Below are 72,089 nucleotides of genomic sequence, written 5' to 3'. Positions count from 1 at the left end.
ATCCCTTGGAGGAGGAAATGAGAACCCTCTCCAGTATTCTTGCCTGGAAAATCCCATGGACAGAGGAGCCTGGTGGGTCCATGGCGTTGCAAAGAGTTGGACATGATTGAGTGACTGAGCACAAGCATGAGACTCTCTGTGTCTTTTTATTGGAGCATTTAGTTCATTTACATTTAAATTTATGTTTAGTTCATTTACATAACTGATAGGTTGTACTTATTACCACTTTGTTAATTGCTTTCTGGTTATTTTTATAGTTCTTTTTAAGTCTTTTTCTTCTTTTGCTCTCTTATCTTGTGATTTGATTAATATCTTTAGTGTTATGTTGTAATTCCTTTCTCTTTTGTGTGTGCATATCTATTATAGACTTTGGTTTGTGGTTGCCTTAAGGTTTATATATAGAAAACTATATATCTAAATCTATGATTATTTAATTTGTTGATCTTTTAATTTCCTTTTCTTTAATTTCTTTAAAAATATTTATTTACTTTTATTGGAGCATAACACTGACAATGTTATGTTAGTTTTAGGTGTACAGCAAAGTAAGTCAGTTATATATATATGTCCATTCTTTTTCAATGATCTCTTAGTCATTGATCTTTTACAACCATGCATTTTCACTCTCCTCTATGATTACAGTTTTTGAGATCATATTTTACATTCTTTTGTGTATTGAGGATATAGATGATATTGCTACTTTTGTTTGTTAACCCTCCTAATGTGTTCATCAGATCATCTCTGGAATTAACTGTGCATCTTTATAATCATTACCTTGAACTCTTTATTGGTATATTCTTATCCTCACTTTACTTAGTTCTTCTTCTGAGGCTTTATCCTGTTCCTTCATTTGGAACATATTCCTTTGCTGCCTGATTTTGTCTAGTTCTCTGTGTTTATTTGTACATATTAGGTAGTTTGTTGCATTTCTTGATCTTGGAGAAGTGGCCTTGTTTAGGAGATGCCTTATGGGACCCAGCAGCGTGCTACCCAACTGTTGCCAGAGCTATATTCTCTGGCCGCTATGTAGACAACGTGTGTCCTTCTCTTGTGGTGGGCCTAACTACTGTGGGTGTGCGGGTAGTCTGGGCTGGTCCCCAGCCTAGCTGGCTGGCAGGCCCTGTTTAGTATGGAGGCTGCCAGCTGCTGGTGGTTGAGGGCTGGGTTCCCAAATGATTGTCTGTATACCTAAGTCTAGTGCTGGCCCCTAGTGAGTGGGATCAGTTTCTGGGGCAGCTTGTTGCAGGTCCCAGGTGTCCCGGCACTGTTGCTGGCCCACTGGTGTATGGGGCTGGGTCCCAGCTCATCTGGTTGTGGGACTTCAGGGATCCTGTAGGCTGAGACCATCCCACTGATAGGCTGGGCTGGGTCTTAGAGCATCTCACTTAATTGCTAAAAAAAAAAAAAATTCCAACAATTAAAATCTTGGCCCAGACAGCTTCACAAGGTGAGTTCTACCAAATATTTAAAGAAGAATTGACACTTATCCTTCTCAAACTATTCCAAAAATTGAAGAAAAATGAGCTCTTCCAAACTAACTCTACCAGGCTAGGATCTTCCTGATATCAAAACCAGACAAGGACAATACAAAAAAGGAAAATTACAGACCAATACCACTGATGACCATATATGAAAAAGCCCTCAATCAACTGTTAGAAAACCAAACTGAATAATACATTAAAAGAATGTTATACCATGATCAGATGAAAATTATACTTGGGATATGAAGATGGATCTGTATCTGAATCTGTCAAATTATACATCACATAACACATTGAAAAATAAAAACCATCACAACAAATACAGAAAAGGATTTGAAAAAATTCAACATATATTTAGGTAAAAACTCATCAAGTGAGTATAGAGGGAAAATAGTTGAATACAGTAAAAGCCATATATGACTAGTCCAAAGTTAACATTATATTCAAAGTTGAAAACTGAAAGTATTTTGTCTAAGATCAGAAACAAAACAAGGATGTCCACTCTTGCCATTTTATTCAATATAGTATTAGAAGTTCTAGCCACAGCAGTCAGACAAGAAAATGTAAGAAAAATGAACCTAAATTGGAAAGGAAGACATAAAATTGTCACTGTTTGTAGACGGCATGATAGTATATACAGAAAATCTTGAAGAAGATACTAAAAAAAACTATTAGAGCTAGTAAATGAATTCAGGAAAATTTCAGGACACAAAATTAATACAAAGAAATCTGCTGCATTTATATACACTAACAACAAACTATTAAAATGAGAAATTCTGAAAACAATCCCATTTAAAGTTTCATCAAAAAGAATAAATTGCCTAGGAGTAACTATAAAGAAGTAAAAGTCTTGTACTTAGAAAACTAAGGACCCTTATGAAGGGAGTTGAAGATGACATGAATAATGGAAAGATATATTATGTTCATAAGTTAGAATAAATAATATTGTTAAAATGACCATACTACCTAAGACAATCTGCATATTGAATTCAATCGCTATAAAAATTCTAATAGTATTCTCACTGAACTAGGACAATTACTCTTTAAATTTGTGTAGAACCACAAAAGATCCAAATAGACAAGGCAATCTTGAGAAAGAAGAACAGAGATAAAGGTTCCACACTTTCTGTTTTTAAACTGTACATAAAGCTACATTAATCAAAACAGTATGTAACTAGCACAAAAATGGGCATGTCAATTGATGAAACACAATAGATAGTTCAGAAATGAACCCATACTCATGTGGTCAATTAATTTACAATGGAGGCAAGAATATACAATTGGAAAAAGACAAGCCTCTCCAGTAAATGGTTTTGGGAAAACTAAACAGCTTATATACAAAAAAATCAAACTGGACTTTGTCACATCATATACAAAAATAAATTCAAAATTGAATTAGAGACTTAAATGTAGGATCGGAAACCATAAAACTCGTAAAAGAAAACACAGTCAATATATTCTTTGAAACCAATCTTAGCAATAAGTTTTTGGATATGTATCCTCAGGCAAAGGAATCAAAAGCAAAAATAAACAAATGGCACTACATCACAATAAAAAGCTTTCACATAGTAAAGAAAATTATCAACAAGATGAAAAAGACAGCCTACCAAATAGGAGAAGGTATTGCAAATGACAAATTTGATAAGGGATTCATATGCAAAATACATGAGAACTCATATGACTCAACATCCAAAGACAAACAATCTGATTAAAAAATGGACAGAGGCCCTGAATAGACATTTTTTTGAAGAAGACATACAGATGGCCAGGAGCACATGAAAACAGGCTCAGTATCTCTAAACATCAGAGGAATGCAAATTGAAACCACAATGTGGTGTCATTTCACACATATCATAATGGCTATGATCAAAAAGATAACAAATAACAAATGTTGGTGAGGATGTGGAAAAAAGGGAACTCTCTTGCATTTTGATGGGAATATAAACTGGTGCAGTTATGATGGAAAACAGTTTGGAAGTTTTTAAAAAAATTTAATTAAGAGTAGAACTATCACGTGATCCAGCAATTCCTTTCCTGTGTATTTTTCCAAAGAAACCCAGAAGAATAATTCCAAAAGATATATGCATCCTTAGGCTCATTGCAGCATTATTTAGAATAGCCAAGATATAAAAGCAACATAAGTGTCTATAAACTGATGAATACAACATGGACGGACTTCGACAGCATTATGCTAAGTGAAATGAGCCAGAGGAAAACAAATACTGTATAATATCACTTCTATGTGGGATCTTAAAAAAAAAACAAATAAACAGATGCAACAATATAGAAACAGAAACTTAGATGTAAAGAACAAACAGGTGGGTGCCAGAAGGGAGGCTGAAATGTACAGTGTATGGAATATGATTAATAATAATGTAATGTCTGTGTAATGACAGATGATAACTATATTTACCATACTAATCATTTTTTAGTGAACAGAAATATCTAATCATTATGTTGCACACATAGAACACAGGAACTAACATAGCATTGTGGGTCAATTATAATTCAAACAAACAAGAAATATACTCACAGAAAAAGAGTTTGCATCAATATTTGTGGTTGCCAGCGGTGGAATGTTTGGGAAGATGGAATTTGATGAAGGTGGTGAAAATGTACAAACTTACAGTTGTAAGACATATAAGTTCTAAGGATGTAATATATGACCAATATGATAAATACTGCTATATGTTATATATGAAAGTTGTTAATAGAGTAAATCTTGAGTTTTCATGACAAGGAAAATACATTTTTTTTCTTATTTTATGTCTATATGAGAGGATAGTTGCTAAACTTATTGTGGTAAATATTTCAGTGATGTATCAAAGTCAGATTATTATGCTGCTGCTGCTACTGCTGCTAAGTCGCTTCAGTCATGTCCAACTCTGTGCGACCCCATAGATGGCAGCCCACCAGGCCCCGGCATCCCTGGGATTCTCCAGGTAAGAACACTGGAGTGGGTTGCCATTTCCTCCTCCAATGCATGAAAGTGAAAAGCGAAAGTGAAGTCGCTCAGTCGTGTTTGACTCTTAGCGACCCCATGGACTGCAGCCTACCAGGCTCCTCCATCCATGGCAGGAGGAGCATTTTCATTTCCTCTGTCCATTTTCTAGGCAAGAGTACTGGAGTGGGTTGCCATTGCCTTCTCCGATTATTATGCTAATACACCTTAAACTTATACAGTGTTTATATCTCATTCGTGTCTGACTCTTTGCCACCCCATGAACTGTAGCTTGTCAGGCACCTCTGTCCTTGATTTTCCAGGCAAGAGTACTTGAGTGGGTTGCCATTCCTTTCTCCAGGGAATCTTCCCATCCCGGAGATTGTACCCAGATCTCCTGCAATGCAAGTAGTTTCTTTACTGTCTGAGCCATCAGGAAAGCCCAAACTTATACAATACTGTATGTCAATTATATCTCAGTAAAACTGGACTAAAAGATGACACTTTTGCTTAGTGTGGGCATAAATGAGTACTGTTATGTATTGTTAGTATAAATTGGTATAATTTTCTAGGATAATAACCAAATATGCTTCTAAGCATGAATCTAAGCATTTAATAATAAAGATACTCATAAAAAGGTTTTAACTACAACAAAATATGCAATTGGAAACAATTAAAATTATGTGATTTATTGGGTAAATTACGGTACATAGAAGGTGATTATACAGTGGAAGTGAGAAATAGATTTAAGGGACTAGATCTGATAGAGTGCCTGATGAACTATGGAATGAGGTTTGTGACATTGTACAGGAGACAGGGATCAAGACCATCCCCATGGAAAAGAAATGCAAAAAAGCAAAATGGCTTTCTGAGGAGGCCTTACAAATAGCTGTGAAAAGAAGAGAAGTGAAAAGCAAAGGAGAGAAGGAAAGATATAAGCATCTGAATGCAGAGTTCCAAAGAATAGCAAGAAGAGATAAGAAAGCCTTCCTCAGCAATCAATGCAAAGAAATAGAGGAAAACAACAGAATGGGAAAGACTAGAGATCTCTTCAAGAAAATTAGAGATACCAAGGGAACATTTCGTGCAAAGATGGGCTCGATAAAGGACAGAAATTGTATGGACCTAACAGAAGCAGAAGATATTAAGAAGAGGTGGCAAGAATACACAGAAGAACTGTACAAAAAAGATCTTCACAACCCAGATAATCACGATGGTATGATCACTCACCTACAGCCAGACATGCTGGAATGTGAAGTCAAGTGGGTCTTAGAAAGCATCACTACGAACAAAGCTACTGGAGGTGATGGAATTCCAGTGGAGCTATTCCAAATCCTGAAAGGTGATGCTGTGAAAGTGCTGCACTCAATATGCCAGCAAACTTGGAAAACTCAGCAGGGCCACAGGACTGGAAAAGTTCAGTTTTCATTTCAATCCCAAAGAAAGGCAATGCCAAAGAAAGCTCAAACTACTGCACAATTGCACTCATCTCATATGTTAGTAAAGTAATGCTCAAAATTCTCCAAGCCAGGCTTCAGCAATACGTGAACCGTGAACTTCCTGATGTTCAAGCTGGTTTTAGAAAAGGCAGAGGAACCAGAGATCAAATTGTCAAAATCTGATGGATCATCGAAAAAGCAAGAGAGTTCCAGAAAAACATCTATTTCTGCTTTATTGACTATGCCAAAGCCTTTGACTGTGTGGATCACAATAAACTGTGGAAAATTCTGAAAGAGATGGGAATACAGACCACCTGATCTGCCTCTTGAGAAACCTATATGCAGGTCAGGAAGCAACAGTTAGAACTGGACATGGAACAACAGATTGGTTCCAAATAGGAAAAGGAGTATGTCAAGGCTGTACCCTGCTTATTTAACTTATATGCAGAGTACATCATGAGAAACGCTGGGCTGGAAGAAGCACAAGCTGGAATCAAGATTGCCAGGAGAAATATCAATAACCTCAGATATGCAGATGACACCACCTTTATGGCAGAAAGTGAAGAGGAAATAAAAAGCTTCTTGATGAAAGTGAAAGAGGAGAGTGAGAGAGTTGGCTTAAAGCTCAACATTCAGAAAATGAAGATCATGCCATCTTGTCCCATCACTTCATGGGAAATAGATGGGAAAAAAGTGGGAACAGTGTCAGACTTTCTTTTTTTGGGCTCCAAAATCACTGAAGTTGGTGATTGCATCCATGAAATTAAAAGACGCTTACTCCTTGGAAGAAAAGTTATGACCAACCTAGATAGCATATTCAAAAGCAGAGACATTACTTTGCCAACAAAGGTCTGTCTAATCAAGGCTATTGTTTTTCCAGTGGTCATGTATGGATGTGAGAGTTGGACTGTGAAGAAAGCTGAGCACTGAAGAATTGATGCTTTTGAACTGTGGTGTTGGAGAAGACTCTTGAGAGTCCTTTGGACTGCAAGGAGATCTAACCAGTCCATTCTGAAGGAGATCAGCCCTGGGATTTCTTTGGAAGGAATGATGCTAAAGCTGAAACTCCAGTACTTTGGCCACCTCATGTGAAGATTGACTCATTGGAAAAGACTCTGATGTTGGGAGGTATTGGAGGCAGGAGGAAAAGGGGATGGCAGAGGATGAGATGGCTGGATGGCATCACTGACTCGATGGATGTGAGTTTGAGTTAACTCTGGGGGATGGTGATGAAAAGGGAGGCCTGATGTCCTGTGATTCATGGGGTTGCAAAGAGTCGGACACGACTGAGCGACTGAACTGAACTGAACTGAGAAGTTGTATATATGCTTATAATATATATCATAGAAATTTTATTTTTGTGGAAAAGTTGGTAGCTGAAAAAAGCTGGTTATAAGCAAGGTATAATTTATCCATTGTATATATATCCATTATAAATTATTCAAGACAATTTGAAATATATATTCTCCAAAATATTTACAGTAGTTTCCTTTGTAATGACATTACAGGCAATTTGAGTTTTCTTCTCCAGGTTTATTGATTCCAAATGTTTAAAAACAGCAGATCCTTTATTTAAGAATAAAACAAATACTATGATATGTTTTAGACTGATAATTTGTTTTGTGACTAAAACTTCTGATATCGTACTGTCTGATTTCCCATCCTATCTCTGTTTCCTAACTGTATGAACTGTATGCCATATCAAACTGTTTATTGTCTCATTTTAAGTTTTTTGTTATAAAATGAAGAAAGTACATTTACCTATCTCCTAAAGCTAGTTTGTTTGAAAATTGAGACCAGGCATAGCTGTAGTAGCCATTTATTGATTTTGCTTTAAATATGAGCTATTGTTATATAAGTTAAGGGCTTCCCTGGTAGCTCAGAAGGTAAAGTGTCTGCCTGCAGTGCGGGAGACCCAGGTTCGATCCCTGGGAAGATTCCCTGGAGAAGGAAATGGCAACCCACTCCAGTACTCTTGCCTGGAAAATTCCATGGACTGAGGAGCCTGGTGGGCTACAGTCCATGGGGTCTCAAAGAGTTGGACACGACTGAGTGACTTCACTTTATGTAAGTTAAAGGTTGTATCATAGTTAGAAACTTCAAAATTATCCAGAATAGATGATTAAACTGATTCTATTCTGCTTATGTATTCATATCCACTGTAAAAGCATTTATCACGTGGTCAGATACTATTGTGCTCTGTTGCAAATACAAAGGCATCAGAGATAGGGGTGAATAGTGGCTAAAACAAACCTTCATTGTATTTTACCAGCCATGTGCTATCCCGGTGAAAGGGCTGCCAATAGCTAGCAGAAGCACCATAGGATTCATTCGCAAGTAAAATTCAGTGTCTTCCTACATGTATAACAACTAATAGTCTTCATATATTAAGCTTTACAGTTTATGAGATTAATTCTGTCATCCTTCCCACAAAGAAAAAGGATTGCTTTCTATTTTCTGTCTGTAAGCATATCAGAACTCTTGAAATTCCACCCATTAGTGACATTCAATCAGGTCACCTACTTTCATAACGTTACTTCAAACTTAAAAAGTTTTAACTTTGCCATTATTTTCAATGGCCTAAATTGTCTTCAAAATGTTTCAGAGAAAATGCTGAATTTTACACAGTACCCATTTCAAATAACAGAATAATATATCAAGCTATACTCTGTTCTCTCTCATATTCTGTGCTATTGAAATCTACCTGCTGTTTAAATTCCATAGCCTGGCACTCTGATATTAACCTTGAGCCCTAAACTCCACAGGATTTACCAAACATACAGACAACGTCCTATTAACTTACTCTTTGCCTTCCTTTCTCCGTATCTCTCAGATATGAGCTTGTAATTTTCTGTGTTGGGGCACTTGTGTGTAATAGCTTGTGCCATCTAATTGAATGAGGGGTTTAAAGAACATTAAGCACTTAGAGGGAAATTGTGCCAGAATATAATGCCCTTTCCTTGCTGTCAGCTAGCCTCTGGCTCCTAATCAATAGGCTGATCAACAGCTGTAGAAGGGACAAGTGTGACTGAAAAACTATGTACTCTAATGAGTAGGGAAACAGACAGAAAACGGATCCTTTTCAAACGGAGATGGAAATAAAAATTACAGAACTGAGATAAAAATAATTGATTCAATGTTCTACAAACATTTTTAAAATGCCCACTGTATGCATAGTTCTCGGTTATGTGTCAAGGAAAGTGCAAATATAAATAATATTCTTTTAATATGAGCTAATCCTGGGAACAGACTGCTTTGGAATAGGGCTATCTATACCCACAGAGTCTGATGTTATTGTTTATATCACCATCACAGTACAAAAATCATATGTCCTTTTTAATGCCACTAAATGTGCTTTTCTTTTGACGAGAGTGACATTAAGTGTGAATGTTTATGAATTAAAAATACAAGAGAAAGCTGCTATGTAGGACAGGCAATGGAGGAGGGTAGCTAATAGTTGGTGCAAAAGTAATTGCGGTTTTGCATTGTTGAATTTTGCAGTTTGATATTGGAATATATTCTTAAATATGTTAAGAATATATATTTAATATAAAATATTAAATATTTTGTATTTATTTAACAGTATATTCCAATATCAAACTTCATTCAGATTCGCAATAATGATTTAAAATTCAGTCCAGAACCACAATTACATTTGTACCAATCTAATACAAGGAAAGAGTTGTTTTTCTCCAAAGCCCATGTTGTCTCCTAAAATAATCTATACCAATCACTAGGGTGCCAGATAATTAACAATTTTGCCACCAGTTTATTTATAATCTCACAATACATGAAATCTTTAACTCTAAACCCTGGCTAGTGACCAAAGCCAGGAGCCAAAGGGTGATTGTTCTGCTAATAATGAAAGGAATAAAGGGAAAAAAATGATGAAAAATATAAAACACCAGCAGAAGAGAGGCCATTTTAGTTCTTTTCACAAATAGGAAAATAAAAACTCTTTTCATCTCCTTATATATATATATATTTATAACTGCCAAGCCTACAGCATTTGTCAGTGGCGGATCAAATAGTAAAAGCAAATTTTAATAAGTGAGACTCAAAAAGGGATTTATAAAGCTCAAGGGATTTGGAGAGGAGTGTTCTATTCAGGGAATTCCATAGCTTGGGGGCATAACAGGTGAATGCTCTGTTGCCCAAGGATGAGAGACCTGACAAGGGGTTGATGAATTTGAGATTTATTATTAGAAAGTAAGGACTGAAGATATGTATAAATGGAGGCCAGTTCTGATAGGAGTGAAAGGGAAGTTCCACAGAGGTAATGAAAAACTCTGAGCCAAATTTTAAAGTCAATGTACTGACTGATAGCAAGTGAGTATAAATCTGCCATAACTGAAGTAATGTGATTGAATTTACTGCCATGAGTAAATGCATGGGTTGCTGCAGGTGGAACAATGGTGAGCTTTGTGAGTGTTCAGTTTTGGAGAGTTTCCCTATTAACATAATCTGGAAGTCATAACAGTACCCATTACGGCAGTGAAAGCAGCACAAGCGCTTTAAAATGTTAGTGGAATAACTGCTTTAAACTTCCGGAAGAGCTCAATGAGAGAGTTTTCCTTTGATTAAAACCTGAGAGAGTTAACTGTAAATGATTGAGGAAACAAAGAGTTATGCAGAAAGTTTTGTAAAGTAATAGCAAGATCTTCATAAGTGCTATTTAAAGTGAAAACGGAGAAGGAGGCATGCAACTGGAGACACACGTTAACTGGTGACTGGAGAAGGTAAAGGTGAATATAAGATATCAGCATTCCATTATACAAGATAAATAATTGCTTTTTATAGTAAAGGGATTTCTAAGTTCTGAACAAGGGCTATTCTTACAATAAAACACTGTGAAACATTTCCCTGAGATATTAGGGCTAATAAAATTTCTTCCATATAACGTGCTCTTCTGCCCCCATACTTATTGGAAATGAAAATGTTTACTGCCAATGGAGTTTAAAAGAGGCCCACTCTACAGCATCAACATTCTATTCAGGATCTAAAGGCTTGATGGGATCAATTTCAATCTTTTCTTAATTTTTATTTGTTTCTTCATGTCCTCTTTAATATTTTTTGACTTACCTGTTTGATCAAAACGTTTAGAATCTTTGAGGACAGGAACAGGTCTTTCTTTTGTCGTCTTCAGTGTCTAACACAAGTATTGCACAAAGACATTTTGTGTTTTTAAAATACTTTTATTGAATAAGTTGATTCTAACATGTATGTTGATGATTTAGGGATGCTTTTAAAAAAATTGAAATTACCACCTGTCTTAGTTCATTTGCACTGCCTTAACAGAATGCCATAAACCAGACAGCTTATAAACAAAACACATATATTTCTCACAGTTCGGGGCACTGGAAAGTTTAAGATCAAGGTGTTGGCAGATTTGGTGTCTGGTAAGAATTTATGTCCTGCTTCCTAAAGTGAAAAGTGAAAGTGTTAGTCACTCAGTCATCTCTGATTCTTTGTAATCATATGGACTTGAGACTTCCAGGCTCCTCTGTCCATGGGATTCTCCAGGCAAGAATGTTGGAATGTTTAGCCATTTCCTTCTCCAGAGGATGTTCCCAAGCCAGGGATCAAACCCGGGTCTCCTGCATTGAGGCAGAGCCATTACTGTCTGAGCCACCAGGGAAGATCTGTTTTCTAGACAGCTATTTCCTGTGTTCTCACATGGTGGAAGGGATGAGAGATCTTCCTGGGGTCCCTTTATATCAGAACACTGATCCACTGTCATGACCTAGTTACTTCCCAAAAGCCTATCTCTTAATACCATCACATTGACAGTTAGGATTTCAATATATGAATTGGATAGAAACAACCATTCAGTTCACAACACCTCCTGTGTACATTTTTTTCCCTTGCTATCATCTATAGCTGTATTAAATTGGACACAGTTAAATAGTTTATTTGGGACATAGTAAAAGTAGATGAGGATGATTTATCAATTCTATAATTTATTTTGCTTTTTCAATTTATTCAACAAATATTGTTGACCATCTATCTTTTGCTAGGCACTCTTCAAGTGTTTGAGATACATTAGTGAACTAAATTGACAAAAATCCCTTTCCTTTGTATAGCTTATATTTTAGTGGAATGTAGCAGACAATAAGCAACCTCAAAAAAAGTATACTGTAAAATACTTTATATCATGATGAGTGCTATGGAGAAACAGTCTAAAGAAGGGTAAGGAGAACTGGGAATTTGGTAGGGGTGCAGAGGAAGTTAAAATTTAAAGTAAGTTGTTAGGAATTAGGTGAAGATTAAATAAAGCTTTAAAGGAAATGAAGAGATTAGCCATGTGTATTTCTAGGGGAGCAGCCAATGCTGGGGACTCAAAACAACAATGTTCAAGGAGAGCCAATGAGGGGGAAAATAGTACCAGCTGGTGGCCTAGTTTCTACGGCCTGGTAGATCCTGTTCTAGTCATATAATAAACGCATTAGCTTTTATTGTGGGTGAAATGGGATATCTGTGAAGAGATTTAAATACAGGAATGACATGTTCTAACTTTAAACATATACATTTTAAAGGGCTTCCCTGATAGCTCAGTTGGTAAAGAATCTGCCTGGAATGCAGGAGACCCCGGTTCGATTCCTGGGTCAGGAAGTTCCCCTGGAGAAGGGAAAGGCTACCCACTCCAGTATTCTGGCCTAGAGGATTCCATGGACAGTCCATGGGGTCACAAAGAGTCAGACATGATTGAGCTGCTTTCACTGGTTTAAAGGGTGCTGGCCATGCAATTTAGACCGCAAGGTTGGAAAAAATATACATTGAGATCTTGTGATACTCCACTCACTGTTGATTGGTGTAGATGGGAAAAGATGATGGCATGAGAATGAAACAAACTTGGTGGGAAGAACAGGAATACTAGGTCTTATGTTTTTAAAAATTGACCTGTTGGGTATGTTTTCTTATAAGAAACTGTAAAATAATTAAAACAGTGAAATACAACAGAGATATGATATTAAATGATTATATAATATGTGGCTTTTACACACTGGCCTTTGCTCGGTAATTCTATGTCACGGAGATTTTAAAAATGGAAGTGAACTTATAGATCACCTAGTAATTTTTTAAAAATTTATTTTTAATTGAAAGACAATTGCTTTACAGTATTGTATTGGTTTCAACCAAATATCAACATGAATCATTCACAGTGAATCAGACATCAGTGATCTGAAGCTCAGATTGGGGTTAATTGAAGAATTTCACTGAGAATTATCTATTACAAAAGTAAACAAATATTTAGCTAATCTTTTCCTTTCTTTCCCTAATTTTAGTCTAAAATGTTGATAAATACTGTTATCATATAAGAATCATGAATAGAGGCAGAAAAATATGGCATGAAAACTAGGTTACAGAAACAGTTAAGAAGAAAAGAGATGGAACAATTTACCATTCTATTGTATGTCTTTGTCTCTTCTCTTTCTCTGTCAATCTCTGTTGTGTTTAATACCAAAATATGGATATCTTTTAGTATTTGAAAGACGATAATGGAGGAGAAATGCCAGAACAAAAATAAGAAGTGAAACTCTTTTTTTTTTTTTTTTTTTACGTTGACTTCTTTTCAGATATCAGTTTTTGAGAAAATTAACGAAGAGATAGTTTGGTAAATCCAAATTCATCCCCTCTCTTTCTTTCTTTCTCTGTCATTGATAATTATTTTTAAAAAGGTAAAATCTCTTTTCACACAGTTAAAAAATAAACATAGGCTAGGCATTTTGTTGAACTAATTATTAACGAGTGAATCAAGCAGATGTAACAGTTGATTCAAGGCAAACTCCAGAGAACAGACATATTTATAAATCAGGAATATTGAAATGAATGAGCAAATGACAGAGAACTGACTTTTTCCACTATGAGGGAGGAAAATCAATTGAACCTTTGCCTAACAGAATTTATTTGCCTGTCTGTAGACCGGAATTATTTTGCATTGCTATCAGTTATTTACAACTTACAGAGTTGTAAAATAGCTGAAAGGCAATGGAAGGCATAGAGCTCCTGTATAATCAGACTTAGCAACCCAGAAGAGTGTTCTCTAAACAATATACTTTTTAAAAAATTGAAGTACATTATCTTTCTCTCTATCTATCTATCATATACCTATGCCCATTGACTTAGCATTAGTTTTTAGGAAATTCCCTTAACAAACAGAAAAATTTGGTCTCTGTTACTCTCCTATCTCCAATCTGTATTGAAAGCAACTAATCAAAATATGTGGCTGATATGATCTTTCTCATTTCTCACTCAAAAATCATGTAATATCTGAAGAGTAAAACTATAGGTCAGTAGTATACAAATATTGATTAAAAGGTGAAAAAAATCCTAGATAACATAGTATTTCTGTCCTTGTAATAAAATCTAAATCTTTCTTATACCTGCATTTGGTTATTGCTTAGTATTTCCTTAGTCTCTTCTGTTAGTCAAGTTAAAAAGTTCTTTATATTCCTATTGATACTTAAGCAATAAGCTGAATCTTTTTTGCATTAGTTATTTTAAAAGTACTTTATCACAAGCACACTATTTCTTAAGCAGAAGTGCAAATTAAAATTAGTCTTGCCACTAGTTTTTTTAAAAAATAAATATAAACTTCTGCCAACATAAAGACTCCCTGATAATTATTGAAAATGCATCTCTTCATATTTTCTTTCTTTGTGATTCAGTTTTGAGGGTTTATACACTACTAGGAATTTGTCCATTTCATTTAGCTTTTCCATTTTGTTGTCATATAATTGTCATCAGTAAACTCTTAAGGTCCTTTGTATTTCTATGCTGTTGATTTTTAACTTCTTTTTCATTTCTGAAAAATGAAATTTTATTGATTTGGGTTCTCTCTTTTTTTCTCTTGATCAGTTTGGCTAAACATTTATCAATTTTCAGTGAACCAGTTTCATTAATATTTTCTATTGTTTTTTAAGTTTCAATTTCAGTTATTTCTTCTCTAATCTTTATGATTTCTTTTCTTCTACTAATGTTGTGTTTGTACTTTTTTTCTACTTCCTTTAAATGGCACTTTAGGTTGTTTATTTATTAGTTTTGGCTGATTGTTCTTGTTCCTAAGTTAGGCTTCTATTGCTATAAACTTTGCTCTTAGACATTGCTTTTGTTTCATCTCATGGATTTTGGATCATTGTCTTTTCATTTTCATTTGCCTTCTGATATTTTTTTGTTTCCTCTTTGACTTCTTTAGTTAACCATTGGGTTTTTAGTCGCATACTGTTTAGCCTCCATATACTTGTATTTTGGTAGTATTTCTTTTTCAATAGTTGATTTCTAGTCTCTTAAAGTTGTGCCAATTTCCATTTCAATTCGTTCTTCTGGGGTTTTACCTTGTTCCTTCATTTGATATTTATTTCTCTGTTGCATCATTTTGCCTGATTTGCTGTTTTTATTTCTCTGTATTTGGTGGGTTGGTCATGTTTCTGAATATTGGAGAAATGTCTTTTTGTAGGAGACATGCTATGTTCTCAGCCATACGTTCCTTTCAGGTTACCAGAGGTATTTGCTCTAGGGTTGCTCCTTATTTGGGCTGTGCACATCCTTTTGTTTTGGTGCCTGACTACTGTGGATGGTCTGATATGGTGGGCTGGCTTCCGGTCTAGCTGGTTGCCATATCCTGTGTTGTACAGAGGCTGTCAGCCACTGGTGGGTAAGGCTGGGGCATGAGACTATTGTCTTTAGGGATCCAAGTGACTGCAGTTGGGGTCTGGGTAGGTCTCAGGCTGTTGTTTGGGTGCTGGTAGGTGGCTGTGATCCACTGTGTTCTGTGACTAATACTGGCTTACAAGTGGAAGACACCAGCTCTTGACATAGTTGGCTGTGAGGTCTGGCATGTTCTCATTCTGGTGTTGGCCTGCTGTGGACAGACTCAGGCCCCCGGGTCTCTGGCTGCAGGGCCTTGGGGGTCCTGGGGCCAAGACTGGTGCACTGATATGTGGGGATGTACCCTAGGCCCTCTGTAGGCAGTGTGCTTAGTCACTCAGTTGTGTCCGACTCTGTGACCCCATGGACTGTAGGCCAGATTGCAGCCCACCAGACTCCTCTGTCCATGGAGATTCTCCAGGCAAGAATACTGGAATGGGTTGCCATGCCCTCCTCCAGGATCTTCCCAACCCAGGGATCAAACCCAGGTCTCCCACATTTCAGGTAGATTCTTTACCATCCGAGCCACCAGGAAAGCCCTTTGGGCAGGGTGGAGTCTCATTCTGAGCTGTGGTCTGAGTGTCTTATATCAGCAAATCTGCTGGTCAGTGGGGTTGTATTTCTACCTGACTTATTGTTTGGCCTGAGATGTTTCAGTATGGGTGCTAACAGGCTGGTATATGGGCTTGGGTCCTGCTACAAATAAACTAGAGAGAGAGTTCCAAAATAGTGCTTCCAACCAACAGTGTCCATGTAGTAAAACAAGCTTCAAACAAAAAGTCTCCATTTCCCAAAGGTGAGGCCCAGATGCTTTCTACCTCTCTGGGAGGATCTACAAGATCATCATGTGGGTCTGATCCAAACTCCTTTCAAATTATTACTTCTGCCCTGAGTCTTGGAATGGCTGAGATTTTGTGTACACCCATTAACAATGGAATCTCTGTCTCTTACAGCCTTCCAGCTCGGCTGTAAATAAGCTCAACTGATGTTCAAAGCCAAATATTAAGTGGGCTCATTTTCCCAGTGTAGGAATCCTTGGTGGGGAGCCTGATGTGGGGCTTGAACATGGGGTTCTCCCCTTGCTACATGGGGAGAACTTCTGCAGTTATAATTATCCTCCCGTTTGGTGATCACCCACCCAGGAGTATCGGAGAAGGCAATGGCACCCCACTCCAGTACTTTTGCCTGGAAAATCCCATGGACGGAGGAGCTTGGTAGGCTGCAGTTCATGGGGTCACTAAGAGTCGGACACGACTGAGTGACTTCACTTTCACTTTTCACTTTCATGCATTGGAGAAGGAAATGGCAACCCACTCCAGTGTTCTTGCCTGGAGAATCCCAGGGAGGGGAAGCCTGGTTGGCTGCCGTCTATGGGGTCGCACAGAGTCGGACACGACTGAAGCGACGCAGCAGCAGCAGCAGCACCCAGGAGTATGAGTCTTGACTATACTGTGCTTCTGCCTCTCATCTTTGCCTCATTGTTGTTTTCTCTTTATATCTTTAATTGTAGAAGATCTTTGCTACTTTTCTACTTTTTCTCATCAATAGTTTCTTAGTTACTCATTTGCTAAGTTGTATCCAACTCTTTGTGACCCCATGAACTGCAGTATGCCAGGTTTCCTTGTCATTCACCATCTCCTGAAGTTTGCTCAAACTTGTCCATTGAGTAAGTGATGCCATCCAACCATCTCATCCTCTGTCATCCCCTTCTCTTCTTGATCTCAATTTTTCCCAGAATCAGGGACTTTCCCAATGAGTCAGTTCTTTGCATCAGGTGGCCAAATTATTGGAGCTTCAGCATCAGTCTTTCCAATGAATATTCAGGACTGATTTCCTTTAGGATTGGCTGGTTTGATCTCCTTGTAGTCCAAGGGACTCTCAAGTGTCTTCTCTGACACCACAGTTCAAAAGCATTAATTCTTTGGTGCTCAGCCTTCTTTGTGGTCCAAATTTCACAATTGTACATGACTACTGGAAAAATCATAGCTTTGAATATATGGACCTTTGTCAGCAAAGTGATGTCTCTGCTTTTTCATACAATATCTAGATTTGTCATAGCTTTTCTCACAAGGAGCAAACATATTTATGAAAGGAGATGAATTTATATTTTTCTCACTGTGCCATCCTGGCCACAAAGCTGTTGGTACTTTTTGGATGTTTACAATTTGACAGTGGTTTTCTTTGAAATAAAATTTAAAAGTTTCCTTTTTCCATGAAATTAGTATTCCTACTAGACTTTCTATCTGAAGTATATCAAAATATGATGTGGTAGTGAGTTTTTAACTATGGCAATGAACAATAAAGTTAAATAAACAGAAGATGCTATGTTGGGTGAACTTGATCCCTGAGATATTTCAATTTAAATGATTGTTCCAAGAGATTGCTTGGGAATTTGTCATTTATAGTAAAGTAATTTATAGATGGGATCCAATAAAATGTCAATTAGATTTTCAACTTGTGCTATTGAAATGTGACCTGTAATGATCTCTGTCCTGTTTCCATCAATATGAAATGATATTCTTGATGCAATGGAAAGGAGAAAGTCCAATGTGGCATGAAATCACAAAGATTCTATCATGATCAAATCACATCTATCATTCACAAATTTTCTTAAGTGACTAAATAATGTAATTGCTTCTTCTAATGATAGGACTGAACAAAATTCTCTTTCAAAATGCGTGTTGTTGAACAAATGTTTCCTAAATACCTTGGTAATATAATATCTTAGTAATTCTGATAATAAAACCTTTTATTATTCTGGTCTTAATTAGAGAATGGCTAAGTTCTAATTATTATGATCTTGCCCTCTTCTGGCAAATTAGTGAAGCCTTTTTTCACTTACCCAAAGTTAGAGGAATTGAGTTTCATTCACAAAACTCCAAGAAGAATTAATTTAAGAGACTTCAAAATTATAAATATGTTGTAATTTATTTCTCACATTTATTAAAAATGAATCTCCAATCATTTCAACAAATCATTTATTTCCACCATAGTAAAAACAATGTAATTTGTGAATTTGAAGTGAAAAACTCCATGCTAAATGTACCTTTGGTAATTTTACAGTCAAATACAATGTCTCCATGAAGAAAAGAGTCTCACTGTTTTCTAATTGGTTTAAAATAAGATTATTTTCTGCAAATGGGGCAAAGCAACAAGAGTAGACTAAAAAATTGCTATTATTTTAATACCATGTTGGTGGCTCAGACAGTAAAGAATCCACCTGCAAGGTGGGAGACCTGGGTTCAATCCCTGGATTGGGAAGATCCCCCGGAGAAGGGAACTGACTACCCACTCCAGTATCCTGGTCTGGAGAAACCATGAAAGACAAGCATGGCAGGCTACAGTCCATGGATTGCAAAGAGTTGAGCATGACTGAGTGACTTTCACTTTCACTTCATTTAGCACATGGTTAGTATTTTCTGGTAGAAGTAAAAGATTCTTTAAAACACCATTTAAATCTCTATATCAACTTTTATCACTAAATTTAACAATTTTCTTCTTTCCTTGAAGTAAAATGGGCCTCAGGAAGCATTTACTATGAACAAAGCTAGGAGGTGATGGAATTCCAGGTGATGTATTTCAAATCCTAAAAGATGGTGCTGTTTAAAGTGCTGCACTCAATATGCCAGCAAATTTGAAAAACTCAGCATTGGCCACAGGCCTGGAAAAGGTCAGCTTTCATTACAATCCCAAAGAAGGGCAATGCCAAAGAATGTTTCAACTACCAAACAATTGTATTCATTTCACATGCTAGCAAGGTAATGCTCAAAATCCTTCAAGCTAGGCTTCAACAGTATGTGAATTGAGAACGTCCAGATGTAGGAGTGTACAAGCTGGATCAGAGATCAAACTGTCAACACCCACTGGATCATAGAAAAAGCAAGGGAATTCCAGAAAAGCATCTACTTCTGCTTTGTTGACCATGTTCCATAAATGCCAAAAGTTTGTAAATCACTGGTGTAAAATTAATATTTTTTTTGGATTTCTCCCTAATATGTCTTATTTTCCAAAGACTATTTAGTAATCAATCCATTCTCTCAGTGAGTTTGTGCATCGCCATTAGTTTTGTGTTCTTTTATATATTTCTATCTGTCTCATTCTTTTCTTACTATTTTCTACACTGTTCAGTCTGGAATTCGTGTGTGTGTGTGTGTGTTTGCGCGTGTGTGAGTGCTTATATGACATAATTTTATTTATTATGGTTGTATTATAAATTTTAGTATAGAAAAAGAGAAGTTAATTGTTCTTTGATGACTAATTTTAAAAACAATTCTCTTGGCTCTTTCAATCAATTTTCAGACATTGTCTCTTGGTCACCTGCATTTGTCCTTTAAGGAAAGTTCTGAGATGAAGTATATTTGATCATTAAAAGCTTTCTCATGGGACCTCATCTCACTTGACCTCAAAAATCTTCAAGGAAAATACAAACATTCTCAATATCATAGATAACTTTCTGTGTCCGCATTCCATGGAAACATTTTATAAAGTATCTTTAGCTAGTATGACATACTAAAATGGTATATTCACTTACATTCATTTGTTTCAGTTGATTTGAATTTTGTCCATTTATTTTTACTCACTTCTTCCATATTTCTTTTCATTCTTTCCTGTTTTACCTCTTTAAAATCTCTAAATTTTCTCTTTCTTCTCGTTGCAATCCAATTATTACACCTTCCAGGGTCCAGGTTCAGGCTAAGAGGAAGTGATCCCTTTTGTGGCCAATGACCCTCTCTGGGAGCATTTGCCCATCACCCAGTCTGGGTCTTCCTGCCAGTGCCCAGGCAGGCTGAAGAGGCAGATCTTAGCTGGTCACTCCCTCAGGTCCAGGTCCCCAGTCCCTGACCAGCTATTACTGCTGAGGGAGCCAGGGACCTAGGACGCAATGGAGTCCTTCAAGCCACCAGAATGGAGGGACAGGTTGCTGGGTCCTACAGAATGAACTCAGGCACACTGCCCCCAATACTAGGTTGTGAGGTGGGGGTAGCAGAGAGCTTCTCTGGAACCCTGCAGGACATAGCCCCCAGCCTGTTCCTTAGGCCCCCCAGATCACCTGCTGGCCCAAGGCTGGAAGGCCTAGAAAGCCCCAGGGAGAACACCATGACCCCTCCTCTCATTGCACTCTCCACTGCAAGGACCACTACCCACCTGACCTACATTTAACCAAGTAGAACCTCTAACTGCCTTGCTAGGAGCCTGCACTACTGGTCTCCCCACACTGGTCACTGGGCAATGGCCTCGTGCCCATGGCTATATGCCTACTCCACACCTATTACAGTATAAGACACATATTCAGATTTAGTAACGAAGATTCTTGAGTATGATAAAGATTGTGCTAAGTCCACCATGCTCTTCTGTAGTAAAAATATGGATATAGAAGGAATATCCAACAGATAAAATATTAACAAACTATTAAAATATTGAAATCCTTATATGATAGATACTTAGAGCATAATCATGGAAAAATAATACAACTTTTATAAATAGCATTTTAAATAATCATAAAACAAAAATACTACTTTACAGGATGACCAGATCTGATCAGTCACTCAGTTGTGTCTGATTCTTTGCAACCCCATGAATTGCAACACACCAGGCCTCCCTGTTCCTCACCACTCCTGGAGTTCACTCAGACTCACGTCCATTGAGTCAGTGATGCCATCCAGCCATCTCATCCTCTGTCGTCCCCTTCTTCTCCTGCCCCCAATCACTCCCAGCATCAGAGTCTTTTCCAATGAGTCAACTATTGAGATGGCCAAAGTACTGGAGTTTCAGCTTTAGCATCATTCCTTCCAAAGAACACCCAAGGCTGATCTCCTTCAGAATGGACTGGTTGGATCTCCTTGCAGTCCAAAGGACTCTCAAGAGTCTTCTCCAACACCACAGTTCAAAGGCATCAATTCTTCAACACTCAGCCTTCTTCATAGTCCAACTCTCACATCCATACATGACCACAGGAAAAACCATAGCCTTGACTTGAAGGACCTTTGTTGGCAAAGTAATGTCTCTGCTTTTGAATATGCTATCTAGGTTGATTATAACTTTCCTTCCAAGGAGTAAGAGTCTTTTAATTTCATGGCTGCAGTCACCATCTGTAGTGATTTTGGAGCCCAGAAAAATAAAGTCTGACACTGTTTCCACAGTTTCCCCATCTATTTCCCATGAAGTGGTGGGGCCGGATGCCATGATCTTCGTTTTCTGAATGTTGAGCTTTAAGCCAACTCTCTCACTCTCCTCTTTCACTTTCATGAAGAGGCTTTTGAGTTCCTCTTCACTTTCTGCCATAAGGGTGGTGTCATCTGCATATCTGAGGTTATTGATATTTCTCCCGGCAATCTTGATTCCAGCTTGTGCTTTTTCCAGCCCAGCGTTTCTCATGATGTACTCTGCATATAAGTTAAATAAATAGGGTGACAATATACAGCCTTGATGAACTCCTTTTCCTATTTGGAACCAGTCTGTTGTTCCATGTCCAGTTCTAACTGTTGCTTCCTGACCTGCATACAAATTTCTCAAGAGGCAGAACAGGTGGTCTGGTATTTCCATCTCTTTAAGGATTTTCCACAGTTTATTGTGATCCATACAGTCAAAGGCTTTGGCATAGTCAATAAAGCAGAAATAGATGTTTTTCTGTAACTCTCTTGCTTTTTCGATGATCCAGCGGATGTTGACAATTTGATCTCTGGTTCCTCTGCCTTTTCTAAAACCAGCTTGAACATCAGGAAGTTTACAGTTCACATATTGCTGAAGCCTGGCTTGGAGAATTTTGAGCATTACTTTACTAGTGTGTGAGATGAGTGCAATTGTGCGGTAGTTTGAGCATTCTTTGGCATTGCCTTTCTTAGGGATTGGAATGAAAACTGACCTTTTCCAGTCCTGTGGCCACTGCTGAGGTTTCCAAATTTGCTGGCATATTGAGTGCAGCACTTTCACAGCATCATCTTTTAGGATTTGGAATAGCTCAACTGGAATTCCATCACTTCCATTAGCTTTGTTTGTAGTGATGCTTTCTAAGGTCCACTTGACTTCACATTCCAGGATGTCTGGCTCTAGGTCAGTGATCACACCATCGTGATTATCTGGGTCCCGAATATCTTTTTTGTACAGTTCTTCTGTGTATTATTGCCATCTCTTCTTAACATCTTCTGCTTCTTTTAGGTCCACACCATTTCTGTCCTTTATCGAGCTCATCTTTGCATGAAGTGTTCCTTTGGTATCTCTGATTTTCTTGAAGAGATCCATAGTCTTTCCCATTCTGTTGTTTTCCTCTATTTCTTTGCATTGATCCCTGAAGAAGGCTTTCTTATCTCTTCTTGCTATTTTTTGGAACTCTGCATTCAGATGTTTATATCTTTCCTTTTCTCCTTTGCTTTTCGCTTCTCTTCTTTTCACAGCTATTTGTAAGGCTTCCCCAGACAGCCATTTTGCTTTTCTGCATTTCTTTTCTATGGGAATGGTCTTGATCCCTGTCTCCTGTACAATGTCACGAACCTCATTCCATAGTTCATCAGGCACTCTATCTATCAGATCTAGGCCCTTAAATCTATATCTCACTTCCACTGTATAATCATAAGGAATTTGATTTAGGTCATACCTGAATGGTCTAGTGGTTTTCCCTACTTTCTTCAATTTAAGTCTGAATTTGGCAATAAGGGGTTCATGGTCTGAGCCACAATCAGCTCCTGGTCTTGTTTTTGCTGACTGTATAGAGCTTCTCCATCTTTGGCTGCAAAGAATATAATCAATCTGATTTCGGTGTTGACCATCTGGTGGTGTCCATGTATAGAATCTTCTCTTGTGTTGTTGGAAGAGGGTATTTGTTATGACCAGTGCATTTTCTTGGCAAAACTCTTATTAGTATTCCAAGGCCAGATTTGCCTGTTACTCCAGGTGTTTCTTGACTTCCTACTTTTGCATTCCAGTCCCGTATAATGAAAAGGGCATCTTTTTTGGGTGTTAGTTCTAAAAGGTCTTGTAGGTCTTCATAGAACTGTTCAACTTCAGCTTCTTCAGTGTTACTGGTTGGGGCATAGACTTGGATTACTGTGATATTGAATCGTTTGCCTTGGAAATGAACAGAGATCATTCTGTTGTTTTTGAGATTGCATCCAAGTACTCCATTTCGGAGTCTTTTGTTGACCATGATGGCCACTCCATTTCTTCTGAGGGATTCCTGCCTGCAGTAGTAGATATAATGGTCATCTGAGTTAAATTCACCCATTCCAGTCCATTTCAGTTCACTGATTCCTAGAATGTTGACATTCACTCTTGCCATCTCCTGTTTGACCACTTCCAATTTGCCTTGATTCATGGACCTGACATTCCAGGTTCCTATGCAGTATTGCTCTTTACAGCATCGGACCTTGCTTCTATCACCAGTCACATCCACAGATGGGTATTGTTTTTGCTTTGGCTCCATCCCTTCATTCTTTCTGGAGTTATTTCTCCACTGATCTCCAGTAGCATATTGGGCACCTACTGACCTGGGGAGTTTCTCTTTCAGTATCCTATCATTTTTCCTTTTCATAGTGTTCATGGGGTTCTCAAGGCAAGAATACTGAAGTGGTTTGCCATTCCATTCTCCAGTGGACCACATTCTGTCAAATCTCTCCACCATGACCCGCCCGTCTTGGGTTGCCCCATGGGTATGGCTTAGTTTCATTGAGTTAGACAAGCCTTTGGTCCTAGTGATTAGATTGACTAGTTTTCTGTGAGTATGGTTTCAGTGTGTTTGCCCTCTGATGCCCTCTTGCAACACCTACCGTCTTACTTGAGTTTCTCTTACCTTGGTTGTGGGGTATCTCTTCATGGCAGCTCCAGCAAAGTGCAGCCACTGCTCCTTACCTTGGATGAGGGGTACCTCCTCACTGCTGCCCTTCCTGACCTTCAATGTGGGATAGCTCCTCTAGGCCCTCCCCGCGCAGCCACAGCTCTGGGATGATAGTGGAATTGAAATAAAACAATAAAATTTTAACAACTTTTATTGAGATATAATTGCCATACAATAAATTGTACATACTTAAAGTATACAGGTTGATAAGTTTGAATATAAGTATATAACTGTAAAATCATCACTATAATCATGAGAGTGAACATATACTATAGCCATCAAATTTATCCTATACTCTTCTGTAGATATTCCATTTTGTTCCACTTAGCTATACCCCAGCTGCAGCTGATCTGCTTTCTGTCATTATATTTTATTTTCTGTCACTAGGTTAGTTTGCATTTTCTTGTTTTCCAGAAAGAGTATCATACAGCACATACACATTTTTGTCTGACTTTTAAACTCAGGGTAACTATTTTGAGTTTCATTCACATTATATTGTTTATAGCAATTCATTTCATTTTATAGCTAAGTTGTATTCCACTGCATGGCTATGCCATAGTTTGTTTACTTATATACCTGATTATGGACATTTGGTTTATTCTCTCATTTTCAGTTATTACAAAAAGAACTGCTAAGGATATTCATATATAAATCTTGTATGGAAGTATGATTTCTTCTCAGTTAAAATAGAAGATATATATATATATATATAACTTCAAAAGCAGAAACATTACTTTGCCAACAAAGGTCCATCTAGTCAAGGCTATGGTTTTTCCAGTAGTCATATATGGATGTGAGAGTTGGACTGTGAAAAAGCTGAGCACCAAAGAATTGATGCTTTTGAACTGTGGTGTTGGAGAAGACTCTTGAAGGTCCCTTGGACTGCAAGGAGATCCAACCAGTCCATCCTAAAGGAGATCAGTCCTGGGTGTTCTTTGGAAGGAATGATGCTGAAGCTAAAACTCCAGTACTTTGGCCACCTCATGGGAAGAGTTGACTCATTGGAAAAGACTCTGATGCTGGGAGGGATTGGTGGCAGGAGAAAGGGACGACAGAGGATGAGATGGCTCAATGGCATCACCAACTCGATGGACATGAGTTTGAGTGAACTCTGGGAGTTGGTGATGGACAGGGAGGCCCTGGCATGCTGCAACTCATGGGGTCGCAAAGAGTCAGACACGACTGAGTGATTGAACTGAACTGAACTTTTTAAAAAATAAAATGATGTAAAAGTTTATTTTAAGACATTATAAAATGCAACTTAGATGTGTGCTATTTAGAAATGTAGTTATTTTGGTTGGTCAATGTGGTTTGGATAAAACAATCTATTCAAATTTAGTAAGAACTAAATTATTAAATAAAAGCAAGCATATTATAGTATGTGATTCACAAAATCCTTGAACAAGACCTGAAAGACAGATAAAAGTGAATCAATTGGATGTTTCATTAAGAAGAACATTTTTATATGGTAACTGTCAACAAATTGTGAGTAAGTATACAGGCATACATACAGTGTTTAAATTTACCTTCATGGTGTCATATATATGGAAGATTATTTTGTTTATCACAAAAAGACATAGACTTCATTAGCCTAAACTGTTACTCAGTCTCCCAAGGCAGTTTTATAAGACACTGTCCAAAGTGTATTAGCTAATCTGTGAAAAGTCAGTACTAGTCCATTTTCTCTTTAGCAGATAGAATTAAATTAATAGAAAAATATTGAACTTCTTAGAAAAAATCAATAGTAAATAAAAACAAACTAAAATGTAAACTTGAAATAAGGTGGAAAAGTTTTATAGAGTCATATTGAGAGTGGTCTTGAGTCTATGTATGTGGTTGTGTCTATGTATATGGTTAGTGTCTTGCTTAGTTACTTGTGTTCTCTTTAAGTTAGGTCCCAGTGGATGAGAGATTGGAAACATGATTATGTTATGACTGTCAAAAAGGAAATCACACAGTGAGAGATAGAGAGAAGGAGAAAGACTGTGGAGAACCATTAAGTCTGACCAGGATGGGCTAACTGAGACTAGGAGTATTAGACCCGGATTCCTAAGCTTTTGATTGCTTTAAAATGATTATTTGAAGTAAAGATATGACATCTTAAAAGTTTGTTTAAAATTATGTTAAAAGAGTAGAGTAATTTGATCTATGTATTTAATAATTTATGTTATAAAATTTCAAATATTTTGAATGAATAAAAAGTGTACACTATCTAAAATATTTGACATTTTGCTGCTTATTTTTCAGTGATTTTAGGTAAGAGAGATGTTACTCTAACATCTTAGAGCATGTAACGTGGTAGAGCAATCTAAACGAGTTGAGTAAGAAGAAATAGAAAGAATAGCAATAATAAATAAATAGCAAAAATTATCAAGCCCAGCTTTGCATTTCAGAAATAAATTGAAGCCTGAAGTGTTGGGGTGTTGGGTTGACTTTCTTAAGGCCATTCAGTGTGTTAATAGCAAAAGTTTGGTATATCGACAAAAACATTTGTTCTGCCTTTGTTTATTTTTTATACTTTTGTACCATCACTTCCTTAACATCATCTGACTAGTTAGCAGATATTCAGTCCTATCCAAAATATTCATAAGACACATAGACCTGTCCAAAACCATTTATCATGTAGCAAATATCACAGATGTTTGCCCTTACAAAAGAACCCAAGTGAGTTCCTTTGCCTCTTTGGCCAAGTGAGGACAAAATGAGCATCATTAAAATTCCATAATATTTGATTGTGAAGAGTTTCCCCTTGATATATTTTGCCAATGGAAAAAATATTTGAGCTCATAAACATCAACATATAAATAAGAAATTGATGAAGTTTAGGCTTCTCTCTTGTCATTTAACTATACTAAGACAAAATATGCACCTTTTTTTTTTTTTTTTTACAAACTATTGAAACAACTTATTAAAGTTCAGGTTTTTAAAACCCAAAGGATATAACTTCTTCAAGCATTTTAGCTGATTCATTTACAATGAAAAAGTATTGCAACTCTAGCCTCATCTGTTTACTATACGTATAGTGCAGTAGCAATTTACTTTGCTAATAAACTTGAACCAAGATTAATGTTCCAAATATATGATTTGAAATGAAAAATTCTAAAAGATTCTGAAGAACTCTCTAATCTTGAGCAAACAATGCACCCTTTCTCTGGTGTCTTCAATTTTGATCCTCATAATTAGCCATTTATGTAGTTACTATTACTGTGTTCAGTTACCAACGGTTAGGTACTCAGTCATGTCTGACTATTTGCGACCCCATGGACTGTAGCCCTCCAGTCTTGTCTGTCCATGGAATTTTCCAAGCAAGAATACTGGAATGGGTAAGTCATTCCCTTCTCCAGGGGATCTTCCCAACCCAGGGATTGAACCATTGTTTCTTGCATTGTAGTCAGATTCTTTATTGTCTGAGTAACCAAATGAACATAACACATATGAAGTGCAACAAAGAAAGAGAGATAAACAATTGACTCAGGATTGTGGAGGCTTGGAAAGTCCAAACCGTAGAATCAGCTAGTAGGCTAGAGACCCAAGGAGGAATTGATGCTGCAGCTTGAGTCTGAAGACAGTCTGGAGGCAGAATTCTCTTTTATCAAGGACCTCATGCTGTTTTCTGTTAAGTCCTCTGATTAATCTGATGAGACTCAACTGTTTTATGGAGGATAATCTGCTTTTCTCAAAATCTACTGATTTAAGTGTTGCTGCTGCTTCTGCTAAGTCGCTTCAGTCGTGTCCGACTCTGTGAGACCCCATAGACTGCCCACCAGGCTCCCCCGTCCCTGGGATTCTCCAGGCCAGAACACTGGAGTGGGTGCCATTTCCTTCTCCAATGCATGAAAGTGAAAAGTGAAAGTGAAGTCGCTCAGTCGTGTCCGACTCTTCGAGATCCCATGGACAGCAGCCTACCAGGCTCCTCGGTCCATAGGATTTTCCAGGCAAGAGTACTGGAGTGGGGTGCCATCACCTTCTCCAGATTTAAGTGTTAATCTCATCTTAAAAATACCTTCATAGCAATATCCAACAACAGCATGACAATATATCTGGGTACTGTTCCCTACTGAAGTTGATACATACAATTAACCATCATAGAGGTGGATTTGGCTCAGTCCCACTAGATAGTCTTAAATACAGCCTAGGACATATTTTAAGAGTCACCCCAATCAGGGAACCCAATCCAGTATCCTTGCCTGGAAAATTCCATGGACAGAGGAGCTTAGCAGGCTACAATCCATGGGGTTGCAAAGAGTCCGCCTTGTGTGAGTGACTAAATTCCCTCTATTCCCCAACCAGTGAACAAGAGTTGGTGTGTGAAAGTGTGTGTGTGTGTGTGTGTGTATCCTCTTCCTCCTTCAATTATTACCCAAGGGCTGCTCCAGAGGGGACCAAAGTCTCTACTACTTGTGTGAGCATGCAAAGCAGTCCCAGTAGCCTGAGGGTATGCTCTGACAAAGAGTTCCAGGCATTGGCTCTTGGAATGACAGAGCATCTGGAGGCAGTATGCTCCCTAAAGGTAAAGAGATCCAGTGGATCATCAATAACATTTGTATATACATAAGGGGTTGAGGAAAACACATGAAGTTTAAGATACAATCTGGGTCTAATTCATGAAGGTTTAGGGGGATATATCAAAGACTATGGATTTAATATAAAGGTAGAAGAAGGCAATGGCACCCCACTCCAGTACTCTTGCCTGGAAAATACCATGGACAGAGGAGCCTGGAAGGCTGCAGTCCATGGGGTCGCTGACAGTCAGACACGACTGAGCAACTTCACTTTCACTTTTCACTTTCATGCATTGGAGAAGGAAATGGCAACCCATTCCAGTGTTCTTGCCTGGAGAATCCCAGGGATGGGGGAGCCTGGTGGGCTGCCGTCTATGGGGTCGCACAGAGTCGGACACGACTGAAGTGACTTAGCAGCAGGATAGTGCCAGAGTTACCAATGTCAGTCTTTCTGAGGAATTATCATTTGAAATAATTATTTATTACTCTTGGAACCTCTAATTATTGAGGTCTGAGATTAGGCTTGTAATCCAGTTTAAGATTGATGTTTCAGGTTTGAGGAACCGTGATAGATTTGCACAGAGGGAAAACATGTTATAGCTTAGGAGGAGTACACCTGTAGCAGCTTGAAAGAAGGCAAAGCTGAAAGGAAAGATACTACTTTAGGACATTAAAGCAGTGATGGGCTTATGTGGGTGGGAGGTTTAGGATATATTTAGATAGCAAATTTGACAAAAGTGTCTAAAGGAGGGTGAGAAAGAAGATTAGTTGATGAGAATTTTCAAGTCACCAGCATGGTGATGGAAGTGATAGTGATGTCAGACCTTGAAATATAAAACCTGGAAGCAGAATTTAGTGGGGAAAATAGTGAAAGAGGTTTGATACATCAGTGAGATATCAAGGAAAAATGACTATTAATGAGTGTTTAAGTCTGGACCCCTGTAGCAAAATACCATAGATGAAGCAGTTTTTATACAGCATAAATTTATTTCTCATGGTTCTGGAAATGGTCAGGTTACAAACTCCTTGTTTTATCCTCACTTGATATCCTCTTCTCCAGGTTGCAGGCTTATCATTTTGTCTGCACTTGGCTAAAGAGGCAAAGGAGCTCACTTGGAGCTCATTTATGGAAGCGTTGATTTCATTCATGAGGGTTCTGCTCTCATGACCTAATCACCTTCCAAAGGTGATATGATCATATTAAGCATCGTAGTGTCAACAGGAATTTGGAAGGACACAAACGTTCAGATCATAGCAGTTAGAAAGAAAGTAAATGAATGGAAGTTTCTAAACTGAGAAAAAGTTTTTTGAGTTATTTGTAGAGATCAGGAATCAATAAACTAGCCCACAGACCAAATCCATTCTATCAAGTGTTTTTGTAAATAAAATTTATTGGAACACACTCACAGTTATTTATTTACATGTTGTCTTTGGCATCTTTCCTTCTGTGTTGTAGCACTGAGTACAGATATCTCTATGTGACAGAATCTGTGTGGCCCCCACAGTCAATATTTCCTGTCGCCTTTCCTAAAAAATTTTGCAGACTCTTGGTGTAAATGGATAGTGGTTGAATCTTTGAATGTGAATAAATTGCCTAGGGAATGTATGTGATGAGAATAGAAATGGCTGAGCACAAACATTTAAAGGCAAGGAAAAAAGGAGCAGAAGTCTTCAACTAAGTACCAAAGGTTTAGTGTAAGGATAGTTCAAAATCTGTGTTTCTGTATTAGGCCATCTGTGCTTTACTTAGTTACCAATAAGCCAAAACAAGAAAAGAGAAACAGGCAGAATGCTTTTTCCCATTTTCTTTCTTTGGTTTCTCCTTTCTCTCTTCTACACGCTTTCAAGACAGAAGGTACTTGGTGGAAGTGAAAACAAAGATCATTCTGGAATAGTTCTCACCCTCTCAGAAGTATATGGAAATAAAAAGCTCTTCTGAGACCTGGAGCCCATGCAGAGTCACAGCAAGCTGCGATCCGGCATGCAGGTGTCAATCACATGTTCTGTTTTGCTTCTACATTTCTTTTAACCTCCACAATTTCCCTTTTGTTTACTTCATGTGGTCTTTTCCTCAGAATAAAAACAAAGAGCACAGAATTTTGCCTAGGAAATAATTTCCTGCTTCCTTTTCTGTGAGCTGTACACTTGCAACAGTGATATAAATGTGCTGCCTAGACTAGACTTGTCACTTGTTTGAGAGGAAGCCCTTTATTTGACTAGAAGAGACAGGGGCCAAATGAACCTGCTTCTTTCCTATGCCAGCCAGCAGTGCAATTACAGTACTGGGGGCTAAGAGGAACAAAGCACTCCCTCTCCCCTGCACACAGGTGCTGTGTCCTTGAAATAGTTGATTGTACTTAGGGTCATGCATTGGCCTGTTAACCAGACAGGACAACATGGGATTTCATAAATGACTGTAATTCATTGGTGATTTGTTGAGGCTTCTGAACACAATTTTTGAAAGAGATGGTTCATTTTTTCTTTGTATCTCCTGATAAAGTCTCATGGTTTCCATAATCTTTGGAATTCATAATCTTTAGGTAATGCACTTTGTAGAAACAGCAGGAAAGTGACGATTTGCAAACCTCTTTTTCTCCACTGATGAGTTTAAAAATGCTGTCGTTTACTTCAACTGTTGAAAATGGAACTTTCCCCATATTTAAGCAGTGGTATTCTCTTTTCATGCTGAAAAGCAATGAATTGTCACAATTGGACATCTTGCTATGAATAAAGATGACAAATGAGTAAGTGACTTAGAAATATGCTTGACAAGTGGGAAACGGTTTGAAAATAGACCTTATATACTCTTCTATCATCAGTTTGGGAGACTAAAGAAGTCTGGTTGCAATGGTAGCCAATAGGTACATGGACAGGAGCTCCCAGCACATTCTCATGCTTCTTGAATTGCCAACAGAACCTTTTCACTCTGCTCCTGTTTGGGAGATTATGATTCATTTGTCTGTTGGTTGGGCACGATTTGATCATGCTCCAAGTTGGCATAGTCTCAGTAACCCTCTGCCATCATAATCTTGGTTGTAGGAAATAGTTGGAGACCATTGATCAAATGTTTTCTTAGACCGAAGTTAAGTATCCTATGTGGGTCTTACCAATATGTTATTCAAGAAACACTCACTGGTACCTGAACACTGATTCTGAGATCTGGGAAATGAAACAGAAGTTAGAGAGGGAGCTTCCAAGGCCCCTCTGTGCTTCTAAAGACTCCATGTCCTCTCAGAGAAGCCGTGGCAGTAAAATTCCTAGTTCTCATTTTCTTTATCTTTAAAAGTTGCTTAATGAATTAATTAACATGGTGTTCAATTCCTGACACAATATAAAGCTCAGAAATGCCTGTTATTACCATAAAGCAGATGCTCATTACAGCACATGCCCATACGAAGTACTTATTTTCCTACACGGTTCATGTGGATGTTTCTTGTTGTCCTATATTTGATCTGTCCTTTGATTTCATCATCTGCATTCTTATTAGATCAATATTCAGAAAATGGTTTCTCATGTTATTCTCACTCATGTGCAATACAGATGTATTATACTGTTCATTTTTCTCCATCTATCCTTGCATCTTTCCATATTAAAATTTTACTGTTGAGTAAATTTAAAGAGGAAATAAAAGTCACTAACACATTCATCAGCCGAAGCATAGAAATCATTTGTAATTGCCCTACCAGTTAAATGCACATCAGGATGGCAAAAACCATCACTCATGAAGGGCTTTCATTTCAGACATCATGGGTTCTGAGTTTTCTCCATGTGTTCCCATAAATCTTTTTTTTTTTTTTTTTTGATTAAGAAAATACTTTGAAATGCAAGAGTATAAAAGTGATGTTATGAAAGCCTATTTTAGAGGGAAAAGCAATTATTTGTGGATTCCTGCCACATTTCACAGCTGGTGGTGGCACATGAGGGCATGACTGCCGAGATACAAACTACCTGATAAGGCCAATGAAAGAGGAGAGGGCTTGGCACTGTGATGGCAGAAGGGTATGCCAATTTGGGTAACAGTTTTCTGTGTGTACTCTTTGTTTTTCCTCTGTCTGGGAACTAGTGCAGGAAGTCTAAAAGAGGAAAACAAACCCAGATCTTCTCCACTTATTTTTAGTTCACTGATGCTTGCGCCAGTGTTACTTCTCCACTGTAACAGAGGTGCTTTGTTTGTGGCTTTTGCGGTCATTTTTCATTCATTCATTTATAGATCAAAATTTTTCTAATTTCCAATTGTGAGAAAAGCTACAAAATTAACTGCTTCATAAAATCTTAGGACAGAACTTGTTCCCCAGGAGTTTACAATTTTGACGTTTTACAAGAACTTGTCCACTCACTTTATTCTAAACAAATGATTCTCAATGGCTGTGGTGGGGGCAGAGCTGGCCTCTAGGAGGCATTTGGCAATGTCTGGAGATATTTATATTGACTGTGGGATTGGGTGCTCCGAGTGTGCACTGGGTAGATGGCAGAAATGCTTCTAAATATTTTATAATGTGCAAGAAAGCCCAACAAAGTATATGTCCTCAAATGAGAAAGTCTATACCAAACTCTTGCTTTGAACAGAATTTATCCTTTTCTTAGCACAATTCTTTATATATAATAGCGGTATCTGCTATTTTTTTTCAACAACTCAAAGAAGTCAACACATTGTATAGTATTTAATGAATATTTATCAAAAGGATTAATATATATTAAACTGGATTACATTTAATGATGTAGAATGAAGAACAGTGGCTTTGGGAGTAGAACTGGGTTTGAATCTTAGCTCCAAAATTAAATGTTTGTGTAGTCTTAATCAAATTACTTAACATTTAAGAATCTTAACTTTATACTAATATACGACACTAGTGCTCACTACTTAGAATAAAATGAAATATCATGTCTGTAAATCCTTTGGCAGCTAGTAGTTCTTTATAAGATGTCCTTTGTCTTCTGTGTCTGAACAAATTTCCCAACAGTGAATGGATAGCTTTTTGAATTGATAATCCTACATTAGTTATTCTATAAACTATTAGTTATTGGGTATGTGTTTACTTTTCTTTGGAATTTCATCTTTTGTGAAATGAAGATGATGCTGGCTATTGTTTTCTTATTATTACTGTTACAGACTTACAGTAAAAGGATTGAGAATGTTCTTAGGTCTGTAGAAGCTGGTACCTGATCTTTGTGTGCAAAAAATGTAAGCACTAAATGCTCCAGATGGTACCACAGATGCAGAAAGGTTAAGAGACGTAATCAATTGTCATACCATGGAGGCACTCAATGTGATTTCGAGTTTATTGTGAGTCCCCACTGACTGAGTTAGAATGTCATGTTCTGTGACAGAGTGGTAATAGATTAGATGCTTGCGCCTCTCTGCTCTTCTGGGTAAATAAAGGGGAAATTCAGTTGTGAACTGCCTCTCTTAGTGGCTAGGAGTACCATGTTTGTTTAATAATGTGTATTCACACTATTCCTCAACTCAGAGTTCAAGTATTCATGCTCACGCCTCTGTATCTGCTCTGTGAGCTGAGTGACTGAATTGTAACAGTAAAACCATATTCTGGGAAACTATTAATATCATGGGAGGGATTGAGGAGAGAGAGGACCTTCTAATTCTGAAGGAATAAGCTTTAGAAACTTCTCAAAAGTCCCTCTTGGAGCAGGAAAGCAGTTCCTAGGGAAGGAGTCACTTGGTAACAGGGGTTCTTTTTAATATAAATTTGGAAATTTGTAATTTTAGGAAGGTTATTTTTTAAGTAGGAAAGACTTACATGTATTATATAGGAAGGCTAATGGCCTTTAAGCACCTAAAATTTTGAAAATCCATGATTTTTTAGCAAGTATAAGTCATGTCGTTTCCTTCTTGATGGCTCTGCTTTCAACAATGTCATCTAGTGTGTTCATCCATCACAATATGATGGCTCACCCATTCAGTTGTATTAGAAAAAAATTTAAGGTCGGAATAATTCAAAAAAGGAGAAAATATGGAAAAAAATTTTGGAAGAGTGAAGCCATGTTATTATTCTTATCTGAGGTAATTAATTGCATTTAAAAATGGGTTTTATAAAGTGTTTCACTTGATACGACGTGGTAATCGGAGGTGAGATTTTGGATTGGCACTGTCGCCAGTTTTCAGTACAGCTCTCGTGCTTTCAGAGCAATTGCTCTCAGCTAGCATGCTCAACTTTGATGAATTTCTGCTAGTTTTCTGCCTAACCTAACATGAAGTGATATTATAGTTAAAAAAATAAACTGAACTGCTTGCACATCAATCTCTCAGCTGATATGGTTTGTTGATAATCTGTTTAGTTTTCCCAGATAAATTAAAGAAAATGTGTAAAGTGACTTGAAAGATAATTTATAATTATTACAAGAAGAGGTAGGTACAATTTTCTTTTCCCACAGTTCCCTTAGAAAGCCATTGTTATTAAAATCTTTAAAAGTCTTGAAATGAAAAAGCATAAGGATTTAATTGTCTTCCTTGGTTTTCTTGAATTTATGGAATATATTTTCATCTTTTAGTCATAGTTCTGTTTTTAAATAACTATGTTCTGCTCCATGAGAGGCATTTCAGTTCTAAATGTATGCAACCAAATTATCTCTTAACCCTCATTTTCAAACTGCAGTTCAATCAGTATACTCCAGATGGCACACAATGATGATAAAATTATGCATATGTTACATTGAGGGATTGAATATGCAAACAGAAGGAGCTGGTTAACTAAGGCTTTCAAATTGCCTTTAGGACTTTACCATTCTCCTACATAATGACAAAAAAAAAGTAGATAGTGTTTTGCTTGGTTTTAGGATTTGACATTTTTTAATATGGTAAGTGAAATGCAATTATAATCCATAATAGTCCACATGAAAATTTTGCCCATGTCCATATAAAAGCAAATGTTTTCCTACACAAGTCAGTACATAAGGGATACTATTTATTTCTTAGTTTTATTACCAATATTTCTCAGACAGTGCCATTCTCTTAAGAAAATATGTGGGAGAAAAACAATCAAAGTTGATATGTTTCATGCTTTAATAGACATTTTTGTTGTTGTTCTAAACATAGGATTGGGAAAGCAGGTCATCTACTTTTTGTTTGCATAATCTTAGAAAACCAGGATGATACTGGGAGAAATAAATATATAGAAAAAATAAAGCAAACAAAAATCCTTCAGCTTTGATTACCAAAGGCTTATCAACTATTCCACTACTGAATACTTCCTTTATAGCTGTATAGTTCTATAGTGTAAAGCTAATCAATAGTTTCTTACTTGGGGATTTAAACAGAGTTAAAGGAGTGATATATTTGTCAATTTGTTATTATATTGTGATCTTCAGAATTCCTACTAAATTCCAATGGCAACAGTTCTTAGTTTTAGTAAAAGGTATGTCCATATATTTTTGACAATTTTTGATATAGTTTTTAAAGATTAAAAAGTTGATAATAGCTCAGTAGTAAAGAGCTTTCCTGGTGGCTCAGTGGTAAAGAATCTGTCTGCCAAGCAGGAGACACGGGTTAGGTCAGGAAGATCCCCTGGAGAAGGAAATAGCAACTCCAGTATTCTTGCCTCAGATATCCCAAGGACAGAGAAGCCTGGCAGGCTAGAGTCCAGGAGACTGCAAAGAGTCAGACATGATTTAGCAACTAAACAACAGTAGGAAAGCCTTCTATATGAGGAATGGCATGCTTTTATTAGTGTTAGTTGTAAGAGTAAAAATATAATCATGTCTTATCATCTTATAGATATGTATTTCTCTACCTCTCAACATCCATCCAAAAGTTATTATTTTAAAACATTTTGCCCTACCACCTAAGATACATATGTGTGAATTGTGGTGGTTTTTCCCCAGTAATCGAAATTGGGGAAGTCCTTTATTCATAGGGGAAACTAGGTGTGTTTTTTCCCTATAGTTTCATGCATTGGTTTTGATGAACATTTCATGCTAAAGGAGTTTCCAAAGTAGAACAATTCAGAATCCATGAATAGTAATTGAGCCTTTTAGTTCTGCTCTAAACTTAAAACCATTATTCTCCATTTAAAGCAGACAAATCATGTTGCTCTACAGAATGCTGCTCTGTCATTTTGGTTTTCTTGTGGTGGTTGTTTCCAGTGAGCTAGGCTGGAATATTAAGCGCTCTTTGCTTCCCATGCTCTCTCTTGCTGTGCTGGGTACATTTAGGGTTCTGTCTGAAATGGGCAAAAAGCAATTCTGTTGCTCATAAAGAATAACTTGTAAGCTGGTGTGGATGACTACACGTCTTTTATTTTGTAAAGAGAATGTGCTGTTTGCCAGGCTTTGAATCTCTGGCAACTGGCTTACTGAAACCCAACTTAAATGTACTCTTGTGCATAAACAATCAGATGTAAAACATAATAAAAAGTCTCCTCTTATGACTGTGCCTCTCTCTCCAAACACATCGGCTTGATACCCTGCTCCGCATATGTGGAACTGTATCTGTCAGAAACTAATTTAAGTGTCATGTAAAAACAAAAAGTTAACATAAGTGTAACATGATAAATATTGCTTTTAATATTAAAAATAGACGTCTAGCATTTTTAGAAATTGTCGCGGTTATGGTCCTTGCAGAAGGATGTAGCCAGATGCTCCTGCGCTGAGCACTCATTGCAGAGCTGGGGTAATCATTTTCTAACATGAGCTGTCATGTTACAAAAGTAAATACATGTTTGGATTCTCATGGTCTGTTCTGTTTGCCTGATGGAGAAAATGCGTAAATAGTTGCACTATAGAAATCTTTTTCCTCATCCAAATTTTGTTCACTACGGTTTTGTCCTCTTGCTTTTATGATACCATATGTTAATATTCATTAAGTAGATATTATCTATTTTTGTGATTGAATGATTCTTGTTTTAAGATGTTTCTACATGAATTAACATTTTATATTATCAGAATTATTTCTACATGAATTAACATTTTATGTGATCAGATACTATCTGAAAAAGAATGATAGCCCTGAACCTTAGAGTCTGAAAGTTCTCTCTTTCCTTTCTTCTCTCCCTTCCTTTCTTCTTCCTTTTCTTACTTCCTATAATGTCTTTTCATAGAAATAGGAAGCAAAATAAAATATTTCTGGCAACAGGTTAAGTTTATTCTGAAAATTACATTACGATTTTTTGATGACTATCACAAGCTAAAGATTAATGACATTTCTTAAACAATAAGCCTCCAACATCAAGCCTCCTACTGAATTTGATGCTCAGCAGCAACAAAAGACACAAGAACAATAATGACAATCCTGTAATAGCAATGTCTCCCAATACTGGAAGAAAAACAGACCATAATTGATTTGCTGAGAGAATGTATAAGAACCACCAATGTGACATACTAATAAATCTTTAAGCATAATTTTGACTATTAAGGAATTCTGTCTTAGTTGGTGAATATAGAGCCTAACACCTCTAGTAACATGTGACTCCACAGTAGACATAAAAGCATGACAGATTTATCTGGTGATTTACATTGATGGCATAATTTGGAAGTATAAAAAGGAAGCATATACTACTCTGGGGACTTCTGCCATTCTGCATGACTGAAGAGGATAATGGGCAAAAGGTTAAAAGCAATTATTTTCTTCATGCAAGAGATTCTTTGAATGGATTTGGGTTACTCTAGAGGGTTGCTAGATAAAATATAGGACACCCAGTTAAATTTGAATTTCAGCTAAAATAAGTAACTTTTATTCTAAGTATGTCACAAGTATTACATGGGGCATACTTATGCAAAAAAAATTCATTGTTTATCTAAATTCAAAAATAATTGGGTACTGTGTATTTTCGTTTATTAAACCTGGTAGCCCTAGTGCATGAACATCTTCGAATAGTAGGAGGAGAAATGGATGAGATCCGACTGGTCCTCAGCTTCCCTTGCATAAATTCTGTTTCTTGTTCTACACTCTGACATGAGAAGAGTGGAGCTGGGACAATGAACCATCAAAACTAGGGAAGATAGGCTGAGCACCCTTGTGTCTAAGAACAACCATATAAAAAACTTTGGGAGATAAGGGTCAACAAGATGCAGCATCAACACCTGATATTAAATCACCAAGACCATTGAAATAATACATAGGTTTCACCCTCAAAATAAGAGCTCTGTGCAAGTCAGATGAGCAGCTAACTAGGAGGTAATATGGGTTGAATTATAAATAAAAAATAAAGAAAACAAAATTAGTGGAGACTCTAACCCAATCACCTTTTTGATAATATTTTCTATGCTGTTCTGGGACTTGTGGGGTGGGATGGGGTGGAAATGTCCAATTTAACATGTTTTCATTTCTCCTAGAGACTATATCCTAATACAAATTCTATTACCTTCTTTGTGCTAAGTCACATTATGCTCAAGTCAAGTTAATTTTATACTAAATAGTAACTATTTTGACTGCCAGGTATAAATTAAGGTGCCTTGTAAATCCTTCAAACCAATACTCCCCATCTCAATTTTCAAAGGGGAAGGCAAAGAATAGAAAGGTCAAGATATATCCAAGGTCACAACTCCAGAAAACGAATGAGCTGGGATTGAAATCCAGCTGTAATAAGAAAATTTTAATGCTGTGTAGCTCAATAAGAAAAATATATAGCTTGAACTGTAGAGTGTTTGAAGGATTATTTTGGTCACTATTTTGTCACTTTTTCAAGTAACCCAAATACAGGTCCTAGAATTTAAACTAAAACAAGCACCAAGGGCAAGGTTCTAGGAAAACATTCTGATTCAGATGCTAAGTTTGCACAGTATAAGCTATCATAATTCATATTCTGCTTATCAGTTACTCTATTTAAACAATGCAAGTGGTAATGCTGACTACCCCACTGAGATATTGTAGGCATAACAATGAAAGCAAAAAACATACCCCCAAATAATGCAAAGCTCCTTTTGTATGTATGAACTGTGAGGAGCTATATGAAGATGAAACACCAACAATAGCTCTCTGATAGACATAAATGTAGATGGTTCTATCCATTCACCCACTCTGCAGATAATTACCAGGAAAAATGTGGCTTTTATCCTTAGTGGAGGGCATATAAATTCAAAACAGGCAGATGTGACTTTTTTCTAAAGGAAATTACTGAATTCATACATTTTTAGCAACAGAGAAGTTAGATGAAGTTACTTTAAAAATTAGTTAAAATGCAAACCCTGGCCTGCCTTACAATCAGTTTTTCAGAGAAGTATGAACAGGACTTTAGAATTTAAAGATTGTAATTTGAATGAATATTAATGCTCAAGTGTGTGAAACGCAGAGGTAACTGACCTCGGACCTCACACAGTGTACAAAGTAGCTGCTTAGCTGGGAAAACCAATTTTTCATCTTTTTTTTTTTTTGTCAGAAATAGGATACACTCCACTATAGGCTGGATTTTGTTCCTTGTAGAGGTCAAATCAGTGTCTGCTTGAAAAATTCATGATCCAGAAAAGGTAATTTTTAATGAATATTTATGAGCGATGTCCTTTCTTATCAGTGCTGTGCAAGTTTTCTAAAGCTTGCCACTAAGACTGGCTTGTGATTTTTAGCAAAAAACCTCTGAATCAAAACGAGGAAAATGGACTTAATACACTCTTGTCTGACTCATTTTGGCTTCTTCTGTTGTGCATCATCATTGCATACAAAACAACATTGTTCAGTGCTGTTCATATCACCAGTGTTGCAGCAATTTTTCTCTTCCTTTTAAGATTCAAACACCAACGTGGAAAAAACAAAACAAAACAGTAAAAGGACATTATACCCTTTCTATATTTTTAACCTTAAAATTATTTCATTCATAAAGTTGTTAAAAACTCAGACCAAATAATAATATAACTATTGAGTTTTTCTCCATGGACAATGGATCTCATAATAAATAGGTAAAAACAGTAACTTCAGAATACCAAAAATACTTTATAGCCAAATAATGACTTTTCTTGCATTGTCTTTTAAGGTAGCACAAATCAAGAGATAAATCTCTAACAAATCATCTGTTATTCTTTCAGAATTATTATATATATATTAATATTAGTAATTATCTATGCATATTATTCTGATACTATAATTAATATATGTATTAATCATATATGAAAATATGTATTTATCAAGAAAAATGTTAGGTATTAATTTATAAGTATGAAATAACATATTTTCATGTGCTCAAAGAGTGGTAAATAAGTGTATCCACAATGATTCTCCAAGTTATTCTTAATCTAATAGATTGGAGACATACAACTGCCTCAGGAAAACAATTCATCCTGCCTGTAAACTTGTAAAGATTTTAACTTTCAGCCTCTGCCATTTTATAATAGGAAATGTCTTCATAGCATAAAATTACTACTTATGGATTTTCCCCTCAAGGTAGTATGTAATAGACACACATTATCATAGTATTAGTTTTCATATGGTTTCATGAAATGTTGCTTTGATGAATTAGTATGACAACCTATTTATCATTATAAACATTAGTGGAAGGCATGATAAAATGTAATATAGTACCTTATAGAATCATAACTTTGTACATGAGGATTATTTCTTTAGGTTTTGTGAAGATGAAAGTGTCTGTTACGAATACCTAGTGTCAAACATACATCATTTGCATTATTTTGAGGGTCTTGTTTTTAGCATTCTAAAGCATTGGAAGTTAAAGCCTATGAAGTATAGAAAATATAAATACATCTAGGGAATAAGACTGAACCATATGCCATATGCCCATCCCTCTCCAAACTCCAGGTCTTTGCATCAGCTGTAATGCTTTGTCTGAATGGTCTCTCCTGTCTTACCACAACACAGTTGTACCCTATACATAGCCTCTCTAACTCCTACTCAACTTCTCTGTCTTAGATTAGATGCTGCTCCATTCAGAGAGTCTTATTTTGCAACACTAGATCTTTGGAACTCTCTGTACTTGCTCCAATTACATTGCATTTGTCTGGTATTATTATGTTATGATTGTCTTGTAACATCATCACCTTCTATACTAAAGGATTATTCTGCAAAGGTCAGGACCAAGGTTTGGTCACCATTGTGCTCTCAGATCCTGGACTGTGCACTCGTTCATTTGGTCAGTCATTATTTACTGAAAGCCTGTGAAGTACGCAGCAGTGTTTGGAGCACTGGAACTAAAAACATATTGTTGTTCAGTCGCTCAATTGTGTCTGACTCTTTGCAACTCCATGGACTGCAGCATGCCAGGTTTCCCTGTCCTTCACCATTTCCTGGAGCTTGTTCAAATTCATGTCCTTTGAGTCAGTGATGCCATCCAGCCATCTCATAGTCTGTCATCCCCTTCTCCTCCTGCTTTCAATCTTTCTTAGGATCTGGGTCTTTTCCAGTGAGTCGGCTTCACATCAAGTGGCCAAAGTATTGGAGTTCCAGCTTCAGCATCAGTCCTTTCAAGGAATATTCAGGGTTGATATCCTTTATGATTGACTAGTTTGACTTTTTTGTCTCAAAAGTCTCAAGAATCTTCTCCAACACCACAATTCAAAAGCATCAATTCTTCAGTTCTCAGCCTTCTTTATGGTCCAACTTTCACATTTGTACATGACTAATGGAAAAAACTGTAGCTTTGACTAGATGGACCTTTGTCTGCAAAGTACTTTCTGCTTTCCCAGATAAGGGATTGAACCCGAGCCTTCTGCATTGGCAGCTGGTTTCTTTATCACTAGCACCCCTGTGACACTCAGGAAACAAGTACCAGACAATAAATAAACAAAATGAGTTAACAAAAAAGAAAAAAAACCCATGAATTCAGATTCATATATTTTCCATAACATATCTTCAGAAAAAAAAACATGGTTGTAATACAGGGTCACTGGATGAGTGTAATGGCAAATTTAGACTAGAGGTAGTATTAACTAATAGGTAGCAATGAAACAGGAATCAGTAAGGGTAAATGAGTGAAATATTAGCTACTCTTTACCTCTTGATTTCTAAGCCTCTCCCTCTCTAGAATATCTAAGTCCTTTCCTGATTCTTTCTCTTACCTCCAATAATCTGAATATCCATTGAATGTAAAGTGATTATCAAACTTTAATTTCTATCTGAGTAAACCTTCCCAATCAGGCTCTTGAGGTTTTGAAATATAGAATTAGAAATGATTTACAAAGCAAAGTTTCTAATTTTTAACTTATTTTTATTTGTTTTTAAATAGATTATTCATAAAACAGATTAGTTTATTGGTAAAATAGATTATTATTAAACATCCATATGATATCCCAAGTACCAGGATACTTCATAGGGAATTCTTAATAGAAGGGACAGTGTTACTGTGTTGTCACTGGTTGGTGGTTTAGTTGCTAAGTTATGTCTGACTCTTGTGACCTCATGGATTGTAGCCTGCCAGACTACTCTGTCCATGGGATTTCACAGGCAAGCATACTGAAGAGGGTTGCCATTTCCTTTCCACGGGATCTTCCAGACCCAGAAATGGAACCCGTATCTCCTACATTGCAGGAGGATTCCTGCATTGCAAGCAGATTCTTTACTAATGACCTCATATGTATATATTTATTGAAACTCCATCTTACTATTATTTTTTGGTCATTTTTCTCATTCATGAACCACATTAGAATTTTCTTTTCAGAGGACATACAACACTCATGTGATAAATGAAGTCATGTGATAAATGGCTCAGCTGTGTTCACAAACCTCTCAGGAGCCCTTTCCTTAATTCTGAGTTTGGAAAGGACACATTTGGTGGTTGGAAAAACCCGGGCATATTTCTTTGCTTATAGTATAAGAGCTGATATAGTAGGGAAAGTCAAGTGAAAATCTTTCATACTAAATCTACAGCCAATATAGTAAGTGAATAAACAGGAAATATTAGTGAAAATTAAAACAAAACAAAACAAGCAATACAGCTATAGTGATTCCCATCCTACCTCCTTTTTATTTTCTAGTCTGGCCAATATAAAAAACAGATAATGAAGGATGACAGTGAAGTTCTGAAAATCCAAACAAATATTGGTTATTTTTGCAGGTGCTATGCATCATGCCACATCTTAGCTATAGTATATTAACATGGATTCAAGTACTCGGGATGTGGCCATTGATTTGATAAATGATTTTTTTTCTATTCACATGAGTAAGGAGAACCAGATGTAGTTTACATTCATATGTGGCAGAGAAGAGGATATATTTGCCATCTTGCCCCAAGTCTACATGTATTCTTCCTGTCATAGGGTGGTTTGGACCATCAGACATCACTATATTCTGCTCTTTAGATTATATCATGTATGTAGATGGATAAGCAAGTATTTGCAAGTACGTTGAAGGCATAGAGACATTGCATAAAGTGGTGAGGGGGGGAAGCCTACAAAGATTTAGGGAGCAGTAGAGTATATACTTAGAAATATTCCTCTATCCATTTACTGAGTGACATGGAAAGCAGCTAGTCTGAGACAGATCCAGAAAAGGGGTCTGCAATGGGTTTGGGCTATGGTGCATGTAGTACTTCTTCTTGCGCTAAAAGTGGGCTGATTTCGCATGAGAGCTCAAATCAGGGATGACCTTAAAGACTGGTTACCTGATAGATTCTCTCAGCAAGCAGCACTTTGTTCAGTGCATCTGATAATACACTGCAAATGGAAAGAGAAATTAAGATAAAATATATACTAAGTCAGGGCCAGGAGAAATATCAACAAGCTCAGATACATAGATGATACCACTCTAATGGCAGAAAGCAAAGAGGAACTAAAGATCCTCTTGATGAAGGTGAAAGAGGAGTACATTTTTCATGGGCTTAAAACTCAGTATTCAGAAAGCTAAGATCATGACATCCAATCGCATCACTTCATGGCAAATAGATGGGGGAAAAAAAATGGAAACAGTGACAAACTTTATTTTCTTGGGCTCCAAAATCACTGTGGACAGTGACTGCAGCCATGAAATTAAAAGATGCTTGCTCCTTGGAAGAAAAGCTATGACAAACCTAGATACTATATTAAAAAGGAGATATTTGATTACAAAGGACCATAGAGTTGAAGCTATGGTTTTTCCAGTAGTCACGTATGGACGGGAGAGTTGGACCATAAAGAAATCTGAGCACTGTAGAATTGATGCTTTTGAACTGTGGTGTTGGGGAAGACTCTTGAGAGTCCCTGGGACTGCAAGGAGATCCAACCAGTCAATCTTAAAGTAAATCGACCCTGAATATTCATTGGAAGGACTAATGCTGAAGCTGAAGCTCCAATACTTTGGTTACCTGATGTGAAAAGCTGACTCATTGGAAAAGACCCTGATGCTGGGAAACATTGAAGGCAAAAGGAGAAAGAGGCAGCAAGAGGATGAGATGGTTAGATAGCATCACCAATTCAACGGGCATGAGTTTGAGCAAACTCTGGGAGATAATGAAGGACAGAGGAGTCTGGAGTTCTGCAGTCTATGGGTTCATAAAGAGTTGGACACGACTTTTTGACTGAAAAACAACAAAGTCAGGGGCCATGGTGAATAGCTTGCTTGGTTGTTCAGGGGCTCCATGATGAAAGAAGACAGTAGGAGACAACAAGTTCTGAGGAACAGGAATGTAGGTAAAACTATGGAGTGTGTTAACATTTTTGTATGATATGTTAACTCTCACCAGAGATTATTCAATATGTAAAAGGATCTCTATAATCAAATACAATAATGACTCAACCTGTTGCTCGCTGGCAGCCTCAAACATTGACCAACCCAATGCTGAAGCAATGCATGCATGAATAGAGTAGCCATGGTGACAAGGATGCAAGCTATGCATGAGCCTGACAACAGGATTCACACACCAAGGTGAATCTGGCTTTATAATATCTGATCTCCTAGAAAAAGAAAAATGCTGAGCAACTATGGCACCATGCTTTGTAACCAGCTACTTGGATAGCAAATTAACTACATTTATTCCCTTCCTCCCTGAAAAGAGCAGTGATGTGTTTTTCCTGGAATCAACACATACTTCCTAATGGACTTATAATTCTTGTAACCTATGCCTAATTCCATTGGCATGTGACTTGTGTAACTAGACAGGACCCAAGGTCAAAAGGGTCTCATGCTTGGTTTACCGTTATTCTGGTTGCATCTACAATTCTTAAACAATTTTTGAAAAAGAGACCCAATCTGTTCATTTTACATGGGCCCAGCAAATTATGTAGCTAGTCCTGATGCAATCTGGGCCAGTTTATCCATAGACTAAACGCTGGGCTGGAGGAAGCACAAGCTGGAATCAAGATTGCCGGGAGAAATATCAATAACCTCAGATATGCAGATGACACCACCCTTATGGCAGAAAGTGAAGAAGAATTAAAGAGCCTCTTAATGAAAGTGAAAAAGGAGAGTAAAAAAGTTGGCTTAAAGCTCAACGTTCAGAAAACTAAGATCATGGCATCCAGTCCCGTCATTTCATGGCAGGTAGATGGGGAAACAGTGGAAACAGTAGCTGACATTATTTTTCTGGGCTCCAAAATCACTGCAGATGGTGATTGCAGCCATGAGATTAAAAGACACTTACTCTTTGGAAGGAAAGTTATGACCAACCTAGACAGCATATTAAAAAGCAGAGACATGACTTTGTCCACAAAGGTTTGTCTAGTCAAGGCTATGGTTTTTCCAGTGGTCATATATAGATGTAAGAGTTGGACTATAAAGAAAGCTGAGCACAGAGGAATTGATGCTTTTAAACTGTGGTTTTGGAGAAGACTCTTGAGAGATCCTTGGACTGCAAGGAGATCCAACCAGTCCATCCTAAAGGAGATCAGTCCTGGATGTTCATTGGAAGGACTGATGTTAAAGCTGAAATGCCAATACTTTGGCCACTTGATGAGAAGAGCTGACTCATTTGAAAAGACCCTGATGCTGGGAAAGATTGAGGGCAAGAGAAGGGGACAACAGAGGATGAGATGATTGGATGGCATCACCGACTCGATGGACGTGAGTTTGAGTCAACTCCAGGAGTTGGTGAGGGACAGGGAGGCCTGGCATGCTGCAATTCATGGGGTCGCAGAGTCGGATACAACTGAGCGACTGAACTGAACTGAACAATTGTTTAATCCATGAACAAAAATTCAGGATAATATCAGGAAAGATCAAGCAACTTGCTTCATAGACTTGAAATGGCTCCCACTGTTCCTATCACACACCACATCACTCAGGGGCTGCTCATTTGGAGGAACAATGTAGGACTGTGGACATATAGCCAAGTTGCCAGTTTAGAGATGATATCTGGAGGGGATGGGGTGCCAGTTTTGAGGGCACTGTATACAAAAACTGGGTGCTCAGAAAGGAGAACATTGGGTATAGGAACCAAGGGGTAGAAGTAGGCGTGGTCTCATTACCACTGCCAATAGCCCACTTGGAGACTTTAGGTTTTTGCTTTTGTTTTTATTTCTGCAATGCTAAGCTCTGTGGGTATAGAGACTAAGTCTCAGAAACAAAATGCTTCTGACAGGGGACACAGTACAAGTCCCATTTCAGTTTAAGCTTAAACTGGGTCATTTCTGATTCCTGTAGCAAGAAACCAACAGACAAGGAAAGAAATCCACCGTGCTCACAGGAATAATTGACCTTGACCTGAGTAGGAGTTAGAACTGCCATTACATAGTAGGAGAAGGGAAGAATATTTATGATATATGCTCCCAAGTGATCTACAAGGAATCTATTAGCACTCCCTACTTAATTTTGACAGTAAATGAAAAGTGCTTCAGTTATGACCAAGAAAGGCATGGTGTCTAGAGTCCTTGGAAATGAAGGAATGGGATCCGAACCTCTATCTGCAGAGGTGCTAGCAGAGGGAAATGGCCCTGAGATTAGCAGTGACAATGGGACTGTAGTTTTTCTACAAAACTGCCTTACCTAAATTTCACAGGAAAAGATATTATCTGGAATCCTGGAGATGTTTTTAGGCACTCCCAATTTCTAAAATGAAGCAAAGGGATCCAAGAAGCCCTCGGGTGGAGAGTAGGGAATGTTATGGTTCACTGCTCAGATCATCTACTTCAGCACCAAGGCATGCATTTCTCAGCTGCCATTTGGGTTGCCAACAGACAGCTCCCAGTGAATCCCTCACCAGTCCACATTCAATCCTCATAAAAAATGGAAGCTTGAATCCAGCTCCCTTGCTTTAACTAGGGAAAATTGGCCTCTAAAGGACCATCTTGGTTTCAGAGCTTGCCAAGTTTGATACATCTATTGTAATTGTGGAGAAAATTCAATTATTGCATCTCTCCAATTGTTTCCCTTTATTTCCTCATAGGTATTATGCTGAGAACAATCCCCAATATACCTCCTGCAGACTTCTCTCCATGTCAAAGTCTTTTATGGGAGAAAACCTAACTCAAGACCTTAGTAGATGTTGCATCCACGTAGCATCTGTGTTAAGAACACCTAGAGTTTTGCTTAGTTCAAAACATATCATTGGATTTTAAGTTAAGATGTATTTACTGTCCTGAAAATTACTATAATGTAACTGGGAATTTGAAGTTTATACATATATATATAAGTATATATGTGGCATAAATGTAGATATAACTATTTCATGTTTATCTAACAAATATATATATGTATATTATATATAAAGTTAAATGCATATACAATTTTCAATATACAACATATTGAAAAGTTATACTGATTCATATATATTTGATATATGTTACATATAAAACTTTATATATAATATATATTATGGTACATGAATATTAAATAAATCAAGATACACATGCCAACAAAAATAGAAAGAAAAAGAGAGGTTGAAATTCCAATAAATGAGAAACTGAGGAAGACAACAAGAGGTTGATCAAAGATAGAAGACAGAGTCCTTAAATGCTGGAGATTAAGCAAATTCCACAAAGATAAGAATCTTTGGTGCAGCAAGTACTCCAAACATCTAGAACAGTACCTGTCATAAAACACTTGTTAAGGGAACCAACTTTAGATAAAAGCTAAAGGTTTGAGAAGCTAATGCTACAATGATTACATATGTGTCACATTAAGTGGGAAAGAGCTGAAAGAGATATGCATGCAAGCATGTCATAGCACAGAACCTTGAACCTACTATGCGACTGCCACTTACTCAGTGCTAGTGACAACAACTGTAATAAGACATGATTCCTGTCCCCAGCGGGTCATGATGGTTGAGAAGATAATGCTAATGTGATCTAGGGAGGCCAGCTGACTTCACAAATGTGTCTTGATTCATGTGCTGTAACAGTGATTGTTCTGCATTTACTATTTGATCACTAGTTTTGAAGCTTCTGAAACAATTGTCTTTTAATTTATTTAAAGCTAATATTGTACTGGCAGGGACTGATTTACAGTCAATAAAATGCACAAAGACCAATATATGAATCAGGCTTATCTCATATCAATCTATGAGAATCTTTCCAGTTCCTAAAATATTTCCCCCTACTAATCTGTGGATGCCTTCCTCATTGTCAGGATGCTTTGGAACTGCTAAATCAATATATTTGGAATTAAAACAAAATGGAAATGAGTATTAGGAACAAATCTCTCACCCATTAGGAACAAATCTCTCACCCATAGAGAATAAAGTCTAGTGGAACATTCACAATGATTTTAAAAATGCCTTTTATAAAACCAATAAAATATTGTAAAGTAATTAACCTCCAATTAAAATAAATAAATTTATATTTAAAAAAATGCCTTTTAAATTATCTAAATGTTCATTTTCCATTTCTAATGTGTTTCTCCTACTTTGTGGGAAAGATAAATACAAACACCATCTTGTTGTCCCAGCTTATCTGTTTTTATGAGCATCATTTTGACCACTTACTTCCCTAATTGTCAATCACAATGCAACCCTGCAGTCCTTTGGCTATCTATAGATCTGATTTTCATGTGATCTAAATTTTGGGTAATTCTCTGATCACCTGAGTAAGACTTGGGTTTCTACTGTCTTCCCAGCCACACTTTTCACAGCCTTCCATTTAGTTATTTCTTCAGATGCGTTCCTGTGTAAATCCTCTAGAACTTGTAAAAATGATTGTTATTGAGTTCTTGAAGAAAAGCCTGCTGTGATGGCTTGAGTTATGCATCATTTAATGTGTGATTTAGAAATTTATGAATTGATATTTACATATCAAAATTATGAAGAAATACTATCTCAGATAGGGCAGAGATCATGTGAGCATTCTGCACAGTACAGACTTGATAAATATCAAATAACTAAATCCAAATTAAAACAGCATTTGCTTGCATCCTGGGTCTATATAGATAGGTGTGTTTTGTTCTCGCAGATGAGAGGTGATGTTCATGACTATGAACTTTGACATTTCTCTGACTGATTAAAAATAAATTGTGCATGCCAATGAATCTTTTTGTAGATCTGAAATTTAACAGTTTCCTGTCACTTGCTATAGCCAAGGAAGATTTGTTGTTCTTTTGGGCATTTGTTATCTAGTAACCGCTGATGTTACTAATAACTCCCCAGTAAACCAACTAAGCTACCAGAAACTTCTACAGCTGGGGAAAGGGAAGTGATAGGATAAACAAAAAAGCACACTTTAGTTTTCATTAACGGGTAATCACTATACTGCATATTTAGATCATGGTTTTCTTTGTTAAGCAGTGGAAGTAAAAAAAAAATGATGTTTAGATCCCATAGATAATTCAGATCTTGGTGAGGAACTAAAGTAGAAAATGGTTAATTACCTACTTAGACTTCTGAACAGCACATGAATAAGCAGCTGGGCTTTTGTTTTGATTGAAAGATACTGGAAAAAATATTTTTAGAGTGGAAAAGTCTATCTTAGACATAATGTTAAAAACTATGATATTTAGCTTTTTTAGCTATTAAAAAAATCCCCAAAGCCGAGCACAGAACATTCATTCACTGTCAATAGAATATAATCACATAATCAGTATAGTTTCTCAGCATGTAAGGAATTTGATATTTATTTTATTTAGTATTCACTTAATTTATTAATCTTTTTACCCTGATGGAGAAGGCGATGGCACCCCACTCCAGTACTCTTGCCTGGAAAATCCCATGGACGGAGGAGCCTGGAAAGCTGTGGTCCATGGGGGTCGCTGAGGGTCAGACATGACAGAGCAACTTCACTTTCACGTTTCACTTTCATGCATTGGAGAAGGAAATGGCAACCCACTCCGTGTTCTTGCCTGGAGAATCCCATGGACAGGGAGCCTGGTAGGCTGCCATCTATGGGATCGAACAGAGTCGGACACGACTGAAGTGACTTAGCAGTAGCAGTTAGCACCTGATGGAAATTTATCTGTCTCTAATTACTTAAATCATCTATGCCTTTATTTATTACATTGAAGGATAAAAAAGGAGGTTACATTTCCCACAAGCTAATGGATGCCTAGGAGTAATTTACCTGTGTATTCTCACTTAATAATAATGGTTTCAGTTTATTTACTGATGTCTTGAGTGTGTTAATTCTGTTTTTCTTAAAGAAGTTTTAACATACCCAGCTTGCTTTCCAAGGCATAACAGCCCATTGTCTTCAACATGGCACTTATCAGAAGAAAAGTCTGGACAGATATGATGATTTTTGAAACCTTTCTAATTCCAAGGTGACTAAACAGACATTAAAAAAATAGTGCTGCGTATTAGCCTTAACAGAACAAGTTTGACAAGTCTTTGAGACAATCACATGTCTTTGTTTTAACAAACACACAAAATAAAACAAAACTATGGGATCTGGGGGCCATTTCAACAGCTTTCCTGGTGGCTCATTCAGTAAAGAATCACGGCATCCAGTCCCATCAGTTCATGGCAAATCAATGGGGAAACAATGGAACAGTGACAGACTTTATTTTCTTGGGCTCCAAAATCACTGCCTATTATTACTGCAGCCATGAAATTAAAACATGCTTGCTCCTTGGAAGAAAAGCTATGACAAACCTAGACAGCGTATTAAAAAACAGAGTCGTTGTCCATTTAGTCAAAGCTATGGTTTTTCCAGTAGTCATGTATGAATGTGAGAGTTGAACCATAAAAAAGGCAGAGCACCAAAGAATTGATGCTTTTGAACTGTGGTAAGATTCCCTTGGATTGCAAGGAAATCAAACTAGTCAATCTTAAAGGAAATCAACCCTGAGTATTCATTGGAAGGACTGATGCTGAAGCTGAAGCTTCAATACTTTGGCTACCTGATGGGAAGAACTGACTCATTAGAAAAGACCCTGATGCTGGAAAAAATTGAAGGCAGGAGGAGAAGGGGATGACAGGGGACAAGGTGATTGGATGGCATCAGCGACTCAATGGATATGAATTTGAGCGAGCTCAGGGAAATGGTGAAGGACAGGGAAGCCTGCTGATCTGTGGTCCTTGGGGTTGCAAAGACTTAGACATGACTGAGTAACTGAAAACAACAATAATGGGATCTGATTTCAAATATAACAGAAAAGTACTCTAAAATAGGAAAAAAAAATTTAATAATAAAAACATTAAAAAAGTAATCTAGAATAAAAATTAAAGGAATAATAGAACACTCACAGAACATATGGAAATGAAAATTGCCAGTCTAATATTATCTGTGATAAATTGACATATTTATATGTCAATATAAATATACTCCTTGCTATGATATAAATTATAAATTATAAAGAGTATAAATTATACTCCTTACTATGATAAATATGACATATTTATAATATATTAATAAAATGTAAAATATTTCCAACATTTGACAGCTCTTTATCTCTCATTTTATTATTCTTGTGAAATTGAAATAAAATTTATGAGAATATAAATATACTATGTGTATTGTGATAATAAATAGCTTTTTGAAAGTTTATTTTTAATAAAGCCAGACAGGTATCTGCATTTTGTATTAGAAAAATAAGCATATTTAAAGTAGTTTGTAATCTCAAGAGAAAATATTTATCTGGAAAATAATTTTTTAAATATTGATTACATATTTCTTGCATTCTTAAATCCCCAAAGCAATAATTTCTACAACTTAAATATTATGAAACTAACCTAGTGAAAATCCCTTAAGTATTGCATATTTCATTTTGCAACAACATACAAATTCTAGATGTAGAGTTGTATGAGTAGGTATGGGTATGTTTGCATGTATGTGTGTGTGTGTATATGTGTTTCCACAAATAAACACTCATATTCTTATGTAAGAAAACTCCTTGCTACTCTTTTTTTTAGGTTTTTCAACATTTCCAAGCATTTATTTCCATTCTTTTCCCTTGTTTATTGTATTTAATTTATTTATTTTCACTTTTTTCTATCATTAAACTTGATAAAAAGTAGAAGTAGTAAATGAACCATCATAGAATGTTAAAATTTCCAGGAAGACCTTGGAAAATGTGAAGCAAATATTAAAAATAATGTTCTCTCTGTTGAGAAAGGCTGAGAAAAACTGGGGGAGAAGTGAAACATCAATTCTCAAAAGTTACTTTTCTCAAAGTGCTGAAAGTCAATTCAACATGTATTTACTTAGCTTCTACCTCTCTGCCCTTGGGGACCCTGTGATATAAAATCAAGAACTCTCCCCAAAGGTAACATGTGATACATTTTGATTTAAAACTGGCAGCCTAGAGATTATTCAAGGTTGCATTTGCACTTTATATATAAATTCTTTTATACAGTTTGAGTTTTTACCTATACCAACACTTGAATCAGAACTCTTTGGTATTTTATTCCTAGGCCATTGTATTAAAAAGTGAAAGCTAGAGTGATTAAAAGGTTATCCACATGAGAATCTGTTGATTCTTTGTAATGTAGAAAGAAGAATTTTAACTTTGGGAAAGAGTTGATTTTTATGTGTATGGATATTTAGTTATGTTTTTCTCTCTTTTTGAAACTTAAAATGTGTTATTTTTTTAATTGAGTGACATTTTTTATTTTATTTTATTTTATTTTTAAATATTTTACTATGTCAATATAGTAATAATAAAGAGAACATTTAATTCACTTATTCACTCAATAAATATTTAGAGAGCAATTATAATTTTCTAGGTATTATACTCAGTGCAGAATTTGCTGTGAAAGAATGAAGCCTCAGATATAGGGGAACATAAAAGGGAAAGAGACTGGAAAAATTATGAACAATTATTTTAATATACACAAGGAAAAAGCATCATGATTAAATATTTGTTTGGAAATGAGAAAGGTGGTTTTGTCTCAATGGAAGAAAACAAGAATGGTTGGATTTTTCCTACATATGTAGTTGAACCTTAAATCTTCCATAAGTGAGGGAAAAATGGGAGCAATGAAATTATGGTTTCTTTTATCTTTTCCTTTCAAAGGAGACAGGAAAGAAAAGAAATGTAGGAATTTCTCTTTGTCTTTTTCTAGCAAACCATTAAGAGAGAAATAGGGATGGAGAATAAAAAAAAAAGTAGGACTAATTGTATTTGAAAAAGACTCATTAAAAACAGCTGTTATTGTCAAAAACACAGAATAGCATAAAAAAGCAGAGGTGTTTTTTTTTTTTTTTTTCAATGCACATTTAGCACCTTGGGAAAGCAACACCTTTTCTACAACGGGTTTAAAAGAAAAAGCTAGCTTGGAAAAGCTAGAGTAATGAGTGGAATGGTGCATAAGATATAAATTCAAACGTCCAAAAATATAAGAGGAAGAATTGAAATATAGGCCTCTACTCACACTGACAAGTGCAGAATCCACAGTTTTAAGGGCAGTGAGAAATTTGAAATGTTCAGATAGGGATTTGGGGAAAACAATCTTCTAATTCTATTAGATACTTTGTGATGTTTATCTTTATTTTTATTTTAATGGTCCTATCATAATCTTAGGAAACTTCATGCATCTCAAAGAAAGACTTTAGGATCAGATTGAGATCATGAGGAGTCTCATTCACATGGGGACTTAATAAGCAGATGTTTGAGGTTCCAAAAATCCCGTGGATGGAGGAGCCTGGTAGGCTATAGTCCATGAGGTCGCAAAGAGTCGGACATGACTGAGAAACTTCACTTTCACTTTCTTTCATGGAAAAATGAAGGCAGCTACAGAAGGAAATGGCAACCCACTCCAGTATTCTTGCCTGGAGAATCCCAGGGATAGAGGAGCCTAGTGGGCTGCCATCTATGGGGTCGCACAGGGTCAGACACGAATGAAGCGACTTAGCAGCAGCAGCAGCAGAGAGCTGTTGTAAGTCAGACAGAAGTTCCAGCATCAGGACTGAAAAACCACGTCCATGAGTTCCAGGGTTAGGATTAAACGAATTCCAGATTTTCTCAAATTTCACCCCCTCCCCCATCTCACTCCCAGGTTCTGTCTCAAGGTGTGATTAAGAAGCAGTCGAGCACCAAAATGGTGAGACAGTGATCTGCAGTAATGCATAGCGTATCTCTGAACCACTTGGACTTGAGTGCCACTCCACTTAACTACCTGTGCAATCTAGGTCAAAGTTCTCAACTCTCTAGTCCTCAGTTTTCTAACAGGATGGCAATCATAATGTTACCTACACCCTAGAGCCTTTATGAGAATTAAATGGATTTACCTGGCCCATAGTAAGCACTTTGTAAGTGATCATCATTTCGTGTAGGTAAGAAAAGCATGGCAGGAGGCAGGAATTGAGAACAAATTGAATAAGGTGTGTTATTTTTGTATTTTTCCAATCATTATTGAGGTCTGACATGAGGAACAATATAGCTTAAGTTTTGCACAGTGTCGAACATGAGAAACACAGATAGAGGATCTGCTCTCATTGATAGAAACTTTCTTTGCACTGTATAGTATTCAGTTAGTCAGTCAGTTCAGTCGCTCTGTAGTTTCTGACTGTTTGCGACCCCATGAATCGCAGCACGCCAGGCCTCCCTGTCCATCACCAACCCCCGGAGTTTACTCAAACTCATGTCCATTGAGTTGGTGATACCATCCAGCCATCTCATCCTCTGTCATCCCCTTCTCCTCCTGCCGCCAATCCCTCCCAGAATCAGAGTCTTTTCCAATGAGTCAACACTTTGCATGAGATGGCCAAAGTATTGGAATTTCAGCTTTAGCATCAGTCCTTCCAATGAACATGCAGGACTGATCTCCTTTAGAATGAACTGGTTGGATCTCCTTGCAGTCCAAGGGACTCTCAAGAGTCTTATCCAACACCACATTTCAAAAGCATCAATTCTTTGGCACTCAGCTTTTTCACAGTCCAACTCTCACATCCATACATGACCATTGGAAAAACCATAGCCTTGACTAGACAGATCTTTGTTGGCAAAGTAATGTCTCTGCTTTTGAATATGCTATCTAGATTGGTCATAACTTTCCTTCCAAGGAGAAAGCGTCTTTTAATTTCATGGCTGCAATCACCATCTGGAGTGATTTTGGTATTAGGTCACAGTTAAACAGGGGAACTATTGAATCAAATATTGGTATAATCTTAGTAACAAGATGAGTAAATCTTAAGAATAGCACTGTAAGTTCTTAAGTCTTTTCAAAATGTGCCATTGGAGATCCTTATTATTGGCATCCACTTTAGGCTCTAAACATTTAAGTAACGTCTGACACTAGTGGTAAAGAACCTGCCTGCCAAAGCGGGAGGCTCAAGAGGCTTGGGTTCAGTTCCTGGATTGGGAAGATCCCCTGGTGTAGGAAAAAGCAACCCATTACAGTATTCTTGCCTGGGAAATCCCATGGACAGAGGAGCCTGATGGTCTACAGTTCATGATGCTGCAAAGAGTTGGACATAACTGAGAGACTGAACACACACAAGGCAAACCTGGAATAGAAGGGTTTGGAGCATGTCGAGTGTTGGAAAGTGGTTAAACGCTCTGCTTGGAAGTAGATAAGTGGAGCTTACGACTACTGAGGCTTTGGCTTATTTTAATCCACATTATTGAAAATTTTCAGTCATACCCTTGAACTCTTCAAACAGAACTTTTTATTTAGAAGAATTTTACATTCAGATGTGAGTAGCATTAAAGATACCTTTGGGCCCATAGAGGTATAGCTGGCAGAAGGGTCTCATGTTTTATATTTAAGAGATTTGGGTTTGTCATAGGTATTGAAATAGTGATTATAAAAACATGTATGTATGTACATATATGTATAACTGAATCGCTTTGCTACATAGCAGTAATTAGCACAACACTGTAAATAAACTATACTTCAATAAAGAAGGAGTTTAGGAAGTAAAATGAATAATAAAATCAACAGTGATAACTATTAATGCAATCAAGTACAAATGTTACTTCAAAATAAATAAGATTCATGATTGAAGGCCCTGGAAAAGGCAACCCACTCCAGTATTCTTGCCTGGAGACTCGCATGGACAGAGGATCTTGGTGTGTTACAGTCCATGAGGTCGCAAGGGTTGGACACAACTTAGCAACTAAAGAGAGAGAGAGATGATTGAAGGAAAACAGAGTTTGGAAAAACATAAAATTGAACTAAACATAAGAGCAGTGATAAAAAAAAAGAACCAGATTTATTATCAACTAATGTCTATAATAAAGCACAAAGCTAAAACCTAGTTCAAACATAGAATTTGTCATGGACATATATTTTATATACAATTAGAGGAAATACTGGAGAAGGAAATGGCAACCCACTCCACTATTCTTGCCTGGAAAATTCCACGGAGAGACAAGTCTGGTGGGCTACAGTCCATAGGGTCACAAACAGTCAGGCATGACTGGACACACTCATACACCAGGAAAAATAACTGGCTTTAGGATTATCTTCAAGGAAGGACTGTGGTGGTGGCAACATGGTGGGCCATATGACTGACTCCCTGCAGATGATGCATGAGCCAAGTTTGAACATGGAGATAGGTGGTGATTTAGGACTCCCTGTGGGAAAGTGCCATTTAGATTCCTCTGAAGGAGGCATGGAATGCCAACTGGGGTGGAATAAAAAATACACAAAAGGTTTTGACCTATCTAAACAGCATGCATAGAATCATGTGTATTTATAGATTGCTGATGGACTCAGGACTGTTGGTTTCCTTGCTGCTTATTGGTCATTGCAGTGAGGTTTTTGGACTCATAGTGTTGTCTCCCCAGTTTAGCAATATTGTTACAATAAATGGATATTCAATTTATGAGTTTATAACCTTGGTAGTACTTATAAATTGAAATAGGATTGCAATATCTTGTTGCAAACAGGACAGCGGACTGCTTTCCCTTTCTATTAACAGAGAAATGGAGAGTCCCAGAGCAGAAGTTAGAGAGGAAATCATCAACAAAATGGACATGCCATTTCCAATGCTTTCCAGTGCTTGAAACTTTTTAATTATGATGTATACTCTCTGTTTATGATCATCTTTGGGATCGACCTCAAGCCCATTGTGTGAACAAGTCTGCGAGAAGTACGTATATAGACGCATGCCTGTATGAGTATGCCTTGTGGTGAATTTGTAATGGGAGGTGGGGATTTGCTCCTATCAGTGGTCACACATAACCAGTTTTTGTTGTTATCCAGAGTTAGTAATCAGTAATTTCATGCATGTGAAGTCACAATGAGAGAACAGTAATCATTGTGTCAGAGAAGGGAAGCTTGGGTTGTGGTTCCTAACTAAACATATGGATGCTGGGATGCAATAGAATTCATGCCACATACGTGGAATTTCCTGATGCATGCCACCTCCTCACACTATTCTTTTTTTTTTTTTTCCCTTTCTGAGGCATTTTATTTGCATGTATGTTTTATATCCCTTAGATGAGGGCAGAAGGAGAAGAGGCCGTTAGAGGATGAGATGGCTGGTCGGCATCATTGATGTAATGAAAACGAACTAGGGTAAATTCTGGGAGATAGTGAGGGACAGGGAGGCCTGGCGTGCTGCAGTCCATGGGGTCACAAAGAGTTGGGCATGACTGGGCAACTGAACAACAACAACAAAAGTACATTCCTAGAAAAAGAATCTAAATATTTTCCCTCCTGTGTGTTCTCTTGCTTCCTCATGGTCCCTGATGCTGGCCGAGGTTGTCAGAACCATGAAACCAAACTGCCAGGAGCAGGCTACTCTGCCATTTTTCTACATCTCTGAGGTGCACAGCAAATCTGAGGCTGATCCCTCCACACTTATTCAGCCTGTCTGTGAGGTTAACAACAATTTTCCCAGCCCCGTGATCACTGATGATTTCAAATTGACCAACTGTGGCTCAGCTAGTAAAGAATCTGCCTGCAATGTGGAAGACCTGGGTTGGGAAGATCCCCTGGAAAAGAGAATGGCTACCCACTCCAGTATTCTGGCCTGGAGAATTCCCGGCCAGAATTCCAGGATGGCAAAGAGTCGGACATGACTGAATGCCTTTCATTTTCACTTTTCAATGTAACCATGCTTCATCATCACAGAAAGTGGATGATGACTTTGGAGCATGGCCTAATAAGCACCTGGCGTTTGCCTATATTTTTGGCATTGTTGGTATTCTTGAGATCATCGTCCAGGACATTAATGTGAACCATAATGGCAGCATGGAAAGATGGTAGAAAGACAACGGGACCCTAATACCACTCTTAAGACTATATCAGTTTGCTGCTATTCAGTCAGTATAAGCACCAGCTTGCAAAAAGAGTGGGAGCACCTGCTCATTTACTCCTAATAAATCTCCTACAAAGATCTTTAAGAATCAAGAAAGAAACTCTGGGTGAGACAGTTGGTCAGTTTGAGTCTCTAACTATTCTAAACTTCAAGTCAGGTAGCCAACCCCCCTTTTGACTATTTCCTCCATCTTTGCTAAACTGGAAAAGCACTCCCACTTGCTCTGCTGACAATGTTACACCCAACTGATAAAAAGGAGGTGCACTACTCAATTTATCTAGGCTCGATTGTGTTGGAAGGCAGCTAAAGGCAAAGGGGATTCCTGTATACTGAACAGCACTGGAGCCCCTGTAATCTAGAGGGAAGCATTCAAAGGACATTGTAAAGCTCAATTTACAGAAATAGACTGAAAATTGCTGTCAGTGGCCCAGCAGACAATGCGTATGTGCAGCCATCACAGATCAGGTTGCTCACTTTGAGGGGAGAAAAAAAAAAAAAAAACATTTCATAACATCAGGCATTGATGATTTCTGCACCATCATCCCTAAATACAGAACAGAATGACCCAGGCACCAACATCTGTCTTGATTAACCCAGCCCTACCTAGTTTATGAGTTTTAAACTTTTTCTCTCCCTTAATCATTTCTACACATATTAGAAAATATTGTCTTTAAAGTGCTCAGACTAAAATAGTCAGCTCTACAGTCAATTCATAATTGATTATTGCTCATAAGCATCCTGGTATACATCCTAGAATAAAATTTCTTAGACTTTTCTCAGCTATGTCAGTATTATGCTATAATCTTTATTGAACTCGGCTTCTGAACTGAGTTACTTTCATCAGGGATATTGGGAGAGGTTAGTTACATTATATCAACACCTACTATCCATGCATCTTATCCTTTTACCCCTAATAAAAATGTCTAGGTCTTATACGTCTCCAGAAACTATTTCAAAGCTTTTTAAGATGCCCTTAGTCAAACAGGCCAACTATTATATGAGCTTCCTCAATTAATGCCTTCCTGGGATGCCTCATTTTAGAAATGACTTTTGCCATTTTGACAAAATTTTAGCTTTGATATTCAAGGCGATTTGCCCTCCTCTAGCTTCTCAGCTACCAGGCACTTGAACTTTCACTCACATTTTTCTGCTAAGCTTCTGCTGACGGGCCTCTCTAGATACCGTTCAGTAGGCTGACTGAAATATAACCTCACTCCAGGTCAAATGCCTTTAAGCTGAAAACCATTTCCAAGAAGGATGAAAATCTTAGATATTTCAAGTCTGTCTATTTGGCAGTGTTCAGATAAGGATGATGAGTCTTGTTGTTTTTTCTTTTTTTCTGTTCTATAGCAACCTAAGAGAAAGAAGAATTCAAATATTCAGTGATTTTTTATTTCTGCACTTACACAAAGCATAGAATGGAAAAAAGAATGGGACAAATTGAGTAACCATTTTATGGATAATAACTGGTGAAATATAACGTTGGCAGGTTGCAGGTTTAAGACATACTCAATATATTTTTAGTTAACAATAAATACAATATTGAGTTAAATATTTGAGTCAATTTTAGAAACATGGACTCATTGATTTAGTGACCTTAGATATGCTATAGTTTAAAAAATTGCACTGATGGGTGAGAACGAATCACATAAACTTGTTCCTAGTGAATTTTCAAAAGACTGCCTACTGAGTGCTTTCCCCCATCAAATTGTCTCAAAACCTTGACATTACAGTTTGTGTTCTGTTTTCATTGGGCATCGTCATCACAAACTCTACTTAGTATAGATATATATCATCTACACATGAAGAGAGAAAGAAGTTGCTATCACTCTTCCCCTTTGTGTAATAGTTGGTCTAGTTTGCTAAAGACCATCTTAAAAAGCAAGCAACCATTTCTTGGAAAATAGCTCTGGCATTTTTAATGAGTAAAGACAGCTTCTTGGGATATAAGTCTCAGGCATTTTTACTGCACAGAGATAATTTTGGGGGACATAAGACTCAGACACTTTTACTAAGGGTAAAGAGACTAAGGTGTTGGCATAATGTGGCAAATAAACCCTCCCAGAATTTCCGAGGAAAATAACTTAGTTCCTAAGCTGAGTGTTTGACAAATATTCCAGGAGAATCCTGAGAATCTGAGTGATTGGTAGCCGCCAGAGGCAAATCAGAAACTGGCTGGTCTGGCCTTCCTGGAAGCTTAGGGGTCAGTGATGCACACAGAAGTGAAGGAAGTGCGTGGAGTCAGTATAAACTATGAACAGAAATGTTACCTCTTCTATAGCTTTACTTTAGCTACCTCTGTCTTTATAAAATCCCTTCTTGAACATTTCACTATCCTCTTGTGCTTATTCTGTGTATTAGTTTCTCAAAGGAGCATATATTTTACAAAGGTTAAGAGGTGGTGGCTTGTTTCATACTTAAAGTCGTGACTCGGTCCATGGGAAGGGAGAAATGGCACACACACATCAGAGACTTAAAATATCTACCTTGGATGGTCCGTTTTAAAATTAAAGCTCACAATATTATTACATGTAGTTTAAAATCTGTTTTAAGAAATAAGTATTTCAGATACTGGAATAGTAATGTAGCTTTTTTTAAAAGATAAATGTCTGTCTTAAAACATTATATTAAATGAGTTAAAGTGGGAAGCTGAATTATGCTTTAAATTGCTTTAAACTGCGGATTTTAACTTTTCATTTTGTTCATACTTGACTTGCTCTCTAGTAGTTTTGTTAAGCAATTACTTAAATAATTTGTATTTCTCACAACTAGGTGCTTTCTGGGTATGACATTTATACCTAGGTATGACAAGAGCTAAGTTTTTTTTTCCCCATTTTAGAATGTTAAATACTTTACTTTCCCTTGAGACTAAAGTATATTCCATATTTCCAAATATTCTTCATCAGTAATAATAACATTTATATCAACTATCTCCCAAAGTTTTGACTGTCTTCCTGTGATGCCTTATTCTGGACTTCCACCTACTGTACAAATTAAATTTTCCCTAAATTCTGCTGGTCAACTGCATAATCAGTGAATTCAAGATGAAGAAAACTGAGTAAACATGATACAACACTGTTTTTTTTTTTTTTTTCGTATGGCTGAACTAGCTCCATTTCAGGCTAAGTGCTAAGTCAATTCAGTCATGTCCAACTCTGTGTGACCCTGTGGACTGTAGCCTGCCAGGCTCCTCTGTCCATGGCATTCTCCAGGCAAGAATACTAGAGTGGGTTGCCATGCCCTTCTGCAGGGGATCTTCCCAACCCAGGGATCATACCTGCATCTCTTACATCCCCTGCGTTAGCAGGTAATTTCTTTACCACTAGTACCACCTGGGAAGCCCCTAAAGGCTATCACAGAGGGCTAAAAATGTAGCACCCTCAGACTCTCTAGAACTTTACTTTCTTCTCACTTGTTTAAAGTACAAATTGAGATTCCTTCAGTTTCCTTAGTCTGCTTTCCCTAGGGTATTGTAGTCAATCAACATTGAGGCTGGATCACCACCATGGTAGCATTTTAACTTCTAGAGAAAGAAATAAGAAACTAAGAGGAATGAGATCTTCTTGTATGGTGGGGATATGTGCAATTTCTTATTTCTTTGGAGACAACTTGGTCACATGGCCAAGGCATTTGAGAAGTGTAGTCTCTAGCGGGGAGGTCTGTGCCCAGCCAAAACCTGGGTGTGAGTTCTGGCTCCAAAAGGAAGAAGGGGAAACTAGGAACTGTCACAGTCTTAAATATCAGGCTGGTAGTATTTACACTTTGGATGCCTGCCTCCTTCCTAATCTTTTATTTTCCTTCTCTTTTGGTTAAAGCTATTTATACATTCATTGCACTCCTTTCAGAGAACATAAGAGGCACGAGACATTAGAGCATAGGTTGGATATTAAATAATATACTATAAGCATCAAATTGAAATTTATTTAATTTATAAAAATTTGCTTAACCTTAAATGATTAAAGAGGATATATATGGTCTTAGTGGGGGCTTCCCAGGTGGCTCAGTGGGTAAAGAATCCTCCTGGAATGCAGGAGACACAGGAGACATGTGTTCAATTCCTGACTTGGAAAGATCCTTTGTAGAAGGGCACAGCAATCCAGTATTCTTGCTTGGAGAATCCCATGGACAAGAGGAGATTGATGGGTATAACCTATAGGGTTGCAAAGAATCAGATATGACTGAAATGACTGAGCATGCATAGTCTTAGGGGTATAAGGTATACAGTGTGTGCTATCTTTTTGATTCACCAAATGATTACTCTGTAATTATTACATGAATAGAGTTGAGTATAGTATTTTGGAGGTGCAAAGAACTTGAACACCAAAAACTTGCCTCAAACCATCTGAGGATACCCAGTGAAAATTGGTTTTAAATTCAGGAAGGCAATGATACAGGAGCTGACACAAGATAGAAGAAATGAGGTTTTTGTTTTGCTTTTTGGCTAACTAGTGTACAAATAGCTGTGAAAAGAGGAGAAGCGAAAAGCAAAGGAGAAAAGGAAAGATACAAGCATCTGAATGCAGAATTCCAAAGAATCGCAAAAAGAGATAAGAAAGCCTTCTTCAGCGATCAATGCAAAGAAATAGAGGAAAACAACAGAACGGGAAAGACTAGAGGTCTCTTCAAGAAAATTAGAGATACCAAGGGAACATTTCATGCAAAGATGGGCTCGATAAAGGACAGAAATGGTATGGACCTAACAGAAGCAGAAGATATTAAGAAGAGATGGCAAGAATACACAGAAGAACTGTACAAAAAAGATCTTCACGACCCAGATAATCACGATGGTATGATCACTGACCTAGAGCCAGACATCCTGGAATGTGAAGACAAATGGGCCTTAGAAAGCATCACTACGAACAAAGTTAGTGGAGGTGATGGAATTCCAGTTGAGCTATTCAAATCCTGAATGATGATGCTGCGAAACTGCTGCACTCAATATGGCAGCAAATTTGGAAAACTCAGCAGTGGCCACAGGACTGGAAAAGGTCAGTTTTCCTTCCAATCCCAAAGAAACACAATGCCAAAAATGCTCTAACTACCCCACAATTGCACTCATCTCACACACTAGTAAAGTAATACTCAAAATTCTCCAAGCCAGGCTTAAGCAATATGTGAACCGTAAACTTCCTGATGTTCAGGCTGGTTTTAGAAAGGGCAGAGGAACCAGAGATCAAATTGCCAAAATCCACTGGATCATGGAAAAAGCACGAGAGTTCCAGAAACACATCTATTTCTGCTTTATTGACTATGCTAAAGCCTTTGACTGTGTGGATCACAATAAACTGTGGAAAATTCTGAAAGAGATGGGAATACCAGACCACCTGATCTGCCTCTTGAGAAATTTGTATGCAGGTCAGGAAGTAACAGTTAGAACTGGACATGGAACAACAGACAGGTTCCAAATAGGAAAAGGAGTACGTCAAGGCTGTATATTGTCACCCTGCTTATTTAACTTATATGCAGAGTACATCATGAGAAACGCTGGACTGGAAGAAGCACAAGCTGGAATCAAGATTGGCAGGTAGAAATATCAATAATCTCAGATATGCAGATGACACCACCCTTATGGCAGAAAGTGAAGAGGAACTAAGGAGCCTTTTGATGAAAGTGAAAGTGGAGAGTGAAAAAGTTGGCTTAAAGCTCAACATCCAGAAAACTAAGATCACGGCATCTGGTCCCATCACTTCCTGGGAAATAGATGGGGAAACAGTGGAGACAGTGTCAGACTTTATTTTTTTGGGCTCCAAAATCACTGCAGATGGTGACTGCAGCCATGAAATTAAAAGATGCTTTCTCCTTGGAAGGAAAGTTATGACCAACCTAGATAGCATATTCAAAAGCAGAGACATTACTTTGCCAACAAAGGTCCTTCTAGTCAAGGCTATGGTTTTTCCATTGGTCATGTATGGATGTGAGTGTTGGACTGTGAAGAAGGCTGAGTGCCGAAGAATTGATGCTTTTGAACTGTGGTGCTGGAGAAGACTCTTGAGAGTCCTTTGGACTGCAAGAAGATCCAATCAGTCCATTCTGAAGGAGACCAGCCCTGGGATTTCTTTGGAAGGAATGATGCTAAAACTGAAACTCCAGTACTTTGGCCACCTCATGCAAAGAGTTGATTCATTGGAAAAGACTCTGATGCTGGGAGGGATTGGGGGCAGGAGGAGAAGGGGACGACAGAGGATGAGATGGCTGGATGGCATCACTGACTTGATGGATGTGAGTCTGGGTGAACTCTGGGAGTTGATGATCGACAGGGAGCCCTTACATGCTGTGATTCATGGGTTAGTAGAGAGTTGGACACAACTGAGCGACTGAACTGACTGAACTGATTGTATATTTCATGGAATCTCTTGCATCGCACATATTTTCAAGAGATTTCTTTTTTTAGTGCTTGTATTTTTGTAGCTTATAAAATATCTTTATAAATATATATAATTATATGATTATTTGGAATAAAAATGCTACCTTCTATTCAGGGCTGTTCATCTAAATTATATTATATAACCTTTGTTCTTGATTCTATTGATCATGAAAATGGCTTAATTATAAAATTTATAATGTCATAATATGTTTTCTCTTCTTTAAGGAGACAGAAAGAGTGACTCTCCAAGTTTAATGTTCCTAATTATGTGGGAAGTTTGCTTAAAATATGTATTTAAAGACTCTGTAGAGAGATTCTGAAGCTGTAGGCCTTGCATAAAGGCCATGGATTGTCATTTTCCTACTGATCATGTAGCTTTTCTTCTTTTTACATTAAAAATACTTGATTTAAAGAAGACACAGTGGGAAGGGTGTGATAGGCTCTAGATATCATTGTTGATAGGTTTTCTTTTCATAGTTTAATTTTTTGGATATAAACAATTTTCTTGTAAAATCATTTCTGCTACTGTGATTGCCTCTTGCAAGGGAAGGAAATTATTCTTATTTGTCATGTTAAGACAAAAAAGTCAATGTATTTAAAATGCTTAATCTTAATAAAAGTTTCAGATTTAAGAAAATGTAAGAGGCCTTGGACTGGAAGGAGACCCAACCAGTCCATTCTGAAGGAGATCACCCCAGGGATTTCTTTGGAAGGAATGATGCTAAAGCTGAAACTCCAGTACTTTGGCCACCTCATGCGAAGAGTTGATTCATTGGAAAAGACCCTGATACTGGGAGGGATTGGGGGCAGGAGGAGAAGGGGACAATAGAGGGTGAGATGGCTGGATGGCATCACTGACTCGATGGACCTGAGTCTGAGTGAACTCCGGGAGTTGGTGATGGACAGGGAGGCCTGGCGTGCTGCGATTCATGGGGTCGCAAAGAGTCGGACACGACTGAGCGACTGAACTGAACTGAACTGAACTGAAGAGGTGTGATTGATATGGTCTGTTTATATCTTTCCCTATTTTTCATGAGGAAACTAATGTTAAGATGGGACAAACAATTATTTATAGCTATTAGCAATATTGGTAGTGTGAGTTATTTCTTCATTTGCTCTGGATTATAGCTTCTGCCTCTTTGCTTCTGGATTTTACCTTCTGCCTGAGGTTAAAGGGGGAAAAGCAAGAATGAAAGAAAGAAAAAAGAAGGAAGGGTATAAAGAGAATAAATAAAAGAACAAAGAATGACCTTGAAAAATAAAAGTACTTTATCTTGAGAAATTATATGAAAGTAGCCCCACAGTCCAGCAAAATATGCGCAAATGATGAGTAAAAAGCACCACTGATACTTTTAGCCTCCTCTCTCTGGTCAACTCTGACTGTGATAATTGGAAAACGTTAGTGCCCTTTTTTTTTTTCACTCCTAACACAGTTTAGAAAGTGTCTTATTTTATTAAAACTGAAATTGAAGTGCTATCCTCTCATTTGTTTAAAAAGTATAATATTTCACATTTGGAAGATTGTATTTGGAAACAGTCTTTGTTCTTGACTTTCAAGACCCGCCTCTGCATTTTCCCAGAGCACAGTCGGTCTAATTTTAACCTTTAATTTCATTGAGTAGATAATCATCTTATAACCAGGAATTCTTGCCAACTCTTCCCACCTTTAACACTACCATCATTGATGTTTATCGATTTGAGCCTCCCGCATCACAGTACTTAATTAATTTCAAACACAGCAGAATATTTTTGGGATTTTATATTCAGGATTCCATTGATTTCTTGTCTTGCCAGTTTTAATCGTATTTGGGAAAAGGGAAGATTATGTCAAGGCTACCTACTCATCTACTGGTTAAACATGTTATAAGCACAGTCATTAGAAAGCACTTCATTTGAATAATGTATCTAAGCCTTGAAGTGATCAATTATGCACATTGGACATTAGCATAATATTTAGTTTAAAAATCAGAAAGAAGATGTGCTGCAATTAACAGATATAACAGGTAGCTCTCATGGCTATTTAAATACAAAAAAAAAAATTAAGTATATAATTAGATCTTTATTTTACATCTAATGTAATTTACCTACTATTTTTTGACCAAACTTCCACATTAAAATGCCTAATACTAGTCTGAAATCCATGGTGGTCTTGGTACAGGTTTCGGTGCTCTGCTTTAGTGTTACGCCAAACAGTCAAATGCACTATTTCAAACTTTGTTCTTTAAAGGCAGCCTTTTGAAAGACTAGTGTCTGCATTGCTGTTTCGTGGTGCAACAGTGACAGCCAGTGGCTGCTGGATTTCCCTTTAGTCACAAATTATTGCAGACATCGTACAGATTAACAAGGACCTATATCAAGCTTTAATAACTAGCACTCAAAAATAACATGCTTCTTGCTCATCTCCATCTTATTTTTTACCAAAAATAGGTGGATATCCACATGTCTATTTGAGAATGCCTTTTTTTTTTTTTTAATTAATTAAGCATCTGAAATGTAGATTAAGGTGGTTTTACTCAGAGGCTACTGCCAATGTTAACATATTGGAGATGATTAAAAGATTCTTAATGGATTCATTTCATGTGATATATAATCCAAATTATCTATTTCTTTGTTTGTTTGTTTGTTTCTTTTACCTGCAAGGAAAGAAAATAGCTGCTAGGTATAGTGAAAAACAGGTCAAAGCACTCCATGGGCAAACAGCTGGGGACTGTATAATTATTCACTACCTGAACATCCCTGATTGGTCTCATCTTCCCTTCCTAAAAAGCCCATTATTCCTTTCAAATGGAGAGCTTAATGGAGTAAAGCTTTGCTAGATGTAATGAGCTGAATAATGTGGAGTTCAACTTCAGATTATGGACTTTTGGAGACTCCAAGCGGTTAAAACTAATGATTTAATCCCTGTATTTATTTTAAATTTCTTTGGACAGATCTATTTATATATTCTTGAAGCTCTCCCACAGACACAACAATCTGGAAATACAACCCCCCCTTTTTTTCTTTTTCTGTTTCTCTAACGTCTGTGACATTCCTACTTTGTCTCAAGCTATCTTCTTTTCTTCTCTCTGTCTCTCTTTTTTTAGCATAGCTTCAAACCTTCATTTCCTCCTCACTGGCACTGCTCTAAGAGTGCTTATGGCAAATTTGCTTCTGTAATCATAACTTGAACCCATCTGGGGATGAGATTGGCTACAAGCTTAGTATTTCCACTTAACATATTCATGATTAGCATGCACAGAAGGAGTAGAATTAGGATGAATGTTTTTGGAACAGTACAGATAAATCCTCATAAATGTAGTACAACAGGTCTGGAAATGCACAGTGCGGAAATGTAATGAAGCTGAACTCTGTAGAGAGTTTGGTATTCTCAGTACCATGCCTCTCCTAATGAACTCATTTAGATTAGAAAATGGATTTAATATTTTATTGGAATTAACCTGAGCCAGTAAAGAGGATTACAATTTCTTTCCATAAATATAGTGATATTACAGGATGAGGTAGCATGTTACATGAATATTAAGCACTTTATGAACATTGTCATGAAGCCAAAAGGTGTAAGGTGATTATATTTTAATATAGTGGTACTGTTCTTACAATAATTAAATTTGAATAGCAGTAAAGGGATATTTTAAGAAGATTTAAATCAGAATTTTGTTGCATTTTCAGAGAAAAAATACCACATGATTAAAATTAAACTCAGGACAGAGCATTTAAGTAACCAGCTTTAGCAGAAACTATATTTTCCCAAGTGGGAAATAAACAATAAGCAAACTTGGGGAAAAAAGGACAACTTTGAATCTGAGTCTGACTAAACAGAAAGATTATCTCCTCACTAATCTGAAGAAAGTTTATTTATTCACTGCAGACTACTTTGGTAGATATGCTAGCCAAAAAAAAAAACTGAGTTGGCCAAAATGAATGAACATTTTGGCCAACCAATAGAACTCTATTATTGGCTAGATTTTTTTTTTTTCCCATTTCTGCAATCTTTTGTTTTCAGTCCAAACTCATTTAAGTCCTTTTTGGATCATGAGTGGATGCTTTTCATATAACACTCACGTAAGATGCACATACAGTCTATAAAGGAAGATATTAATAAGAAATCAGAGGATATGGACCCTTTCCCTCCCTTAACACCCACTAGCCCTAAGCAACTTCTGCCACTAATTTTTGTAAACCTAGATGTATTATATAGTCAAGGGAACTAATATCACACTTTTGTAATCTTAAAGAAAAAAGTAATATGAATCTTATGTAGCTTTAAACAAAGGGCAAGCTGGGGCCCCAGATTTCCATTTCTACCTATTTTGTAAAGTCAGCTGCTGTGCATTTGTGCACCTGAGCATTCACTGCTTTTGCAGAATAAGGTGCAGTGAGCATTGCGTGCTGGAGGCCAAGGTTAGGTCTTGAGGCTGTGCACAATTCTGATGAAAGCTGAACATGAACTGTGAAGTCGTTCAGGCATACACACAGTTTAAGAAAAACTTCCCCACCCTTCCTTTGTTCCACCTACACTAGTAAAACTTTTTTTTTTTTTTGCTTCAGTTGGAGAAAGGCATGTAAAGGACTCCTGTGTGTGCGTTTCAGATTTCTCCAGCCCATATTTGCAATGAGTTTGATAACTGATGCTCTTGTAAGCTTCAGACACATTGAGGTTTTGAGATAATGCTATACAAAAGTTGGAGTTAAAGAAAATCAGCTGCTTGCTATGTATGCAGGGGTGGAGAGGAAGCAGAGGAATAGGTCCCAAACAAGAGCAGCAACATCAGCATTGAACATCTAGTGAAATGTTATGGTGTGTGGGAAGCTGGTGGTACCTCTCAGGAGGAAAGACTTTGAGAGAGTGGTGTCCTGCTGGAGTGCTGATGGAGGAAATCATGCCAGGGCCCACCAAGGGGAACAGAGGAGGAGAAAACAGGGAGGAGAGGCCTTGGGAGAGGGTTAAGGAGGCGAAATATGCTGGTTTCACAAAGATTCAGGATGAGCCCTTTTTTACTCTACTTTTTTTTCATTTCTGTGGTTTTCTTACTAATTATTGTCTCCTGGTAGCTGTTCTCATTCCATGTCTCTTATTATTTGATCGAGTAAAATATTGAATATAAGATTTTTCACCTTAACTTTTACCATGTTCATCTTCCTGGGGCCAATGGAGTTAGGATAGTTGGGGGTAGGGATGGGAAGTAATTAGCAATTCAACAGAAATCAACAAGGAGAGATATCCAAAAAATCTTTAGTATTTTATATTTCCTAAATGGATCTGGCAGCAAAATATAGTAGACTTTTAAACCAGGCAAATTAGGTTGGAAGAGGATTTTTAAAATTTTCTTATCGACTTCTTTAATATATTGAATGCTAGCCTGGTTGACTTAGTTCTAAGAGCTCTTTTGGTGTGAAGAGACTATGTACTGTGTCTACAATTTTCTATTTTCTAGTTAAAGAATAAAATACAAGAGAAATAAATTATGTGCCAGAAATTTCCACACCCCTGAGAATGACCAATAAGAAGAGAGGGAACAAAGAGAGTTAAGAAGTTTGGAGAGCCCTCCCATTTTCTCCTCTTTAAGCGTATGTCCAAGTAGAAGACGCTGCGTTAAGTTAGAGTGCAGCTTCTATCCCATGCCTTTTCTTTTTTTCTTTATGGATTCCAGAAGGAGTTGATTAGGAAACTGTCTTCTAGCCTATGTGTGGGCTTCCCCAAAGTAAATTGGACAGCTAATGGTAAACAGACCAAGCAGCAGGTGATAGAAAGGTAGTTAGCTACTATATAATGGATGGCATTGCCCTAGAACTAGAGGAGAGAAAGCAACGCCTGAAGACTCTGCCCCATTCTTTTTATGCCAAGTTCATTTGAGTCACTCCCCTTCTCTTACAGACTCTGTGGTAGGTTTAGTGGAAACTCTCCCTCCAAAAGGATACATTCAATTCCTAACCCTTGATATCTGTAAGTAGAGCCTTATTTAGAAATAGAGTCTTTGCAAATATAATTAAAATAAGGATCTTGAAATGAGATAAAAATCCTGATTTGAGATGGGCTTTAAGTCCATTGGGTTTCCCTGGTGGCTCAGACAGCAAAGAATCTTCCTGCAGTGCAGGAGACCTGGGTTTGATCCCTAGGTTAAGAAGCTACCCTGGGGAAGGGAATGACAACCCACTCCAGTATTCTTGCCTGGGAAATCCCACAGACAGAGGATCCTGGTAGGCTACAGTCCATGGGGTTGTAAAGAGTCGGACACAACTGAGTGACTAACACTAACTAACTTAAATGCAATGACTGCTCCTTTTATACAAGTGTGAGGAGGGAGAGATTTCAGTTATATAGATACAGAGAGAGACGCAGAGAAGAAGGCCATGTGAAGAGGTGGGGGCAGAGATTGAAGTTATATGCCATAAACCAAGGAACACAGAGAGAATACTTTGAAATCAGTTTATTTACCTAAAAATTTCACCTTTAAACCTTCCGAGGGGTGTTGAATTCTAAAGAACATAGCATAATAGACACATATCCACCATCCATTACC

The sequence above is a fragment of the Bos taurus genome, chromosome 1 (genome assembly GCF_002263795.3).
Source record: "Bos taurus isolate L1 Dominette 01449 registration number 42190680 breed Hereford chromosome 1, ARS-UCD2.0, whole genome shotgun sequence".
Classification (NCBI taxonomy): domain Eukaryota; kingdom Metazoa; phylum Chordata; class Mammalia; order Artiodactyla; family Bovidae; genus Bos; species Bos taurus.
The sequence above is the reverse complement of the archived record's forward strand: the minus strand, read 5'-3'. Positions refer to the sequence as shown.